Source organism: Lactuca sativa, chromosome 4 (assembly GCF_002870075.4).
Source record: "Lactuca sativa cultivar Salinas chromosome 4, Lsat_Salinas_v11, whole genome shotgun sequence".
NCBI classification, from domain to species: Eukaryota; Viridiplantae; Streptophyta; class Magnoliopsida; order Asterales; family Asteraceae; genus Lactuca; species Lactuca sativa.
The window spans coordinates 168,830,733-168,902,821 of record NC_056626.2 but is presented as its reverse complement, the minus strand read 5'-3'; the positions used below and the strand labels follow the sequence as shown (position 1 = coordinate 168,902,821).

Here is a 72,089-nt window from a genome sequence, read left to right as displayed (position 1 = left end):
AGAAAGTTGGAGGAAGCCAAGAAGAAAAAAAGTATTGATGATGCTAAACCTGCTTTAATTATGCAGGAAAATGATGATGAGTTTGGCATGGTCGAAGTGTGGTCGACTGATTCTGAAGACGAAGAGGTTCGTAGAACAACTCGTGGAAAAAGCTTCGTGGCGAAAGGTGATGATTCATAGTTCGGTGGAAGGTGCTTTGTGGTGACAAATGAAGTAGAGCTTAGAGGATATGCTACTGATGTCGGTCGTGTCTCTGACAGCTGTTTTGCTATGAAACTCGTCCCTGAACAGATTAGCGAATGCGATAGGGTGATAAACAAAGTACACACTGTTCTTAAATCTCTGAATATTCCTGTGTCTAGATATGAAACTGAATTAGAGGATCTAAAATATATAATATCTAGTTTCAGTGAAAGTTTAAAAAGAACTCGTTTGAATAATTCTAACTTAACCGATCAACTCGGCAGGGTTTCGAACAAAAGTGAAGAGAGACGCATGTGGATTGAAAAGTTGGAGTCATATTTATCTAAGTCTAGGGATGAGTTGATTTATTTGCAAAGAGATAATTTAGGGCTTTTAAAATAGCGAAACATTTTTTGTTTGATTGCCAAAAGACTTTATTTTAATATTACTCAGTTACATCTTGATGGTGAGATTGGAAAGAAAATTCACAAGATGATTTTTCCCTTTCTCGAATTGAAAGAGGACGAAATCGACGCAAGTTGTTACAGGTGTGAATCCATCGTCTCATCTGACGAAGTCTCGAATGTGTACATAGTAGGATTGGACAAAAATGAAACCTACATACAGTCCAAAGATCACAAAAATATGTGGAAAAAGCTTTTGGATGAAAAGGACAAAGAGAAAATTAAATCTGATACTGTATAGAAAATCAACTCATTAAACACTAAGTTGAGTTTAGAAAATAAACTTAATGTTGAAGATACATATGAATTCGACGATGATAGTGATATGAGTGAAATCTCTGTGGATGATGATGTTGATTGTTCTGAATTTGTTAAAAGCGAACCTGAACCTGCGAAAGTCTTAATTTCTAAGAATTCAGTTGAATTTGCATGTTTTTCTCAAGTTAAATCAAAAGTTTTAAAAGAAAAAGCAACTGTTTTTCCAAAAGTTCAAACTATTCCCAATCAAGTTTTTGCAACCAAAAGACTGAATAAAAATAAGACAGCATAACTAACGTCCATGGTCGAAGACGACAATAAAGATGGTTGTGATGAATATTTATGGTCAGCTCTAATCGAAAATGCAGAAGAAACCAAAGGTCTCTTTGAAATGACCTCTTGGAAAACGAAGGGTAGATATGTAGCAGAACCGCTGAACAAAGTCAACTCAAGCTACGAAAAAGGGAGTCCAAGTGGAAGCAAGCATGTTCCAAGTGATTCGTCATCAATAAAGACCGAAACTCCCCTTATAAAGCCAAAATCTAGGACCAATATTCATAAATCCTCTGAGCAATTTGCAGCTCAAAAACATCAATGAAATGCAAGATATAAAAAAATCTGAAGGAAAGAAATCATTTGTGGAGATCCAAAAATGCCAAATTTGTCTATCAAGAAAAATCATCCAATCCAATTGCGAAAGTGTGACAACTCGAACCTTTTCCGCTTCCGTTATCCTAATTCGGTTAATAAAATTTGAGTTTTATTAAGTTCCGTCAAATTCCTTTGGTTTGGAAAAATCATTTAGTTATATAATTGAATTTTATATACGAGTTAAAATCGCGCGAAAACCCAAAGTTTACTTGAAAAAGTAGCAGTTTTCGGCCTGAGCGAGTTTACGACCGTAAACCCGTGTACGGCTGTAAACCCGTTTGCGGTTGGTGCCAGGTTAACCCCACCACCGACCATACCCCCAACCTATATATATTGTACCCCCACCTTCATTTTAACCTTCTTGGCCGAAAACTCTCTCCTTCTCTCTCTACTCTTGACCGTAAACACCAAGAACACCCTTATTCTTCCGAAAATCACCGTGAATCGTCTTTGGGAGTCGATTTGGAGCATCTAGAGCACGTTTTTCATCGAATCCAGCATCCTTGTTCTTGAGTGTATGACCGTACACCCTTCAAATCTGTAAATCTTCATTAACCGTAAACCAGTTCACGACCGTACACACTTCAAACCTTCAAAGGCCATAAACCCTTCAAGAGGCAGTTCATGGCCGTAAACCCCTGTTCACGACCGTACACACCTTCTAAGTGGTGAAAAACCCGTTTCCTCGATTCAACCAAGTCCCGGTAACATTCCTTAACTGAAAGCAAGTGTTTTCTAACACTTTATTTAATGAAATCGCTAATTTAGATACATATATTTATTTATTTGATATTAGGATTCCATTAAGAGCCACGTACAACAACTTGAGGGTCTTTCAGTTCAACGTTTACACACAACAAAGATAGTGAGTTCATACCCCTATATTTTCTGAGTTTTTAATGTTTTCAAAGGGGGGGGGGGGGGGGGAATACAAGTAAAAGCACAAGTAATCTTGTGTTTAAAAATATAATTTGGTTTATTATATTTTTTCATACCATTGGTATACAACGAACATAGAACTTACTAAATATGATGAACATAGTTTTTCGGACAATTTTATAAACATGTTAAGATACAAACTTTGCAAACACAGTTTTCAGAACAAAGTAACAAACTTATTAATTATAAAATAAAAGATATTATTTTATAAGGATACATGTTAATAACAAAATGGGTTTTCATAGTATTATTCGTGGATTCATTGAGTGAACTACAGTGTGTGACGCCTTGTAACCAGAGTCTCCTGGAGGGAGAGTGTGAGTTTGTGTATAGATCTATACGGGAGTGACAATCCTGCACCCTGACTATTAGCTACAGTCAACCTGGGGTGACAAACGTCATTTTTCACGACATACGTCCGAGTACGTCGTAATGTTGAACGTCCATAATATGGTTATAAGAATCCACAGGTGAAACAACGACTCGTTTACGTAACAATATACCTAACAAACAGTCAACAGGGTTAGTAACTATGTGATTACTTAGTATGTACATTAGGGTAATATGAAATTAACATCGACTTATAGTGGGATGTGTGATTTCTATCTCATTCCCTGTTCCTTGTTTGGTTGTGGGCTTAGGGCAGAATCACCCAATCGACTGTTTATTTGATCTAGATTTCTATAACTCGTATGTACTAAGTGATCACAGGAGGGTATTAACAAAACTTTCGGGATACATAACAACACGTTATCAACTAGTTTTATTTATGTAATAAGACTACTATACATTACTGGTGGTAACCAGGGTTTTCAAATAGAACAATGCTTAAACAACATAAGTATGGTAGATATTTGTACATCACGATTTGGAACAGATAATTCAATAACGTACACATAGGGAAAATATAGGATTTTCCAGGATAAACATCAGTACTCTACAAACGAATGGTTCATTATTCAACTAACGAATATTCATTATTAATTCCATGACTCCTTAGTTTATGCTTCAGGGTTACGTATGAAGAATACCTAATAGGCTATGGAATGTGTGGTTTCCGCTTCATTCCCTATTCCTTGTTTGGTTGTGGGTTTAGGGCAGATCCACACAATTAACTGTCTATCCGATATTGGTTTATACATAACTAGTATGAGCTAAGAAGTCATAAAAGGAATGGGTTAATCATACTTTACATAAGAAAATATTGGATTTTCTTGAGGAACACTTTCAACAGATATCAAAGGACCAATACAGTTAACTTTGTAAGTATCTAGTGTACACTTCAGGATTATATACATGAGGATCCGACAACCAGTGGAATGTGTGGCCTCCGCCTCATTCCATGTTCTTTGTTTGGTTGTGAGCTTGGGGCAGAACCACATAATCGATTGTTTGTTCGATTTGGATTGTATATGATTTGTATATGCTAAATACTCGCATGAAGAACTAGTAATAATCATTTTTACTTAACATTTATTACATTAGAAAATGTAAGGTTTTCTGGAGAAACATAACGTACTTTTCGAAAGAACCAAGAACAGTTTTTCCAAAACTAATGCTTATGAACTCACCAGCTTTATGTTGGTACTCTTTCAAAACCTACTTGTATTCTCAGGACAGCAGTAGATAGGTACACACACGGTTTTCAAGAAGATGGAGCATAATAGCTTCAACTCTTTACTTGTTATTTACTTTTGGAGTCAATCGTGAATGATTCAAATATAATGTAAACATTATACTATTAATACAATGGTTGTTGCTACTTTGATTACTATTATTCAATTGTTGTGATGCTACACATGACATCCTCTGCCCCCGAACGTTTCCGCCATTTCGGTTTGGGGGTGTGATAGATTGGTATCAGAGCATTGTTTATAGTGAACTTAGTATATCAAGCAGTAAAAGATATACAACTATAAATATAATGAGGCCGGAGTGCTCTGACTAAAAGTATACTTTTAAAATATAAGTATTTTATGATAAGTATACTAATAAACATACATACGAAGAACAAGTATCACAATAAGAACAAGTAAGAACAAAACAAACAAAAGTATTTAGATGTTGGACACTAGAGTTAAACTTGAGCAGTTATGTAATCATATATGGAATAAATATAACATGATCAACTATATTTATTTGAGATATGACCAACATGTGTTTGGGAGTGATGGTGGTGTTGCAGCGAGTCTAAAACTTACCTAAATCCATATACAAAAGTATCCTTAGAACAAAACATAAAGATAAAATACTATAGGAGTATTTTAGGCACCATAACAAACTTATATGAAAACTAAAAGACCTTTACTGGTAGGTCTATAGTTGCGAAGTGCATGCTTCCAGGGTTATATATAACTTGGATCTTATAGACTTACAATTGGTGATCTACGCTCTACTACCTGCTCCTTGTTTGGTTGTGGTTTTGGAGTAGGATCACCTATTCGAAGGTTTATTTGATCTTGGTTATATACAGCTTGCATGAACTGCTTGACTATTGGAGGACCTAGTCTAGATCATCAATAACTATAAGAAGAATAGTTTTACTCAATCTCATAGGATTCTTTAGACATCCCCATTCTCGCACGAACAACCTAGATAGAGATAGCCACTCCACTACAATCACCAACAAAGGAATCAAGGAGGAACCAGAGAGGATTCATAAAGAGGGTTCCTAGAAGGTTTCATACGAGGATGCAAATCTTCCACCTGGAAGTGATGGGGATCTGTGGTAAAACCCGAAGCATGATTTACAGTGAATAGGAGAACCATAAGAAAGCCTAGAAACTATAAACCCTCGTAGCTGAATTCAGGACCATCATAACTAGAACAGAAACCCCTCCCGAGGCGCGCAAGGTGGTAGAGCACCATATATGTCATTCTAATAATTAACTAACTAATATGATGTAGTGAGTTAGTGATTATACTGCTCACACTATGTGTTAAGCTTATTGGATTTATCATATCAGCTAAGTAACGGTAAACCAGATTCCATAACTTCATTAAGAGGGTATCAAATTCATAAGTCTATGTCACATAGACCTCTGTTATGAATTGCTTCAAACATCAGAACATGAAACACTCAGAACTAAGATAACTTTGATTCAGAATACACTCGATTTGTAACCACTAAGGACTTACCCTTGTTTCGTCTTTTAAACCTTATGAGAGAAAGATGCCACGGAAGAAGTCGAACAAAAACAAGAACAACGCATTACCACCACCACCTCCTCAGTATGACCCGGTTGTCTTCCAGGCGGCAGTAACAGTCGCAGTGACATCTATCATGACTCAAATTAACACAAGTGGTGCCAGTGGATCGGGTAGTGGTACCAACAACACTAACCACGAACGCACAAGGGAGTGCTCATACAAAGACTTCATGATCTGCGGACCCAAATCCTTCGATGGAAGTGGGGGAGTCATCGCCCTGATGCGGTGGTTCAAGAAGACAGAGTCGATTTTTGAGTTATGCGCATCCCCAGAAGGGAGCAAAGTGAAGTTTGCTGCCTGCACCTTCTTTGACAAAGCTCTTACATGGTGGAATAACCATGTCAAGTCATTGACTCTTCCAATAGCAAACGCAATGGGCTGGGAAAATCTAAAGGAGATGATGCTGGAAGAGTATTGCCCAAGGGGTAAAATACAGAAAGTAGAGCATGAGCTGTGGAATCTCACCATGGTAGGCTTAGACATAGATGCCTACACCGATAGATTCAGCGATTTAGCTGCACTATGCCCTGGAATGGTTACCCTATAGAGCAAGAAGGTAGAGAGATACATTTGGGGACTACCTTCTCCAATCCAGGGAAATGTATTAGCAGTGAAACCTCTTACGTTTGACAGTGCCAAGCGCCTGGCTCGAACATTGGTGGACTATGGGATCCGCCAAGGCATAATGGACCCTGTTCCCGAGTCAAACAAAGGAGGTGATGATATACAAAAGTCCGTAAGCGAGAAGAAGAGGCAAGCAACACAAGAACCCTTCGAGGGACAACAGACAGGCAAAGCCTATGCTGCCACGACCTAGCCACAACAACACCTAGTAGTCGCTATGCTGAAACCCTTCCTAAATGCAATAAGTGTAACTTCCATCATACCAGAATGTGTCAAAAGTTGTATTGCAAGAACTGCCTCAGAATGGGACACACCATCCGCTTCCATAGGGCTCCGGAGCGACCAATCTCTCAGGTCCCATTTGAGGAAGTAAGTCAAACCTGGCACGGATGTAGTGAAACGGGACACTACAGGAGAGATTGTCCATTGGCAAGAAACCCTGATGAGGAAGGAAGAGTGCTAATGATCACTGCAGGAGAGTCTACCCCGGAACCACCTGAGAACAGCGGTACGTTTCCCAACCAAATTCTAAATATAATATTGTCTTCCTCGTCTAAACAAAGCACATAAGTTATGTAGAACTAAATACTCTTTTCCGGTAGACTATAATGACTTGGTGTAAACAGTAGGGCCATATATAATTAAGGACCGATAGATGTAGAGTGAGTGATTCCGCCTTATTTCCTGTTCCTTGTTTGGTTATGGATATAGGGCAGAGTCACTCAGTCGACCGTCTCATCCATCTTAATTATATATGACTTGTAGACACCCAACGATTATAGAGGGACTGGATAGAGACCATAATATCAAGTATCATTCACTGGAACAATTTCTCGGTTAGTACACTTAATTCAGTACAAAACATTCAAGGTAGTGATAACAAGGTCAACACAGAAAACACTAGAGACGTTCACACACAGATATACTGACGCCATAACGAAACCCTCCTTTTGAACCAGCTTAACACACGATCCTATGATGTCATCCTGCTTAGTCTGACTGAGTCTGCGTTATACCAAACCCATGTGTCACCAAAGAGACCCTTTGCCTTAAACCGACCGAATAACAAAACTCTCGTCACTCATAACGACAAACTAGATGCGAACCTCGAAATTTCATCTCACTTCAAAACCCCCGAAAATACTCATGCGAGGAGTATGGTATCCACCCATAACCTTCCTTAAGCACCCTCAGCTGACCCTTTTGGAAACACCACTCGCGCATCAAGTCAGGTTCAAGCACAAAGACTAGGGAAAAATATTGTTAGCATATCAATGTTAAATGTACACACGTGGGTGGTATATAATTAAGGTTCTACGGACTTAGGATGTGTGTTTCCGCCCTATCTCCTGTTCCTTGTCTGGTTGTGGACATGGGGCAGAGTCACCCATCCGACCGTCTTATCAATCTTAATTATATACGACTTGTGTACACAAGACAATGTTGGATGAACCAGGAATGAGTCCTACCATGAACTTCAGGACAAAGACTGCTTAGAACTACGAAAGGACAGTCTAGCAAGTTGATGAACATAGACAAGCAAGTCAAACCCACACTCTCCATAGATCAGAACGAAAGATCCAATAATGATGATCCACTGAAGCAACCAGCGAGGATCTGAATTCGTTGAAAGAACGCAAGGATTGAATAGAACCGAAGTACCCGTCTCTTTTCCTTATCCTTAACCATCCACTCAGAGTCCGAATTTCAGGACGAAATTCCCTCTATCGGGGGGATGATGTGACAACCTGAACCTTTACTATTTCCATTATCCTAATTCCGTTAATAAAATTTGAGTTTTATTAAGTTCTGTCAAATTCCTTTGGTTTGGACAAATCATTTAGTTATATAATTGAATTTTATATACGAGTCGGAACCAAAATCACGCAAAAAACCCAAAGTTTACTTGAAAAAGTAGCCGTTTTCGGCCTGAGCGAGTTTACGACCGTAAACCCGTGTATGGCCGTAAACCCGTTTGCGGTTGGTGCCAGGTGGACCCTACCACCCACCATACCCCCAACCTATATATATATATATATATATATATATATATATATATATATATATATATATATATATATATATATATATACTGGACCCCCACCTTCATTTTAACCTTCTTGTCCGAAAACTCTCTCCTTCTCTCTCTACTCTTGACCGTAACCACCAAGAATACCCTTATTCTTCCAAAAAAATCATCGTGAATTGTCTTTGGGAGTCGATTTGGAGCATCCAGATCACGTTTTTCATCGAATCCAGCATCCTTGTTCTTGAGTGTATGCCCGTACACCCTTCAAATTTGTAAATCTTCATTGACCGTAAACCAGTTCACGGCCGTACAAACTTCAAACCTTCAAAGGTCGTAAACCCTTCAAGAAGCAGTTCACGGCCGTAAACCCCTGTTCACAGCCATACACACCTTCTAAGTGGTGAAAAACCCATTTCCTCGATTCAACCAAGTCCCGGTAACATTCCTTAATTGAGTTTAATTTAAAAGGAAATGAGGTGGAAGGGTTGATTATGTAATAATTAAGATATTAGGGGTTGTTTGATAGTTTATGGGACTTAATTTGTAAGGGATTTCCATGGATTGGGTTGAAAAGGTAAATTTCAGACTTTAATCGTAAAGGATTCAGGAGGCACGGTTCAAATGGTAAATTTTGGATTATAGTTGAAAAGAATTGTATAGAGAGGGACCATACTTGCCATTATGGAGTGAAGTTTCAAAGTTACGGGATATATAACTCAATCTAAACCCTAACCCTACTCATTGATCTATAGCCGCTACTTCTTCCCCTCCCCTTATGCCTCCCTCATCGGCGCCACCATCTCCGGATCCTTCCTTCCGCCGTCACTATCTCCATCTTCACTTCCGGTAGTCGCCACCTCCCTTCCACTTGTGTTTCCGATCTGACCAGGACACCATCTGCTGCCAGCGAAGACGTGAGCGACAAGGACCAACGAGATCGGATTTCGAGATGTAAATGGCGAAGTGTGGGTTGTGAATGATTGAAATATCGCCAAGCGCTATCACTCTCAGCGTTGCTATTCTAGCTCGTTGTTCTTCCCCATCTTCCTCCGGTTGCAACTAACGGACGTCTGTCGCCGCCATCCAGGGACTTTTTCATCGATTTCCCTCCGACTACCAGGTGCCATCGCGAGGGTGGTAGTGTTTGGATGCAATTCCTACGTGAAATCGTGTGGTTTAAAGTGTTGCTTGGATGGGAACCTAAGGGAATCACCGCCACCACCATGAGGTTGTGGCTGCCGACGTGAAATCACCATTGTTGCCGCCATACGCCACCAAATGGGTGGTTAGCTTCCTTCTCCAAGCTGAAGGTGTGATGATGCGTATAGGTGTTGGTTGGACTGCTTGAAAAGGAATCACCACCACCATAGGGTAGTGGCTGCCGCCACTCGCTACCGCCGACCACCATAGGTGGTTGTGTGTGTGTGTGTGTGTTTAGCCTAGTTGTGTGTGTGTTATTTTAGAGATTTTCATTGTAAAATGTAACCGGAAAGAAAAATAATGAGAAAGAAATTGAAAACCACCACCTTAGGGTGGTGGCTGCCGCCTCCTGCTGCCACCGGCCGCCGTGTCGGGTGGCGATGTGCTTAGTTGTGTTGGGATTGCTAGTTTGGGGATGTTTGGTCAAGGGACTAAAACCCTAATGGGCCCAATGAGGCTTAATGGACATAAAAGCCCAAACATGTGTCTAATGGGCTTAATGGACCCTAATGGATCCAAGGACTTAGCTAATGGGCCCATTGGGCTAAGATGGGTTGGAAACCCTAATTAGGGTTTGGAAAACTCTAATGCCATGAAACCGTAATTTGGGATTTATCGGGATCGCTTCGGGATTAATTAATGAACTTAGAATATTAATTAATAATCATTTGCAATCAACCTAAGTCAACATTGGACTTAATGGATTAAGTCCTTAATGGGTTAAGTAGGAACACTTAACCCTAATCGTCATTTTATGTGAAACCCTGATTTCACTTGGGTTTATTATTGGGCCTTTTTATTAGGCCTGATGATTGGGTTATTAAATGGGCCATCTAAGATCAAGCAAATAGACTAGAATAATTAATGGGCTTTGGGTTAAGGCCCATGAAAGGGGTTTGGGCCCAATTTGGAAAATTGGGTCGTAGTTTGGACCTTAATAATTATATGATGTTGGGCCTTAGAGTAATACCATGTATAGGCCTGGGCCCAATTTGGAAAATTGGGCCATATGTTGGGCTTTGAGCCATAGTTGGACTTTTGGGCCTTAGATTGGGCCTTGGGCTTGCATAAAGCCAACCTTGGGGTAATGTAGTAATTATCCAAGTGAGTATCTATGATTATGTATTGGGACCCAATTATTAATTGGGTGTTACTTTGGTGTTGACATTTCGGGAATCTGTCATCCAGTAGCTGGGGTGAAGTCTGCGGGACTTCAGCAATGTGGGGTTATGTCTACGAGACTTCAGCAGTGTTAGGTGAGTTACCTTCCAGTAGGGATGGGTCTAAGGCCACAATGTCGGCCCACCAACAGGGGTAGTTGGAAGATAATTGTCTTTGTGATAATTATCTTAGTATGTTTATGTGATATGCTCATGAGATATGCTTATGTGATATGCTTATGAGATATGCTTATGTGATGTGCTATGTGTGTTAGTGGTAGTAGCGGGGAATAGTTTTTCCCTGACTCGGTTGTTAGGACCGAAGGGTAGGTCAGTACCCCATATATGCCTAATTGTATGATTATATCCTGTTATTGTATGATAGTGGTAGGGGTGAAATAGTCCTCAGTTACCGGTTGAAAGATACCGATGGCAGTTACGGTTGAAAGATACCGATGGCGGATATCGGGTGAAAGATACCGATGACAGTTACCGGTCGAAAGATACCGAAGGGGTATACAGAACCCATGCAATGCTTATATGTCTGTTTATGATATGTTAGTATGTAATTAGCATGTTTATGACGTTAGTATGTGATCAATATGTTTATGATATATTATTCGGTGATAGTGGTAGGGGTGAAATAGTCCCCGGATACCGGTTGAAAGATACCGATGGTATTATGTAGTATGCGGTATGATGGGGGAACTCACTAAGCTTCGTGCTTACAGTTTACAATTTTGGTTTCAGGTGCTTGTTTTCAAAGGAAAGGAGCCGGCTTGATCGCAGCGCATCACACTATGATTTCCGCACATGAGATCCTTGAGATTACACTCTGATATGGTTTTATGATATTATGTTTTATTATTGACACTTTGGTTTTGACATGAGACATTATTATTGACGATTTTATTACATATGGTTTTGTATTAACTTATTCAAAAATGAAAATTTTGACCTGTATTTTGGGATGTTACATTAAAGAGTACTACGAAACTCCTTTTTGCACTGTTAGTCAAAACTCAACCAATCTCTAAGTACCGTTTTGACGTAATTAACTTTAATTACGTAGTTGATTTCTATTTTTATAAAATCAATAACTCTTTCCTTTGGAGTCAGATTTTTACGAATCTTATATCCTTGAGATCATGTTAACGAGTAATTTCCAAGTATGTTAACAAGCTTAGAAAACGATACAACTTTTTAGACACAAATTTTCGAGCCTAATAGACGTATTAAAAAAAATGTAATGGCACATTTGATTTTTTATTATCTAAAAATCAAATATTGCAACACAAAGCTATTACATCTATTTTTCCTACTCTTTCCTAATGGTGATCAGTGATGGAAACCTCTCAGTTGTCACAGAAGGTGTCACTTAAAGGGGGGTTTAGTGGAAGATGAAGTAATGTATATGGTGTTTTCCATTTTACAACTACAAGTGGATACGAGGAATAGAGTGAAAGTGGATGTCAGAGGTGAGTTACCTTTTATGACGTCTCTCAATGGGGATGATAAATTGACAAATATGAAAAAAGAGCATGGAGATGCAGAGAGAGGGATAGGGATGAAGAGTTTGTTGAGATGTGTAGTCTAACCTAAACAGTGAATGTGAAGTTGTTATAACAACTTCATCTTAGGTAGAATCGCAGATGTTTAGCTTGAAAGCTTCGATCAAGAGTACTTTTTAGAGAAATGAAATTTGTTCAAAGGTTTTGAAGTACAACACATATAAGTTGAAGCATCTAGAGATGTATTTTGTAACCCCTACAGATTCGGGCTAGTCAATTTAAAGATAATAAGCATTAAAAATAACATTTTGATAGAAGATTATTTAGAGTAAATAATCTTAACCAAAGTTATAGTATGTGTCACAAGGATTCCGTACATATAAAGAACGTTGAAATCTGACTTATAACGAAGAAGTTATGACCCGTCGAAGTTTTGCGATTAAACCGACATGGCTCCGCGTATTGTAAAAAGTAATTTTTTGAAAAATACTTTTTAGCGTTAACGGTCTAAACGAAATTCGTAGTAAATTTTAAACCGAGAACGTCCAAATCTAACTTCGTTAGAGGAAATTATGATTTTTTCTAAGATTCAACGTAATAGTACACAACTCAGAAATCGAATTTTAGATCTATCGATTATTAGCCAACACAGCCTAAACGAGAATTGAAGATCTCGTTAATAGGAGCTCAACATTATAAAGACAGTCGAAAATGGACGTCGGAGCATGTTGAAATATAACTTTAAAAATAAAGTCAAAACTAGCCGACATAGTCTAATCAAAATTTGTAGATCCCGTTGATAGCTATGCATGGATATAAAGAACGACAAAAACGGAGCTCGTATGCAAAAGTTACAGATTTTATAAGACAATTAATTTTTGGATTAACCAACAAACGACACATGACATGATCTAAGACCACACCTTCTTCCCCACGACTTGCCACAAGATCGCGAAACGTGGCCTGAGTACACCCAACGTACTGCAGTAGGCTCCGCGTACGTGGCTCCCCCAACCTTTAAATTGAAGTCATTTTTCACTAAATTCCTCACACCTTTCTGTCCAAATCTCTCCCAAACCCCCCAAGGTCCTAAGACCTTTTATCTAGCACTTCCTAGGTGTTAGTAGCAAAGCCCCAAAATGCCAGAAAGCCTCGAGAAGTAGAGCTTTTGGCTTAGAAGTTCTACCCGCGCAAAGTCAAGTTTCTCGTCAAACCACATGTAGGTTGAGTTATGCTTATCGTACTTTAAGTATAACTTATGTTTAAGTTCATTATCGTTATTATGAACCTATAAAAATAGTTATTAGTGATTCCAAGTCGTTATACTAATTGATCTACTTACGGGGATGATGTGTAGGCTGGATTTAGTGAGGTGTTTAAAGTGGGATTTCCAAACAGTATGTTTTGTATACCAAACGGACCCTACCTCCGATATAATCCTACCTGTTTGTTCCTTACTTGATAGAACTTGAAGTAGACTTTGAGTTAATGGTGAATCTAGACTAATATTTAGTCGCAATAAATATTATACTAAGACTTATGCCTCGTTCCCTAGCTTAACAAAAGAAAAAAGGAAAGGAAAATGAATCATTTTGTTCTTTCTTTCCAAATCCTCCCAAATCGGAAGGAAAGTTAGGAGGGAAAGTGATCCTCCTATTTCCCTCCACTTCCTACCACTTTCCTCCTTTAATGAAACTTGGGAACACCAATTTCTTTTATTTTCTTCTCATTTCCACCCATTTCCTTTCCTTTCTCTCGTTAAGTTGAACTCGGGAACGGGGTGTTAGTGATAATGATACTAGGTTTCGTCAAGGGAAAGACATTTGCTAGGAGCGAAGCGCAGTCCGAGTTTCAAGTCGTCACTTTAACAAATCAGTGCATAGTTACTTTCATCTTACACATAGATATGAAGTATTTAATATTAATACATACTATATGTGCTTATTATCTGTGTTTGTAATACCTATGCTAGATGAACGATTTATACATGTTTTACTTGATTTAAACTGTATATGTATTTTTATGCCTATAAATATAATGGGTAAAGATGGGTAGATGAAAGATGATATGGATGATGAGAGTAGAAAGATAATGATGAGAAGCCTCGACTTTAAAGTTTATCCAGTAATCTAGCAGAGTATAGATGACAACCACAGACGATTCTAGACAGTCCAGTGGAACGCTAGCAGGTTCGCAACCTGTAGGTGTTTTTGAACTACGTGTTCACCAGATGTACTGTAACGCCCATGTTTCTAGGCTTGCCATTTTTAGCAATGTAATAGTCTAGGTTAACCTTTGTAACCCCAATTTGAAATAATAAAATTTATTATTTGTGAATTATGTGAATTATGTGATTTATGTGTTTGTTTTCTTATTTAATGAATTAAGAATAAAATAAGCGTCAAAAATTTAAGTGTGAGATAAGCCCGATATCTTTGCATAAAGTTGTAGTGGTTGAAACAAGGATTCCGGAGATATAAGGAATGCCAAAATCTGAGTTATAACGAAGAAGTTATGACCTGTCGAAGTTTCGTGACAGAACCGGCACGACATCGAGTGACGTAAAATATGAATTTAAGATAGAGCGATATTTAGCCTTAGCGATCTAAACGAAAGTCGTAGATTTCGTTAAACCGAGAGCGTGCATAAAAGGAACGCCCAAATCTGACTTCGTATGAGGAAGTTATGATTTTTCTAAGTTTTGACTTAGCAGTATGCAGCCCGAATACTCGATCTGAGATCGAGCAGCTTTTAGCCAAAACAATCTAAATGAGAATCGAAGATCTCGTTGTTAGTAGCGAAACGACGGAAAGATAGGCGAGAACGGACATCGGACGAAGGAGTTATGATTTTATAACGAAGTTTTCCTGTCCGAGCCTTCTAAAAATAATTAATAAAAATAAAAGTCAAAATTAGCCGACGGAGTCTAAATGAAAGTTGTAGAGTATGGTCTGACCTTCGCGTGGATATAAAGAACGTCGAAAACGGAGCTCGTATGCAAAAGTTACGCAATTTAGAAGTTCGACGAGTCAATTACGCCCCGCGTAATTGAGTATGCCCCGCGTACTCAGTCGGATGCAACTTGTCTGACCAATACTCGAGTGCCACCAGTCGACGCACGCAGTGACGTCAAAGTACGCCCCGCGTACTGAGTACGCCCTGCGTAATTTGAGATTACGCCCCGCGTAATCCCAGACCCAGCAGCCTATAAATAGAACTCGAGATCAGCCATTTCCTTGCGATTTTTTTCTTACTTTCTCTCTAAGTTTTGCCTCAAATTGCGTGCCAATCATATCCCGAAGCCCCAGTATCATTCCCGAGCCCCGAAGCAAGATCCGAAGCCCCGAGGATCCCGAAGAGCGTTATTCCCGAGCCGAAGCCCTGCCCGCGAGGAGCCCGGTTTTTGTGAAGATCTTCCAGATCTACGGAGAGACACTACTTCTGCAAGCCGTAGTGCTGCCCGATCGTCTTCCGATCAAGTGAGTGTATAGTCCCTTTTCAATACGCAATATTATGAAGTATTTAATATAAAATACGTGCTACGTGTATATATTTTGTGGTTATATGTGTGAATGTATATTCTCTACGAAATACGTGATTTGTGTGTATGCCTCATCTGTTATGTGGAATATGTATTGATTAAATCATGTTATACAGTTTTTTTTAAACAATGTATAAAAATGTATATTTTTATCTACTAATATGTTGGGTAGAACATGGGTAGATAATTGGTGTGTAATAAACAGATGAGAGGCCTCGGTGTTATTGGTGTTATTCTAGTCATTCAGCAGAGTATGGATGACAACCACGGACTATTCTAGACTGTCCTGTGGAACACTAGCAGGCTCATTACCTGTAGGTGTTGTGAACGACGTGTTCACCGGTGTACTCTATCCCCCACATGGTTGCCTTTAGGACACTTATTGTTGAGGAAGCCCCTCTGCAGTAATGTCTGTCCCGATGAAAATCCTGAAATAAGTTCCTTATAATAGACGTTATTTTTAGGAACGTAAGGTGAGGATAACGGGAATGGGTAATCGGGTTTATTGTTGATTGTTGTAATTAAATATAATTATTGTGGGTTTGAAAACCCTATATGCTCACCAGGCTCCCAAGCCTGACCCACTCAGTTTAATTGTATTACAGGAAGTGGCGCAAGAGCTTAAGATGGGCGAATCATCAAGTCATTTTTGTTTACAAGTCTGCATATGTATATATTTGTTGAACGACTTGTAATATCATCGTTTATGCTTTATGATCTATATCGGAACATGACATCCCAACTTTTGATTATGAAATGAAATCATATTTCTATATGAAATGTTTTGATAAATATCTATTTTATCATGTTTTGTTTTTGGGAACAAATTCCGCATCTCTTTTAAAATCAAACGGATTTACTCTGAAAATGTTTTAAAAAGCATAAATGAAATCGGTCTTTTCTGGCCGAGATTTTGGGGATGTCACATGTACCCTAAAAACCCTTGCAGTTATGGACTAAGTGCCTTATAAATATACATTGGCAGCTACTGACTTAGTGCCTAATAGATAACATTGGCAATTGTGCCTAATAGATAACATCGACAATTATGGACATAGTATCTGTTAGATAAACCCTGACAGCGATGTACTTTGTGCCTATTCCTTAGGAATGAATAAATGAAGAATATATGATTCTTAGGGAAGATACTTAAGATAAAGAAGATAATGGGGATGGGAAATTAGGTTAATTGTTCGATGATTAAACATAATAATTATATTATTGTGGGTTGAAAACCCTATGTACTCACCAGGTTTTCCAAGCTGACCCACTTAGTTTATTGTATCACAGGTAGCGATATTAAAGATACATTCTACTGTAAGATTCAAGGAGTATTAGGCCACTAGTTTAATTACTGTAAGGCTTATAATATTTTGTTATGCTTATGTTTCTGTATTGATGATGACATCCCAATGTCCTAATATAAATAAAAATACATTTCTTCGGAAATGCTTTGATAATATCATCATCATATTTTTTGGGAACAAATTCTGCAATGTTATTCCTCAAAAAGGACACTCTTATTTTTAAATAAGCATAAACGAATCAGTCTTTTCTGGACGTGAAATTAGGGATGTCACAGTTGGTATCAGAGCATTAGTTTAAGCGAATTAGGAGTTTTAGGAAACTCTTAGGCTTAAACTTAAAATGCTAAGCAATGATTGTGAGATGAGTGTCTGGTATATTTAGGATGTATGTCTGAATAGACACGAGCACTAGCTTATTTATGGGAGATGCCTAAATTGCTTTTATGGGCTAAATGATTTATGCTATAATATGCCTTATATGCTTTATGATCCTATCAGATCTATGGTCTATTGTCGACCGCATTTGGAAATTTTATGTGTTCAAATTTCTAAACGTTTAATTACGGTATTAGAACCGGCATATAACTTTTTGAAGTGATAAGGAGATTTATACTTGTGTCGTAAATAAAGCTTTCCCTATCTTAATTCTCGTCGTTGTACACTGAACATCTGCTAGAGTGTACATATTGAAATGGTGAGAACTCGCAGCGGATTATGAAATGCTAATGGAAACCAACAGCATGAGCCACGAGTGATTGAGTGTGCACCAGAGGTAGCAGCTGCACCCGAGCCAATCACGATGGCAAGAGTCCAAGAAATGATTCGGGCTATGATGGCCAAACAAAGGGAGGAAATGAGACAAATGTTGCTTAATAATAGGGGTGAACCTACTGTACCCATTGTACAACCAGAACTGAACATAGAACAATCGGAGGAAGGAAACTATAGTTAAACTGTCAGTCAAGCTAAACCATGTATGGTTAGAAGAAACTAACCCAATGGAGGAAATGATGAACGTGGATGCAAGCACAAAGATTTCATGGCATCCAAGCCACCAAGTCTTTCTGGAAGCCCAACACCGGTGGAAGTCATGGATTGGATATCCGAGATGGAAATGATGTTTGAAAGTCGCGACTGCAACAATAAGCAGAAAACTGTCTTTATAGTCAGACAACTGAAGACCGGGGTTTTAAGTTGGTGGAAGTTGTTGGAAGATACAATGCCATAAGGAGAAACCATGAGGATGTCTTGGGAAGCATTCCTGGAGCAGTTAAAAATGCAGTACTGCTCATAGATAGATCTGATAGATAGGTTTGATAACGGATTGCCGACGGACTTTGGTGCAACGGTAAAAATGGCAATTACTTTGAAGACAACCGTTAGAGCAACCAATAATGTGGAGACCCAACTTAGGGAAAAGGGTCTAGAAAAAGATAAGGCAGGAGAAAAGAGGAAGCTTGAGGGATCCTCAGGGTCCGATAAGAAAGGAAGATTCTCGAAGTCCAACCTGGACGATCAAAAGTATGGGGATAGTGGTGAAGACAAGTGGTGTGAGAGGTGTAAGAAAGGCACTATGGGAGATGCGACGAAGAAGTGACTTGATATAAATGTGGGAGGATGCAAGGTGATGATGCAAGGGATTAGGAGTAAGGATTTATATATCTGAAGATCGAGATATAAAGTAACCATATAGATAGTATCATGTGGTGTAGCCTAATATAAGAGGCATAGTATAAGGTTAACTTGAATTTCTATGTAATCGTTTCAAGAAATAATATAAACCTTAGTTATGTTATCCGATGTGTTAAATGACTATGTGAAATTTTGGTATGGTGACTTGGAAAACTAAGAGACAATTCTTGAAACGAGTATGAGTAGGTCTCAAAGGTAGTAGATTCATATACTACCGGAAGCACAAGACTCGTACTTGGATTAGGGAAAGTCACAAGGTTACCAAGGCACTAGTAATTGATTTTGTTTTGTTCATGTATGTGGTTTCCATCGTTTCAGTAATGACTAAGAAGATGATTATTATTCCCACCCTAGTGGTCATATCAAATCGATTCCGGATAAGATAAGTATGTTACGTGGTTTAGAGAACCAAATTCGATGTAGCATCCGACTTAAGCCAGAAGATTGAAGTGAAAGATAATCGAGGCAATCAATAGAAGTATCGAGATCCCCGTTAAAGTAAGATCTTCTAGAAAGAAGTGCTACATGATAGAATGTGATTATACCACATTAGAACATGGAGGAAGGTATACTCCATTCTGGAATTTGGCTCTAAAAGACCTGAGTGTAAGCATTGCATCATAAGATAAGAGGTCATTAGGACATGACCCCTCAGTCTGTTACGATAATTGAAGTAAAGAACTTCTCATAAGTTAAGTTTGTTTAAGAAGGAAAAGGAGTCTTCAATAAGGATCGAGTTTGTAACTTGAAGGTTACGATTGAAAATCCAACATAGTACGAAGAGCAGGTGCAAGATTGATCAGCGTCAGCAATCAAGAAGTCTAACAGTTAGATACTCATTTAAAAGGACATACGAGTTACGGTTATTACGTAGGATGAAAAGATAACATGTGGAGTCATTATACAAACCCTGTTTTGTTGATGATTCCGGGACATAATCATCCTAAGGGGGAAATAATTGTAACGCTCGCAGATTCAGGCTAGTCTATTTAGAGATAATAAGCGTTAAAAATGACTTTTCACTACTAGAAAATAGCCCTTTAATGATGCGCAAACAATGACACACGCTGATAGAGGACGCACATTCGTGCGTGCCCTAAAAAATAATGTCAGATGTGCAAAATTTGAAGGATAGAGGGCACACATTTGTGCGTGCCCTAAAATTAATGTCCAACAAAAAAAATCACAAACACGGAGGGCGCTTATGTTAAATGTGTGTCGTCTAGAAATGTCGCTTTATAATTTTTTACTTAGACGCACGTTTTTAAGGGGGGAAAATGAAAAATCTCTAAAATTCTAAAAATTTTAAGTGCCCGCTTCTCCACTCTATCCTCTTGATCTCCTTCCATTCTCTCCCTCTATTCTCTGTGCAAACCCTAAGCCATCTTCATCTTCCTTCGATCTAGGACGTGCTAGGGTTTTATTTTATTTTAAGCTTAACTTCTCCTGATTTACTCTCTCTCTCTCTACCCCCTACTGCTCGACAACCAGCCACCACCCTTCGTCTTCTCTTTGGTTCACCATCGTCTCCAATAAAGCCCCAATATACCACCGACACAACATACCACAAGATCACCACCCCTCTTTCGCACCAACATCATTGGTTAATAACACCACCATTTGTATAAAAACTCTAGAACCATCAGAAATCGAAGGTTGCAAGTCAAATTTGGGATCGAAAGTCAGAGGTTCAAGGTACGATCGGAAGCATCCGAATGCGGAAAACAAAAACAGAGGAGGCATCAGGTTCGAAGGTTGTTATCTTCTTCTTCATGTATGTGCCCTCGATTTCTTTCTCTTACATTCAATTTTTAAAGATTATTTTATTTCCTAAATCAGGTACGAAGACTGTTCTCTTCTTCTCCGTCTGTTTTTGTTTTTATTTGCTAAATCAGCTGACAGTTATGTGGAAATTGGTGGAGAAACTGATGATGCCTAAGAAATCAAAAGCTCATGTACAAGAGAAAAAACCGACTGAAGAAGTAAAATGGTCCTTTGCTACTGGGACAAACTTGTTACCAAATTTTGGTGCAAAGATCAAAAGGGAATCCAAACATCGACTCAAAGATTTCTCCAAAGAACTTAGGTCATTCAACATTGTTGACATGTCAGGTACTAACAAAATAACACCGTATAAGATGCCAAGAATGAAGCTATTTTCCATACATTTTCTTATACACTACTTGTAAAGCACCACTATTCAAATCATGTATCTTTTGCAGGTCGTAACTTTGGAGATGAAGGACTATTCTTCCTTTTAAAGAGCTTAGCTTATAACCAGGTTTGGCTATTTCAATGATTATGTTTACTTTTATCCTGCATAATTCATCTCATAGCTTCTTATACAAGGATCTTTTATTAAGAGTGGAATTCATTAGCACATGTGTAGCTTGTGAAAGTGTTGTAACTTGTGAGTTGTAATCAAGATTTATATGATCTTTGGGTAAACTACGGAAGTAAATCATCATCCAAAACTTGTCATATTGAACCAAAATATATGTATGGCTGTTTATAGGGACTTATGTTTTGACAACTAGCTGCATATAAATTGTAGACTGTAGACACATGTAAGCCCCATATTAGTTGCAGTTTTTGGTTTTATAGGCAATTTTCAAAGTTAAATTTACATATGTGCCCTGTACAATATTATTGTCATTGACATTTGACATTTGACTAGGTGATGTACCTTTTCACTCAATGGACTAAGGGGACAAGACTTAGTTAGATAGGCTATATATGGTTGTTTCTTTTTTACTTAATCCAGATTGAATTACCTGAATAGAAAATCAAGTAAATGAGGCTTTCCCGATTAAGTCATGACTTTTTATCGATTTGGATCTGTATTCTTAATGCACCATTGCTTTTTCCTTTTCCAGGTTGCTGAAGAAGTAAATTTTGCTGCTAATGGAATAACTGTTGAAGGAATTAAAGCTTTTGATGGTATTTTACAATCAAACATTTCTCTAAAGGTTCTTAACTTATCAAGAAACAATATTGGGGATGAAGGAGCTAAGGTAAACTAATTCTTGGGTTTTAATTTGTACCATTAATTGTTTAATATTTCATGTTTTAGATGTTTATAATTACCGAATAATATATGTGCTTTTATATGCAGGTTTTATGTGATATACTGGTGGATAATAGTGGTATTCAGAAGCTCCAGCTAAATAGTACTAATATAGGTGATGAGGTTAGCTTTTTATTTATTGTTATTATTTTTTAAAAAAAATTTCAACATGTGAATTGTTGTGTGAAAGACTCTGATGTATTTCCATGTTGCAGGGAGCAAAGGCCATTGCTGAGTTGCTAAAGAAGAACTCAACCTTGAGGACAATTGAACTCAACAACAATTTGATTGATTATTCTGTAATTTTTTTCTTTTTCATCTTATTTTATAAAAAAACTAATAAAATATTTCTTACTTTTTAATTGGCATTGTTTACATGGATTCTCAGGTCTTGCTAAAGCACTTCTTGAAAATAAACCGTTGAATAGTTTATATCTAAAGTGAGCCATCTTAAAAATACATTGCCAATATTGGTACTTGGTAGTGATAATAAAGTATGTCGCTTGTTGTTCCCTGCAGTTAATACTATTTACTTTTATTTTTATAATTACAGAGGACCCCAACCGGATGAAGCAACCTCAGGGCCCTTTTGTCCACCTGACTGATCATTTTTAGACACTCCTCCCGTATGGACACTAGGCCATGAAAGCTGAATAAAAAAGGTCACATGTCATTTCTTATCATCTGTATGAAAAGGGCTAGGCTAGGCTTAAATTGTAAATATGTTTCTTAGTAGGCAGGAAAAAAGATTACCATTTTGCCCTTGCAAGTTTCAAACTAACTGGCATCGAGAGTTTTGTTTTTTACAATCACTTCTAATTGGGGTAGAAAATTACCATTATGCCCCTGTAAGTTTCAGCTGCCAAGAAAACTAACTGGCACTGAGTTTTTTTTTTCAATATTTAGCTTGCAATTAATTTTTTTAATATAGTTTTGACTTTTTGTTGCAGTAGCATTGTACAAACATGGAAGAAGAAGAAGGAGGGGAGGTCCAGGGTTGGATTCAAATGAAAAATTGTGTTTCTTATGCAGTAAGTATGATTATGATTTCTTCAGTTGATTATTCCTTGAGTTTTATTGTCATGTTAAAGTACGAATTTGAATTATGAAAAGTTGTGCTTGAGAAAGCAAAATTGCAGGTAATAATGTACTTTATTTAATTAAAGTCCTCTTGCTTATTATTTGTCTCTTTTAAATTCTTATGTTGGTTGGTTATTCCTAGCAACTGGGTATGTTTAATAATCTTTAAAATTTTAATCCGACTCAGAAACATTTGATTTGATTTGATTGTTTCAAGACATACATAGAGTTATCGAAGGAGATAAATGAATGAATCTTTCAAGAAATTATCTCAGGTTCCATCTTTTTCTATAAATCACCCAATATTTCTTCCTCATTCTCAACGAATTGGGCCCATACAAGGTTGGAGCACTTATATAGTAAGGTTAATTCATGTAGATTTTAAGTTTTTGTTTTATGATTTTCAAGGTTCTATTCGTTACATTTTTATTTTTGATTTAAATATTGTGTATGATATGGTGTTTGTTTGGTTTTGGGTTTTGGTCAGGGAAGTTTGAGCTCGGTAAGTTCGGGCTGCATCTATGGTGGCCCAGGCAGCATCTATTTCAATATTGATTGTGTGAAAGTCATCTACAAAAGCAAGGTTGGTGTAAGAGTTGATGATGAGAACATTGTTCCAAGACCTTCAGTGAGTTATGATGATGTCCCTTAATAGCAATGTAGTATTAGGTTATATAGTTAGTGATGATTATTTGTATTTGACATTTTAATGTAATGAATTATCTTTCTTATTTATTGTATTTTATTTTGTATTTTGTATGACATTAACTTTTGTGCAATGAATTGTATTTTTTGTATATGGTATTTTATTTTCTATTATGAGACATGAAATGCAAATTTAATTTGAAAATTAGTAAATCTATAAATAATTTTTAAAAAAATAAAAATAAAAATCACGATACGCAAAAATGTGTGTCATCTTCATTTATGACATGGCCTTTCTTGACAGCGGCTTTAATGATATGCATTGCGTGTCATAATGCACGTCGTCTCTCGTTATAACAGGGTCTTCCTTGACGCACATTTGCACGTCATCTGAGCGTTTTACGACGCGCAATGAGCGTCGTAAAAGGCCTTTTTTTAGTAGTGTTTGGTAGAAGATTATGTTGGGTTTTTATTCAAAAATCTGGTTTCACAACCGATAATGACAACGGAAGCTTTAAAAATGTTGAATAAAACTAAAACTATTTTACCTACCAAGGAACATTTTGCAAGAGTTAGAAAGATTAAAACAACCATAGAAGGGAAAGCATAAAAACCTTTGAAGACTTTGATCCTCATGGGAAGTTGGAAGTTAATGAAGTGTGGCATGAAACTCTAAAGCAAGAGTTGTCTACAAGTATCCACCAAGCAAGAGTAGAACCATCAAAACATGCTAGTATTCATTTGTAATTTGTTGTTCATAAGCCTTTGAAATATATATATATATATATATATATATATATATACACACACACACACAATATATGTTCAAAGGTGAAGCAACAAAGGGACTTTGTCTAGCATCAAAATTCAATAGAATATAGAATAAGAAGAAGAAGAAGAGCCTTCAAATTCCGAAATTTGGCAATCCTATAGAGAGCATGGAGCTCATGAATTTGGATCTAAGAAGAGGAAGAAGAAGACTTGCAAGAAGTGTTTCAAAACCCTTCCATGCCTTCCCTTATATAATGCCTAAAAAACAAAGGGAGACCATAAAGTAAAAGAAGAGACAACTTTGTCCCAAGCATGGCAAAAGACTAGACAAGAAATTAATGCCTTGTCTCCTCCCATTTTTCGAAAAAGGCATGTCCAAAAGAAGACAAAAGTTGTTTCATGGCTAGTTTATATACACATACATGTTATCTTTATAAAAATCAATATAACTAGTCATATATAAATATCTTATTTTATATAAAACTATCTTTTATATAAATTGAACTAGTTTATTAAGATATAAATATAAGTTATAAATAATCATACTTTATGATATATTTCATAAGTTGTTATTTCTCCAATAAATATTATTTCCATAAATAATAAATTCCCAATTAGTAAAATATTATTTTGCATGAAATAATAATTTTTCGATTGAATACAAGTGTTGGTATATTTATTAATAATCAAATTATACTAATAAATAATCAATTGATGGTAACTTGCTATATGGTGTGACCTTATAAGATCATATATTATTAGCAATATCTTTCTATAATGACTCTTGGGCATACTAGATCTTTCAATCACCCACTTGCACAAGACTCATCATAGCTTGATATATTGGGAGTGTATGGTAGGAAAGAAGGTTAGAAGAGAGCATCTTGTAGAGAGAGAAAGTTAGAGAGAAGAAGTGTGTGTGTGTGAGAGAATCTATTGTAAGGAGCATAATTCATATTGAATACATCATAGATTCATCTTCTTCTTCTTCTCATTCTCTTCTATTGCGATCTGACATCATCCAATTGATTGGGATTCCGCACCATCAATTGGATCTGATTGACACACAAGCAATTTTAGGGACTTACAATTGGTATCAGAGCTTGGTTGTATCAATCATTTTTGTCAGATCTGGAGCTTATTTGATCTGATTTTGAAAAGGGAATAGCGTTTTTGGATAGATCTCGCAAAAATAAGGGGGGGGGGGGGGTTACTTCTTTGCATTTTTCATAAAAACGAGTTTTTGATCGAGTTTTAAAGCAAAAAAGGGTGAAAAACGTCGTTTTTTTCGCGAATTTGTTGAAGGAGTGCGGCCACTTGAAGGTGTGCGGCTCAACAGCCTCGGTATGTGCGGCATCGGTGTGTGCGGTCCGGACGTGTGCGGTCTCGTGTACGGTCCAACTCCTTCGCCTCGGTCTCGCATCTGGTTCACGGCTCAACAGCATCGGTCTCGGCTTCGCGGCTACGTCCTCGCTTCGCAGCTGTCCTCGCTTAGCAACCTTCGCATAAAAAAGAATACGGGTTTGAAGGTGCCGGGGATCGAACTCGGGACGTCTAGTTGAGCAACCTACCGCCTTACCAACACGTCTAGGAGGCTTCTTATCTCCTAAATCCAAAATTTAAATCATAACCTCTCCTTCTCGGTTATTACTTTCGAAAATTGGCAATTTTAACCCCAAAAATCAATTTCTTTTATTTTTAAAATCCTTTTTCAACCCAAATTTTTTTTATTTTTAATTTTTGATTTTATTTTTATCTTTGACCTTAAAATTTTGACTTTGACTTTTAAAAGTTGACCTTTGACTTTCTCGTTTGACTTTTAATTTTTCAAATTTAGCTTTTCGGTTTGACTTTTTAAGTTTGACTTTTGAGTTTGAATTTTTAAATTTGACTTTCAAGGTTGACTTTCTCAGTTTTTTAAGTCAAAGGGCAATTAAAAAATATAAAAAAAATTAGAAAAATTAAAAATATATAAAAAATAAAAAATAAAAAAATGAGTTCCATATCAATTCCGGTAAATGAAGTTTCATGTACACCATCTTGTAAAGCTACGATTAAATTTCTTCGCGAACAAATTGATTTGCTAAAAAGGGAAAATGAGGACCTTAAATATGAAGGCTATACTTTAAGGAAAGGTCAGAAACCTTTAAAAGCACAATTAGAGGCCAAGACTAAGGACTTTAGGAAATTACAAGAAGATTACAGCAATAAGTGTGAAAATTATGATCACATTAAACGCAAACTTGTTGCTGTAACTGAAGAACTTGATGCTTTGAAAATAAAGTGTGGAAAAACAGATGTTAGTTTCAAAAATTATACTGCATCAAGTAAGACAGTCGAGTCCTTAGTAGAAAATCAATTGAGTTTTAAAGATAATCAAACCAAGGGTCGAGGGTATCACAGTGTGCCACCTCCTTTTAATCACAATTATAACCCACCCTTTGAGACCAATGAGGAAGAAATGCATGCTCAGTATGGCCAAACCCCTGCTCCAGATTCAGTTAAGACTGAACAATCAGGGCCAACTAAGGGTGCTGAGCTTAACGATACTAACGATTCTACTTCTTGTGTAGGTAAAGTAGCAGAGGATGAGAACAAGGAGAACACCATTGAACAAACCAACATCTCCTTGAACTCTGAATCTGTTGCTTCGAACTCAGTTGCTTCTGATCAACCTGTTGTTGAGAAGTACAGGCCACCAAGTCAAGTGAAATAGCCGACCTGTTGCAGCTGTGCGTGTGGGAAAAGCAAGAAATGAGGCAAGGACACGCCACCAGGGGCAAGAATAAACAACTCCACGTTGAAGAAAAAGACATGTTTTCACTGTGGAACACCTGGACACATTGCCCGAAGCTGTCCAAATCGCGCATACGTTCCCTACTATGCACAAGGGTGGCAGAACGCGCCAAGAGGGAGATTTTCTAAAAAGAAACCTCTCAAGGTCACGTTTAGACAATGGTGACTGGAACGCGCAGAAGGCCAAGAATCAAACCCACAAGGCCAAGAATCTGAATCCCAAAGGCAAGAAGGGAATGGCGACCAAGAAGTCCAATCCAAGAGATGCTCCCGTGAAGCCAAAATCAAAGTCATCTCAACGGTCGACTTCAAGTTCAAAATCAAGTGTTGAGCCACCCATCAGATCGAAAAAGAAATGGGTCAAACCCGACTACAGATGGGTACCAGAGGTTCACTCTCCCAAATCTTCTAACGCTTCTAATATTTTTACATCTTCTATTTGTGATAAACAGGATATGTCATGGGAGAGAGTACCATGCAAGGATGATAAAGGTCGACCCAGTTTCAAAATGGATTGGGTTCCAAAGACCAACTGATCCCGCTCTGTGCTGAAGCAGCTATGGAGGCATATCATCAGACTTCAGTTTGTTGATAGTGGTTGCTCCAGGCACATGATAGGAGGCATCTCTCAACTGTACAACACTCAGAACATTGTTTGAGAGTATGTGTCCTTGCGGGAAGGGAAGAAAGGAAGTGATCACTCACAGGGTTTGTGCTTAACGACATGAAGAATTTTCAGATCTGTTCTGAGTTTATGCGTGCTGTTCTCAGACCTTCTGGATGCAAATTCAATCGGTGACTTACGGTTTGAGTTTTCTTCTCTATACTCCTGAGTTTTTCTTAAGCTAATTCGCTTTAAAGACAAAATTTTGTTTTAGGATAGTTTAAATTTGCGCATTTACTTTCGTTTCTCTCCTATGCACAAATTTAGAGGAGAAATAAAAACAAATCAAAAATTAGAAAATTTTAAAAAATAAAAAAAATAACATGTTGGAATGTGCTTGAGGGAGATGTTTTGGGAAGTTAGTGATAACGAGCAATCTGAGTCTGCGTAACGCACCCAAAGTTGAAGGGTCTATGCTCTGGTTTGATGTGTCGGTAGGCACGAAAGATTCTAAATGGACATGACTAGGCAGAGTTGAACTTAAGAAATCAAATGACTTGACAAATCTTGACCTAGTTAGATCCGTTTAGCCTGACAATACGACGCTTGGATAGGTTGAGCAGGGAGATATATATGGGAATCTACTCTTCACATTAAATGAACCCGTATCTGGAACTGTGATTTAACTTTTCCTCAATGTGAGGATTCTATCCTTAATTCCGGTATTGATGGGGCGACTGGTAAATTCCGATAAATTAGGTCTGTGTGAGAGAGAAAAAAAAGAGAAGAGAAGGCTAGATAAGAGAGACAAAGTTAGAGAGAAGAAGTGTGTGTGAGAGAGAATCTAGTGTATGGAGCCTAATTCAGTTCATTAATACATCATAGATTCATCTTCTTCTTCTTTTGATTCTCTTCTATATTGATATGACATCATCCAATTGATTGGGATTCCGCACCATCAATTGGATATGATTGATACACAAGCAATTTTGGGGACTTACAATTAAGGGGGAGATTGTTGGGTCAAAAATATGGTTTATACTTTGCTTTTCTAGGAAAATATACTTTTATGTAATATTGTATGTGTTTTCAGTTTGTGTGTACGGCCGTACACAGGGTGTGCGGCTGTACACATGTGTATGGCTGGAGGTCCATATAAATAGATGAGTGCATGTGGGAGTGTACGGTAGGAAAGAAGGTTAGAAGAGAGTATCTTGTACAGAGAGAAAGTTAGAGAGAAGAAGTGTGTGTGTGAGAGAATCTATTGTAAGGAGCATAATTCATATTGAATACATCATAGATTCATCTTCTTCTTCTTCTCATTCTCTTCTATTGCGATCTGGCATCATCCAATTGATTGGGATTCCGCACCATCAATTGGATCTGATTGATACACAAGCAATTTTGGGGACTTACAGTACCTATGAAACTTGGTTACAACTTCTTGCCTACTTTCATCTTATGAGAGTCAACCAATCCATTTCATATTAGTCTTGCTTCGTAATTGCTCCCATAATCATGACCGACTATGAACCTTTAGAATAATAAGATTATTCATGGATTAAACATGTTAATCTATAACACAACAAGTATTAATGTAATGATCATATACCAGTATATCAAAACATTATATAATAGTTGTTGTTACAATGTTCCAATATCCAAATACTATTTTCAAATGAAAATCCCATTACTAGAATAATAAAGGTCTCATGGCTTAAGTGTGACCACTCATACTTAGCTTAAATGGAAAGAATTTATAAATGGGTTCGACTAAATTTAATTTGTGTGAATTATGCGAATACAATCATCTCCATATTTGACATTAGTCTAAATATAGTTAAATATTTTGGAGAATATAATTGGTGTGTAACACCGTGAATTTCAAAATAATTTTTCGCAAAATATAAAAACATTTTTCATTTAATTTCCATAAAACATCAAGTTTAAAACTCCAATTCACATCATACAAAATCCCAAGATCACATATCATAAAAATCTCATGCGTGCGTACAGATCAAGCCGACGCCTTCCCACGGTCGTCACTAGTACCTGAAACAAACAACACTAACACTGTAAGCACGAAGCTTAGTGAGTTCCCAAAAATACCACACATAACACATATTAGCCACTCGAGGCTATAACTCTATGGGTCCGTAGACCCTACTCTGTGAACCCACTGGTTCTAACTCTGGGAACCTTCCGATTCCAACTCTATAAGCATGCACAACATAAATCACATAGACATCATGCAGTACAACACATAACATACATATAACATACACATACTCTGTCACATAACTCTGATTACCTACTCAAGGTAAAGTATAGTGAGAAGACTCACCTCGTATATCTCGATAACTCGCGAATCCTGGAAATCACTCGTGCTCGGTCCTCCGAGCTATAATCCTCCTATAACATCATATATCTCTAATTAACACTTTTACCACTAAGGTTGACTACCCCTATCAAGTCAACATTGGTCAACTTTGGTCAACAGTCAACGGTCAACTTTGACCGGACTCGGCGAGTGCACTAGGGCGACTCGGCGAGTCCATACGTGTTCACTGACTCCCTAGGATCCTCTCTTGACACGTCGAGTACTCCCCTGACTCAACGAGTTCCACCTGGCATGAATCGCGAGGCCACCACGACTCAACTCTCTGAGTCTCAAGAACAACTCGGCGAGTTCCAGCTCGACTCAGTCCACCTGTTAACTCTCTCTAACTCTCCCTGACTCACTGAGTCAACCCATAACTCAGCAGGACCACTCACTGAGTGGTTAAGGACAATCTTCATGCTACTCGCCGAGTCTGTTCTTCGGACTCGGCGAGTCCATGCCATGCATCAACTCAATCTCGCTTCTGAGGTCAGATCCGCTCCATCAACTCATAGATCTGGCCCTCCTAAGCTCATTCATCACGTAAAGTCACAGTCTTGGCTACCATGCAACACCTACAAGGCTGTTTTTGAAGAAATGACCTCTAAGATGGCAACCCTAGTCTCCAACCCAAAAAGGAAGGACATAAAGCATGGCATTTGGAACTCTCTGGACCTGCTAAGGTCCAGATCTAGGTACCATATCCCCATGGGACCTCTCACACTTCAATTACAAAGCAAACAAGGCATGAAGAAACCCTAGATTTGACCATATCAACAAAAACACGGAAATAAGCTCTGAATGATACCTCAAGAAGCTTCCCCTGACAAAATGGAAGTAGATCCAAGCTCCCCAACTCTTCTAGCTTGACTTTCCCCTTCCTTTCTTGCAAATACACACAAATTTGGTGAATAATGGCCTCTTATCTCACTCACAAGAACCCTTAGCTGCTTTGGTGCTCTCAAGGTCAAGGTAGCCGCAATGAAGGGCCATAAGGTCCTTTAAATAGGGCTTAGGACCGGGAAATTAGGGTTTCATTAAACAGCGCGGACTCGCCGAGTCCAGGCTCGAACCCGCGTCCAGAACCGCGATCCTACTCGGCGAGTTTGAGCTCCAACTCGCCGAGTCCCCTCACAAAACACCAAAAATATATGAATAAAAGATACCTGGAAATCCGGGCTATTACATGGTGCTCTTATGTGACATAGAGTTTCTTAGCTTGATTAAGTACACTCTATTACTCACAAAAGATTTCTAAGTTATCCCTGAATGGAAGGATTCAACCTAGTTTTTTTCAATAATCTAGTTCATCCAATTATATTTGATTTCAACTTCTGAAAGTAGTGTATTCTTATTTAGTATATTGTGCTATTTTGTTTTGCTTGGACCTCATTCGAACTAAACTTACTCTTCATTCCATAATGAAGTCATAATCCAATTATAATTCATAATTATCTATATTTATTTATAAATCAAAATCCTATGTATCTCTTTACATTAAGATTTTATTGTAAACAAATTATCTCATATACATTCTCTTAGCTCTTCTTAAGTACTCTTAGAATGTTCTCACAATCATCTAGTGACTTAACCATGTATTCAATTTTGTATCTCATGATATAACATAAATGATGGATTCCTTTGCCAAGCAAATATAATATGAATCATTTCGTCTAACTCAACCTATGTGTTAGGTCCTTTGAGACAGACTCAAAAGGTATCATGTAACAATGCAAAGAGTCATCTAAAGGAATCATGTATCTTGACCTCTTTCAATATATTGTCATTTCATGCAAAAAGAATTTTAAAAACCTTTAACATTCATCTTTATCTATCTCTTACAGATTTTACATTCCAAGAATGTATCTTGTCATTCCTAAGTCTTTCATTTTATAAATACTTTCTAAGTCAAGGTGAAAACCACCTTGCATAGTTGGAATGTCATTTCAAATGATTAAGTATGTCTTTTTCATACAAGATTAGGAATATCACTATCCTCCCAATAGTTCTTAGTAAACACACACACACACATATTCTTTTCATTTAGATATAAAAGCATACCTAATATCTTTATATTAAAATGACTATTCCAACCTTGAGACGTTTACTTTATATCCACAAGTGGGTCTTAATCAATACACATTTGGTTAGGATAACATGGATTAAGAAAACCTCCAGGCTAACCTATATAGATATCTTCTAGTAGATGTCTATTAAGGAAAACGGTCTTTCTTGAAATCTATTTGTTATATCTCATATTAAGAATATGAAGTTATAGTAAATAATATCCTTGTTGATCTAATCATAGCTACTTGTGAAAAGGTTTGATCATAGTCAATGTCATGAGTATGATAAGGACCATAGTCAATGACATAAGTATGAGAAATCCTTATATAACAAGTATTACTAAATGTGTGAGTATGATAAGGACCATAGTCAATGACATAAGTATGAGAAATCCTTATATAACAAGTATTACTAAATGTGTATATATATCCATGTATACATTCTTTCTAGAAGAATCTCTTACTCCTTCCAGCCTTGCTATAGAGAGGAAGATTAATCAAGCCCATACTTGATTATTAAACATGGATTACACCTTAATGTTCATGACTCTGAGTCATTTGTCAGATTCAAGATCTGATATAACATTTTCATAGTTGATGGTTTACCTAGAAACCATCAAGAACTCATCAATGAGAGATTCCACATTTCTCGAGTCATAGATGATTTCTACCATTATTGTGAACAATTTGTGTTTATGAATAACTATTATTCATGTTCAACAATTCCTTGTTGAAACTAGTGCCAACAATTGTTACATCCAATTATGGTTCTTGAGTTGCTTCAATTTCTACGTGCCTCCCACTTGCTATGTCATTAGAAGCTTGCTTTCTGCTAACTCAGCTTTCAGAGGAATAAATGAACTTATTCTTGGTGGGTTTGTATATAATAATCTAAATGCCCTTTTAGAATATTCTACAATTATGTAATTTGTTGGTGTTTGTATTCTAGATACAATTAATAGTGATTAAATTATAATCCCAAAAAGGTTAAAAAGAGAACATTTCTACTGATTAGAAAGTAAACTATACCAATTAAAGTTTAATTCACCCTTTATCATCACAAAGGCTTTAGATGGTACTATTGGGTTGTATCTTGTGCTCAATCATAGAATTTCATTAAAAAGGAAGTCATACACCAAAGTGTATAGTTCCTTAATAATTATTTTCTCTACACTTTAGTGAAAACATTATTAGGAATCTTTTATATATAAATAAGATTCACATATGTCAAACAAACTATATTATTTGCCTTCAAAGATCCCTTTCTTGAAGTTGGAATATGTGGATTTTATTTTTACAATAAAGATAACAATGTCATGGATAAGTTTGATTTAAAACAAGATTAAGTTAAAAGTGCTTGCATATAGAACTCAATTTTATTTATAAAATGTTGATATTTACTTTGTAATTCTATTAAGAGATCTAGTCTCAGAAATAGAAGCCAACCATTTCAGAATATGAGTATTATCGTTATGAAAAACGATCTAGTAAATAATCAAACATTTAAATAAATAACTGAGGCATAAATATTTAGACATGCTAAATTTAAAACATACATTGTTCCAAAACAAACATTGTTTTATATTACAAGCAATTTATGTTCTAAGCATAAATAATAAACTAAATTTCGAGAGTGTAGTTCCAACTTGCTTGTGCTCAGATAGTTACTCTTCTGTAAATATTTGCAATCAAGTTACAAATATTAGATTAACATTTAAGTAGCAAGTACTTGAGTGTTACGAAAAGTATGAGTTCTATCCAGCAGATACCTGAAGTACTAGTCTCTTTCAGATTTTCTTTCTAGATAAGAGGAGCAGTTCCTCTACTAGTGTCCAGTTTCTTCACAAAAGAAACAAGATCCATCTATGTGGGCCTTATTGGATTTCTTGGGCTTAAAGGTGTTTATTCCATTAAACATGGGCCTTTTAAATCACACAAGGTGACTCTTTTAGCCTTGTACTATTCCAACAAAATACCACTATATTTATTGGAATATTTCTTAACATGTTATATTATCATATATATATATATATATATATATATATATATATATATATATATATATATATATATATATATATATCTAAATTATCAAAACTTCCTAGAAGTCATGAATAATTATTCCTAGTATGATGTTAAAAGCATCTTGAGCATCACGGTGATGCATTTACTAGGTATCATATTTAGGTCTATTGCTCAAAGCAATTTGTTTAGGAATAGGTCCTTTAAGTGTATACAATTTCACATCTCTCACGAGATTGTCTCTTAAGACATGAACACATTCATTGAAGTTGTATGTTATTGTTTCATTAAGTCATTTAAAGAGAAATGACAATTCATGGTTATGAGAGTGGATTATATATCTACAAAATTTTAACAAAATTCATTTAGTATTTTCAATATTTAATCTTTAATAATTAATACCCCTTTTTAGTTTCTAAAAACATTAATTATCAAAGTTTAGGATCCAAGTTGCAAAACAAATAAATGGTTAGGTGTCCTTTATCCCATTCATCCGAGTTCAACCCGGTAGATATCGATTATCAATTATATCATACCATATAATTCCTAGATTTGTGGAATCGCTAATAACAAATTTAATTAGACATGTTTGATCCCATCTATGCCTCAGAACTCTCTTGCTTATGTATCCTTTATCACAAGAGATTTCCGATCAAATCATCCAATTTGAAAAACATGTGTAATCGGCCTATAACTTGGTTATAGAAATCGTGAAAACACATCGGCCATCAAAAGATAACACCAAGTGGTTAGGTATCCTTTATCTCACCAGTGCATACAAGAGACGTGCGAGTGTTCTTTAAAAAAAGATTACATAGATTTGAGGTTTGTAAGGGGTCTTTGATGTTTTATAATTCTAGTTTAAAAAACATATTATATCGTGGTTATTGCATGCATTCAACAAACCATGGTATACTTTAAAAATCTTATTTTATGTAAAATCACATTTTAACAGTGTTCTATATATAAAACCCGGTTTTATATAATTGACGCGATCAAAGTTTTAAATTAATAGCTAGTATTAAGTTATATCGTTTGAGCGCTTTAAAACATTTGGAAACCTTTTAATAAAAATTTCTTTTATAAAACAAGGTTTGAAGTTTGATAAGTTTACAAATCTCTATTTTAAACTTATACAATTTTAATCCCGAAATTTTATCGGTTACTAGTTTTAACGATAAAGCTTGTTCTATTTTAAAACTATTTTTAGCATCTTATGTTAAAATGTAAATATCATTAAAACCAAACTCCTTGTGATATTTATTTATGTTCAAATATTATTTTGCATTTGAAAAACTAATTTATCAACCATAACATGATAATAATATCATAAACATAAAACATAACAATTATAACATATGTGCATAAACCAAACCATTAACCAGTAATAATTTTGTGAGCCATCACAAAATTATCAAGTCCATTCCTAAAGGGATATAAGAGACCTTTATCTTGTAAACTCTTCATGTGTTCCCACTTGCTTCAACACCTTGTAGCAAGTTTATAAAAATAATTTTATAAAGTTTGAGATACCTTAATAAAATCAACTCTATAAACTTTTGATCTTTAAAATGGCCACCATCTTCATTCTTGTTACATTTTTATAATTATAAAGTATTTCTAAAACTAATCTATTACTTACAAAAATTAACAAAAGGAAACTATTTACTTAATTATTACATACCATATGAATAAATAAATAATTAAAATCATTTTAAATAAATCAACACAAATGTCTGTGGCTAGTTTATGCACATCATATATATATATATATATATATATATATATATATATATATATATATATATATATATATATATATATATATATATATATATATATAACAACTATTTGTTTTTATAAGACAACTTTTATCACCAAAAAGACGCATTTAACTTTTGGTCAAAAATAACAATTATAAAAATGTATGGATTTTTGTTGCAAAGAGAAAACCATTAATGTTTTCAAAAGAATGTTATATCCCCTACAACGGATCATGCATAACAATGATATATTCCCTAGATCTATGAATGTAGTGTTCAAAAGAATTGACTTTACCATACAAAAGGGCTTAGCGGCGCAACTTGTTGCCCGTTTGCCTTCTCATTTGTTGTATTATGATAACTAAAATTGGCAATTCGTCAAATAAACCTCATAATGACTAATGACTTTTTATTTTCTTCTCATTATAACTTTGTAACATATATTGGAAGTATATCAGTTAATTTGTTCACAAAACATCAATGTGTTTGAAGATATTTGTGATTCATATACTAAGATTTAAAAAAAATAGTTCTATTGAATCTTTGAATAATAGTGTTTCTGTATATCAAATATATGTTATTTTGTATTTATTTTTTGTATGAATTGAAAGTGTTAAATAAATTTTTATAATATAAATGATATAATAGATGTTTTTAGCATTTTTATGTTATTAAAAGTTGTAGTGTTTATTTTTTAACACTTTTTGTTATTCGTTATATATATATATATATATATATATATATATATATATATATATATATATATATATATATATATATATATAGTATTTTTATGTTATTAAACGTTGAAGTGTTTATTTTTCCATACTTTTTAGTATTCATTATATATAGATCATTATACATTTGATATATAATTTACATAACTTTTAACTGTTTATAAAATTATCAATTAATAATATACATCACAATGATTTAAAACTTTAATGTTTAATAAAACTAATAGGTTAACTATTAGTTTGTTTTACTACTAACATTGATTTTTCAAGTAGAAATATTAAATAATAATTTGGTAAACGTTATTATTTTAACTATCTAACTATATTATCACGCAACGTGCGAGGATTCGTCGAGTTGTATATAGTCAAAGCTTCGACAGATAGATTAATCTCATCAACTGAAGATACCGAAGCCATCACTCCATGTCACCAAAGACTCGATCACATGAGTGAGAAGGAAACGAAGACACCGACTCTTAAGGCATAATACAATATTTAAAAGACGGAACCATAGATTTTTTTATGAGCTAGTTTATAAGGTAGTCACTAGGTTTTTAAATAGTTTGTCAAACATAACATAGATTGTTATAGATTGTGATTTTACGAACTAAAATTCAACTAATTTTTACTTTTAGATTATCTCTAAATATTATTAAAAGAGAAACTTTATGACATCATCTAAAACAATCTGGACTGTTGATTGTGTTTTCTTTATAGGTTTTACACCCTTAGATCAATTTTCTTACGTCACCTTGATCAAACAAGAAGTCAGTCTGTTATATTAGGAAATTAAATGTAGGAATTGAATGAAAATGATACTTGAATTCTTTCCAAACTTACAACTACAAAATTGGTTCCTTATTAATGCAAACCTTAAATTTAGGCTCTATTTCCATTCAAAATTGCTTTCCAAATATATTATATGTTGAAATCTCGAAAACTATTAATTTCAAATTTCAAAAGTTTCGGATATTATTAAGAACCAATACACTTTCAAGCATGATATCTTATATTTTAAGTTTAAATAATATTTCAATTGATTATCTGCTATTTTTCATCATATTGACTTGTATATATATTTCAAACCTTTTTAATAATCGATTTACACAAACATTATGTCATAATTCCCACGTAGAAAACAAATGCAAAAAAACTTCAACCTTCCCATCAGTCTGATTAGTCGAATAAATGTATGTATTTCTTCCTTAAATCCTTTTAATCTGTAAGTTTGATATTATTTTCGAAATTATATGTTTTTACTCATTCTTATGGTTATTTGTTGAATACTTATAATGTAACACCCTGATTCTCAGGTATTGCTTAAATAAGATTTATTGGGTTAAGCTCAACTTGACGAGTTGGTTGACCTACTCGTCGAGTAGCAGCGGGATGGGATCGCGTGTTAAGTGACCTACTCAACAAGTCCATATTGGGACTCGGCGAGTAGGAGCTGACAGATGAAACCCTAAATCCCGGGGTTTGCACCCCTATTTAAAGGGACCTTAGCCTCCCTTAGGCCTCTTTACAGTTCTAGAGAGTCCCGAGAGTCCTTATACGTGTGTGTGAGTGCTTTGGTGTGGTGTTGAAGCTTGGAAAGAGAATCTTGGAGGAAGAAAGCTAAGAGTGCAAAGGAATTGAAGTAAAGAAGGCGTGGGAAGTAGGATTTACCTCATCTAGCATCCTTTGGAGGTATCAAAGTGTCATCCTTACTTCCCTTTTTCCCTTTTGTTGAGTTTCTAGGGCTTTTTATGGATTTTCAAGTTGGTATGATGAGCTATGGGCTAGATCTGAAGTTGTAACTTCAAATCTGGACCCTCCTTGGATTCTAAAAGCATAAAGTCACAGTTTTGGTTGTGATTGAGGTCCCTCTTGGGCATGAAGCCCCATTAAGAACTTAGATTTGGCATTTGGAGCCTTTAAGGCCATGCATACACGTAAAGTTTGCAACTTTACGTGATAAGCATGCCCTAGAAGCTTGGATCTGTGATTTGGAGTCGCTGCATGGCTCAAAACAAGTCTGTATGGAAAGAGGACTGAATGGACTCGGCGAGTCGCAAAGTTGACTCGAGGAGTCACATAAAGATGGCCGTGAACTCGACGAGTTAGATGAACAACTCGGCGAGTCCGATGAAGATCGTCATAAGACTCGACGAGTTGAAGAACAACTCGGCGAGTTGGATGAGTTTTCTCTTGGATATGTATGAGTGTCTATCCATCGAGTTTCAAGGAGGGAACTCGATGAGTGGCCTTAAAGTTTGATCGAGGATCGAAGGAACTCGACGAGTCACTCTGATGACTCGGCGAGTTGGAATGTACTTCAGGGAACTCGACGAGTGGCCGAGGGTACTCAGCGAGTCAAGGTCAACATGGACAGTTGACCTTGACTGAGGACTTTGACCTTGATCAGGGGTTGACTAGTGGGTTATGGGGTACCTTATAAGGCTAAGGACTTATGAGTATATTGTACTATGATCATAGGTGGTGGAGCCGGTGTCGGGTGATCCGAGAGTTGGAGTGTATCTTCCGAGTCGACATTTGCAAGGTGATTTATCCTCACTATATCGATAGGGTCTACGGCACCAAGGTCGGCCCTTTAGTTGTTGATGTTATGGTATGCTACATGTGGTTATGATCTGTTAAATCGGAATCAGGGTAGATAGTATGTTATGCTCTTATGATCCGTAAGGATTAGTATGTTAGTGACCTGCTAGGTCGGTATGTTAGTTACGAGAGAATTCTATGATTGATGATCAGTGTGATAGATATGTTTGATGTTGTATATGCTAGTATGTGATAGTTATGCGCACATGGTTATTTGCTTGCTGGATGGGTTGAGGCGGTCCTGCTTTGTGCTGAAGGCCAACATACCCTATGAGCGGTCCGGGGAGACTGCAGGCCCACGAGGCGGACCAGTCATGCCGAAGGCTCGGGAAAGATTCAGATAGACTGTAGGCCCAGTAGGGCGGTCCAGTCAGGACGATGGCCAGTATGTATGTTGATTGATTGATACATTGTTACTGATATGGTTTGTCAGTGTGGTATTGGTATTTTGGGGGTAGCTCACTAAGCCCTCGGGCTTACAGTTTTCAGTTTATTGTTTCAGGTACTTCAGGAGATCATGGAAAGGCGAAGGCATAACCGTGCCACTCCTCATCCTTATGTTATGATTTTGGGACACTCTGATGGATATTGATTTGAAAACGTTTTTGTAAACAATGCTATTTGACTTTCATTTATGGTTGAAAAAGTTTTAAATTGGTGTAAACTTTATGGATGTTACATATAATTTGGCTGTATAATGTTGTTTTTGAATTTTTTTGATGTTGTGTTCCGTTCTTGGTTCCATCTTTTTAATCGATAACTATGATCCTATTTTCGAAGCAGTAAACTCAATGTTAAAATTGGATGTTATATATAATGAAATTATGATGTTACATGTGTGTATACCTTTGTCAAAAATCAATAGATAAGATAAGAGATGACATGACATAATATAACAGACGGGTTGTACAAAAGACATGAATGCCCTCATTAGGAAGTTTTTTTTATGTCTTCGGTAGTAACAGAATAAGAATAAGAAATATACCTTCTCAACAATTGATGTGAGCTTTAAAGTTAAATATAAGCATGTTGTGAAAGATGAAAATAGGTTCCCGTATTCTTTTTTCAAAAAGAATCGGTACCATACATGGGCAGGTATGAATGCACGGTATAATAGAAGTGTGCACTTAACTAGAGTCAGCATTTGACCCTGAAATACCAAAAATGCCCCTCAGAACCTTCTGAATACAATCAGGTGTACTCAAGGATCAAAATGTAATCTACTCAAAACTTAAGTAAAAAAACGAAAAAAAAGAAAAATATAAATTTTGTTGTTATGCTATATGTTTTTTAGTTTTGGTTCAAAGGCAAAATGGTCATTTTTTTTTTTTAAAAAAAACTAACAGCTAGGCTGTTAACTTAGGCAATCATAAAAGTTTTTATGAAACAGTGAAACAAGGTCCAAAAACTACAACCTGATTCTTTTAGGGACCAAAACTGAAAAAAATCAACTAAACACGGGGACCAAATATGTAAATTACTAAAAACAAATGAAAAAACTTTTGAGCTTCATCACTTTTGCTCCTAATTTGCTCTTTGCTTTATAGTAAGGAATATTCCTTACTACCACTGGATCATTTCTTGCACATTTAGGATCCATTGATATAATCCCTGTTGTATTTCAAATTCAATAACAAAATTGTAATTAATTAATTTCTGTAACAACCCGATATTTCAACTCCTTGTAATAACCTAAAAAGTCAAGTATTGTAACCATCATGGGGTAATAAAATTCACTTTGATAATAAGATGCCCAAAAAGTATCTATTTAATTTCCTATTATGTGTAATATCATTAAACCGGGAACATACTTAAAGAGAATGCTCAAATCCAGCCTTGTATATTGAAATTTAGATTTTTCCAAGTTCAGCTTAGCAACAGACAGCTAAAAACTCGAATCGGAGATTGATCAACTTTTGGCCCGAATGACCTAAACGAGAATCGAAGGTCTCGACAATGGTATTTCAGCGGTAAAAAGTCTGGCAAAAACCGACGTCAGATAAAGAAGTTATGAATTTTTGAAGAAAATTCCTTAAACACGATGAGTTATAAAATAAATAATAAAAATAATTTCGGAATTTGCCAACAGAGTCTAAACGAAAGTTGTAGAGCGTAGTCTCACCTACGCGTGGATATAAAAACCATCGAAAACGGAGTTCGTATGAGGAAGATATGAATTTTTGAAGTTTATTAAATAAATTATATATTTATTTAATTCAAAAATCAAGTATTATCCGAAGAGGGGTCAGCGTCCTCATCCGAGGTACGCGCCACGTACCCCTGTACGCCCTGCGTACCCGAGGGTATTGGCCTCGGATCGTCCACGTCGCCCTATGCGAGGCTACCGACCCGTCCGACCCGCCCGTCCGACCGACCCGTCCGACCCGTCGTCCCATCCGACCCGCCGTCCCATCCGAAGCCGAGGCAGTCGAGGCTTCGGTAATGCATGACGTACGCGTACACGCTGCGTACGAGGCTTCCCAAACCCCCCTATAAATAGAATGCGAGGCTTTCCGAAAAAAATGCTCAATTCTCTCTTTTCTCTCACGATCTTGCCTCGATTTCCGTGCCCGTTCAAACCCGAAGCCCTGGTCATTTTTGCTCAAGTCCTGAGGGTCGATTTTACTCCCGAGATTCCCGAGAATCCCGAGAAAAGTCCGTTTCCCGAGGCGAAACTCTGCCCGGTTTCCCATCTCGCTATCTTCAACTATCAAGTGAGTTCATATCCCCCTTCGAACACTCTTTAAATACATTTTAAATGCTTTTATACTCTTCGGGGAAGAATACAAGTAAACATACCGTTATTATCGTGTAAAATCTCATTTACTCATTTCTATCAAATGAATCACTTGTGATTTAGTTCTATTATGCGGAAACTCTTGTTATACTTCACATGCAATAGTTTTATACAAAGTTTTTTTTAGTAACACCAAAACATCTTTTGTTGTTAAAACCGTTTCATATATTCTAAAAACTTGTAATTTATGTTGGTCAAACATTGTGAAAGAGGATAAACTTTGCATACAAAACTATCACTTTAATACAGACTTAGTTGAGAATCCATGAGACGTGTATATCTTCAAACACTGCCTTTTAGATAAAAGGTATCGCTACAAGTCCTGTCTATAACCAGAGTCTCCCGTTCGGAGAACGTGTCAAATGTGTATAGATCTATACGGGAAGTCATGATCCCGTGCCCTGACTGTTAGCTACAGTCCGTCTTTTGGGGTGACAGTTGTCATAACGCTACGACGCCTGAAGAACGTCGCTACAGGCATATTATGTTTAGTATGGTTATAAAACTCATCGGATATACAGTTATTATGGTATTATGCTTTTATGAACGAGTAGCTATTAAAACTATTCTTCATCTAACAAGTGTGATCTTCGTATAGCTTTATTATATAAAACTATGCCACAACTTTTAAGCACGTCGGTTGCTTGCGATTTTCGGTCTTAGAGACTGCCAGTTATGTTAGGAAAATAAGGGTTTTTCCTGCATCTAAAACAAACAACTAATAGGAAAATAAGGGATTTTCTTGGTGCAACTATTTACAACTTATAACACGAACATTCAGGTGGATTTCATACTTTTATAAGAAAATAAGGGTTTTTCTTGGAAAACACAACAAATCACGTCTCAACTATTAGGGAAAATATGGGATTTTCTGGATCTGGTACATTTATTTTCAACCCAACGAATCATAACTCTTTTCAGTTGAAAATACCGTGTTTTCTGGAAAACATACATGAATTTTCGAATGGCGTATATTATCTCAAAACACTACTTATGAACTCACCAACTTAATTGTTAACACTTTTCTTTGAAATAACTTGTATTCTCAGGGAACCGCTAAGCAGGTTTGGAAATCAACTTTTGAGGATTAACGTGCTGACGTTAATTACTTCTTTTGAAAGATGTTTATGTATTTATCTTTTGAACATGTAACGAATACAATTATGTAAACATTTTGGAAACCTTAATATGTATGGTGGTGTGTACTTTGCTTTCTATGAACTGTTATGATACTGAATATGACGTCCTCCGCCCCCGAACGTTTCCGCCGTTCTGGTTTGGGGGTGTGACAATTTCTCATTGAAGTTAATAAATTATAAATTTATCTCACTTCCTGCTCATCAAAGTTTTCTCATTGCTATAGCATCACGAAGTTGATCATATCACATGTTTTTCTAAATAAGAAACACTAATATCAACAAAAGAAGCTATTTAATTTCGTAATAAAGTTGAATTAAAAAATAAGTAAATAAATAAATAAAAAATAGAAGAACCTTGTATTACCACCATATTTTATGTTTGACCTCATCATCATATTTAAATCCTCCCATAATTTGAGGCATTGTGATTAACCAAAATGCAACAATGCTTGGATCTTTCATGCCATCAATAATATGCTGAAACACAAAAGTAGATGTTTTGAAGTGAGATAATTGTTACAAGAGGAAAATGGGTAGAATCGTAATTAGCATTTACCTCATAAGGGTTTTTTATTTTTTTCATTATGTTGTAAGCTTTGCATGGAGGCTTGATAATTTGCAAAGTAAATAAAACTAAAGAGGTGTTTCTTTTTTCCTTCATTAAACTCTATAGTGAATGATTATATGGATAAACTGTTCTATACATAAAGATTGTAGATAAAGATGGAAAATGAAACACAATGGATTATGAGAAATCACAAAAAATAAGAACCAAACCTAGCAACCAACATCGAACAAAAACCCTATTTTTTTAATTAAAAAAAAATCAACGTACCTGCACATACTCAAAACCGTAGAACGAATTTCACAAAAAAAAAATTATTTCATAAAAAAAGGAGCCTGAAAAAAAAGATGGTGGTAAACCGAAGAAGACATATCAAAATCCACAAAAAAAAAAAACGAAGATATAAACATAAATGATGGACTTGATAAATGATTTCTGTCATATTATCCCTAAAATAAAAAAGAAGCCATCAATGAATCTTAACATTGTCGATGATATTGACAATAACTCAGATTAAGGAAAAAAGATTTGATATTAGAGATAAAATGGAGGGAGATGATTAACTTCGTTGCAAATTTATTGGTTATAGTTTCTTTATATTTAATATTGTGGAGGGGGGGGGGGGGGGGTTATGTGGTTCATTTTAAAGGAACATAAATAAGTTGCTATTTTTTGAAATAAACAGTTATATTTCGCAATATAGCCATAAAATAACAATGTATTTTGAAAGTACATTGTTAAATGTTGGATTATACTTGTGTAGACTCATTTTTACGCATAGTTGACTATATATAGTTGTTTTCCGTTTCACAAGTAAAAAATGTTTGAAGGTACTTATATGTGATAAGCAAGGTCATTGAAGTAATAAAACAAAAAATGTTGTCTATAAAGAGGTCCTTCAACGCTATATATATTTACTTATTTTAGTGTAATTTCTACACATTTCAATAATACCAATAACCCTACTTTTTTATAATTATTTTGTAATATCTATATAAATTTGCATTTTATTTATGTGTTCCCCGCGTTTAGCGCGGGTCATAATCTAGTTTATATAATCGGGATAATGACTTAAAAGGGTAATATATTTTTCGATTTGTACACATTTGGTCACTGAGTTTTTCTTTTTCGTCCACATTTACCCCTTCAACTTGTTAAACTGTATACATTCAGTCCTTATGACCGGCTACTCCAGGTTACCCGGTAAAAATGATTTAATAGGGTAATATATTTTTCACTTTGTACATATTTAGTCCTTAATATTTTTGTACACATTTAGTCCTTTTTTTTTATGCAAAATAAGTTATTTTTTTGTACTCATTCAGTACTTATGAATGATTTTTTAGTTTTTTCTCACGAAATCTTACGTGGTACATTTATTAATGAGGTATATGGGGCTTTTGATGCTTATATCCATCGCGATCTCAACTACTTGGTTGCTTAGGTCATGTGTTCTGAACATCATAACTTCTTCATATGATCTCGGATTTTAACGATCTTTATATCCATGCGTTCGTATTTTAGTCTACTACAACTTTTATTTAGATTACTCCCACTAAAAAATAATATATTTTTACTTATAATTTTTATATCCATACGTGGTGGCGGATTTAGTATGGTCCCCGTGTTGCACCAACAACACCTATTTTTTCTGTTCGCGGTGGAAAAATTTTCGTTTTTTTACGTTTATACCTATTTTCCATGTATCGGCAACACCTATTTCATCTCGACAACACCTATTTCATCTCGACAACACCTAATATATATTACTGCGTCTTCCCCTGTCCATACGTTTTTTATGAATGCTTGTATGTATGTTTTTTTTTATAAAATTGTTAGTAAAAAAATATTACATTTTAACGGGAGTAATCTTAATGAAAGTTGTAGTAGACTCAAAAAATGAACACGTGGATAACGATCCTTAAAATCTGATATCGTATGAAGAAGTTACGATGTTCAAAATACAAGACCTAAGTCAAACCACAAGACTTATGCAACCAAGCAGTCGAGATCGCATTAGACATAAGCATCAACAACCCAAACACCTCATCAATGATTGTCTCACGTAAGATGTCGTGAAAAAAAATTAAAGAAATCATTCATAAGTACTGAATGAGTATAAAAAAGGACTTATTTTGAAACAAAAAAATGTTAAGGACTAAATATGTACAAAAATATTAAGGACTAAATGTGTACAAAATGAAAAATATATTACCCTATCAAGTTATTTTTCCCGGCTAACCTGGAGTAACAGGTCATAAGGACTGAATGTGTACAATTTAACAAGTTTAAGGGGTAAATATGGACGAAAAAAAACTCAATGACTAAATGTGTACAAATCGAATAATATGTTACTCTTTTAAGTAATTATCCCTTATATAATAAACTAAAACCTTATTAATATTGATTGACCGGATGTACCTAAATCAAATCAAACAAATATTCAAATTGTTAGGTAAATTAGTATACTTCTCCGCGACTTTATATTCCCAATCGCTAAGACAATCCATGTTAACATCTAAATGAAAGGTTGGTCGTCCAAAATAATTATAAGAAAATAAACATCGTAAAACTCAAACACACCATAAGAGAGGTTAGTTGCACCACCCAACATTAGTTGGTAATTTTTTTTGACATATGGCAAAATATAAATAGTCGTGTACTCTTAAATTTATAATCAAAAACAATATTGTCAATTTGTGTATATATAAGATGAGGTTGATAAATTTTATCATTTTTATTCTTTTGATGATTTGTTTGTTTGTTTATGTCCAAAATTTGCTAAGTTTTTAATTTATTTTTGTATTTGTTACCTATAATAACATGTTTTCAGGTTAGTATGAAAATCAAATTTATAAAAAAAACTCTTAAAATTTATAAGTGTATTATGTTTTTATCCTCTCTCTCTCTCTCTCTCTCTCTATATATATATATATATATATATATATATATATATATATATATATATATATATATATATATATATATATATATATATATATACATGTTTTTTTATTGATATACTTCTAAAATATGTAATAATTCTAAAAAAAATATATTTATATTTCTAAAAATATTAAAATTCATATATATACTTTTAAAAAACGTATTTATGTGATGTTTAGTCAATTTTTTTCGTGTATAAATATATTTTTCTATGTAGATACATATAATATAAAAAACATACTTATAGTAAAAATATAAAAGATTTGTAAATTTAAGTTTTTTTTTTTCTTTTTCTTTGCAAATTTGTTTCCATGATAATCTGAAATCCTATTATTATGGATAACAATCACAAAAAAAAAGATCTTAGCAAAATTTATGATTATTATGGATAACAATCATAAAACCCACAAAGTTTGTCAAATTTAAACACTTTCATATCCAAAACCCTAATAAAAAAACGAAAAAGAAAATAAAATAAAAATACATGAATATATATATGTTCAAACATCCTACAAAATTTTCTTAAGATAACTTTATTTTAAGTTTTTAACGTCATAATTGAAAAATAATGTATACAGCCGCTTTAATGTATTTACATGCCTATTATTACTCTCAATTACTTCTCTCCAAAGAAAATCTTGAATATCATAAGACAGTGGTGTGACGCCCACCTTTCAAGAAGTCCAAGAACACAAATTAAGAGGGGATTTATACTTGTCTGAGATCGCACGCTGTTTGCTTCTTCTTTCGTCTTTCAAAAAGCAAAGATCAAATCCCAGCTCTAACTCTTCTCCATGGGTAAGCTGTTCATTTGATGTAGAATACTATCTCTAATTTTGAATTCTAATGATTTTATTCTTCAGTTTCCAAGTCAGAACCCTAGTATTTAGTATTCAAATGATTGATTCAATCGATGCAGTTAAATCGCTTCTTAGTGATACTGTTTTAGTCCTGTAACGCTAGAAATTTCAAATCCTTTGTGATTGTGCTTCAATTTTGATGTTAGTTAGCGGTTCGGTGCTATTGATTGCTATTGTTTTGAATTCGGTTTGACTCAAATTTGATTCTTAACTTAAGCTTGTAGCGTTCTCTGACAGAAGCATAAGCATGTCGGATCTTTCATCGACTTAATTGATTTCGTTTATCTCTTTTTCATTATCATGCAAAACACGAGAGTTTGCAAATAAGTCATTGACTAAAAACCGTGTTCATGATTGGATCTGGAAAAGTTATCGATGAAACAAGGTGAAGTGAACCTAAATCAATAACTTGCCTAGCTAATTTAAGCTTTTCCCCCCTTGAAAACATAGATAAGAATGAGCAATACCTGCCATTAGCAATAGTAACCAGTAACAATTAGGTTATGAATACTCAAGGGTTTGTAATAAAACTATCATCTTCTTACTATCAATCAAAATCTTAAACTTTAGATCATGTGAACTTATGCTTCTGAATTGAAACCAGTTTGAAATTTCACAAGTTTTTATAAAGTTCCCAACTCATTTGTAACCATGGAAGTGATCTATTTTTCAGATAGAGAAGCTGAATGTTGCTCCACACACCTGATAGATGGGGATGGTACTTTCAATGCAGCTGGACTTGATAATTTTATCAAACAAGTCAAACTGGCAGAATGTGGACTTTCTTATGCTGTTGTAGCTATCATGGGCCCACAGAGCAGCGGTATGAATTCAAAGACTAGGTCTTTTTTATTTTTTTTTTGAAAATTATTAGCAGTTTTGTAGGGGTATTTAACTTTTTACTAATATATCCATTGACATTGTTGTCTATATGCAATTTGACAGGGAAGAGCACACTTCTAAATAATCTTTTTTATACCAACTTCAGGGAAATGGATGCTTATAGGGGAAGGCATGTTTTCTTTTTCTTTATTTTTATTTTATATTCTTGGCATACAATTTGCTGATTTCTCTTTTAACAGGTCTCAGACTACTAAAGGTATTTGGATAGCAAGATGTCCTGCTATTGAACCTTGCACCATTGTAATGGATCTTGAGGGCACTGATGGAAGAGAGAGAGGAGAGGTTATTATGAACTTTTATTTTTCTTTCTTATTTCTATTTTCTTGCTTTTATTTATTAACATTATGCTACTTCTTCAGGATGATACTGCATTTGAAAAACAGAGTGCACTTTTTGCACTTGCTGTTTCAGATATAGTGCTTATAAACATGTAAGTTTACTGCTTGCTTAGATAAATTGGAAAAATCTGAACTTTTTGTGGACATAAATTATTAATTTTTTTTGATAAATTTGTGTTATATAGGTGGTGTCATGATATTGGGCGTGAGCAGGCTGCAAATAAACCTCTTCTGAAAACCGTTTTCCAGGTATGTTTTTTGCACCTATATATTTATATTTTTATTACTTTTATACATTATTTATGATCTGTTTATCGATCTTATGTTTCATGTTTTTTCAGGTTATGTTGAGGTTGTTTAGTCCACGTAAAACAACTTTAATGTTTGTTATACGCGATAAAACAAGGGTAAGGTTTTTTTTTTTTTTTTTTTTTTTTTTTTTTTCTCTTGTTTATCTTACTGCTGTATACATGTATTTTATATAATCTGATGCAAGTTTTCCTTTTTTATTTCTGTTCAGACACCTCTTGAAAACCTAGAGCCTGTCTTGAGGGAAGATATCCAAAAGGTATCTTTTTTTGTCTTTTTTTGTATATATTTTATTATTTCATAAACATACAACTTGTAATGATATGTTATTTTCTGTAGATATGGGATTCTGTTCCTAAGCCAGAAGCCCACAAACACACCCCACTGAGTGAATTTTTCAATGTAAGATGCCAAAATATAACATTTCAAATTTTCAATCATCTTTTTTTCTTGTATATTTGCTCTTTCCTTACATAAATAATTTCATATCTACCAGGTTCAAGTTGTTGCACTGTCTAGTTATGAAGAGAAGGAAGAACAATTTAAAGAGCAGGTATGTCCCTTCTCAAATATTTACAATTATACCCTTTTGAGATATTTGAAATTATCTTAATTATTTACTTTCCTGTCTTTGAAGGTGGCTGATTTGAGGCAAAAGTTTTTCCATTCCATTGCCCCTGGTGGTTTAGCAGGTGATAGGCGAGGGGTAGTTCCTGCTTCAGGTTTTTCCTTCAGTGCACAACAAATCTGGAAAGTCATCAAAGAGAACAAAGACCTTGATCTTCCAGCTCACAAGGTAATAATTGTAGACATATATATATATATATATATATATATATATATATATATATATATATATATATATATTATAAAATTTGACATAATGTAAAAAGATATTAAAAGTTTTTGTCAAATTTTCAGGTGATGGTGGCAACTGTTCGATGTGAAGAAATTGCTAATGAGAAATATTCTTCTTTTGTTACAAATGAGGTACATATTTTGGTAATGAGTTATTTTAAAATGTTCTTTTATTTTTTTTTTAGATATTTGAATTAAATAAATTTTGCAGAATTGGCTTGAATTAGAAGAGGCTGTACAATCTGGTTATGTGTTAGGCTTTGGAAAGAAGCTTAGTTCACTACTTAACAAAACTTTATCCAGGTAATAAAAAAAAAAATCCCCTTTTAACTTCATTTGAAGGCATTAAGATTCAATTTTTATTTTTATTTTTTAATTATTTTGGTTTCAGTTATGATGAAGAGGCAACATACTTTGAAGATAGTGTTAGATCTGCAAAGAGAAAGCAATTGGAAGAGAAATTGTTGCAAGTAATGCTTTTTGTATTTGTTATTGTTTGTTGATATGATAATAGTTTATAGTTTCCTACATGTGATTTATTTATATTTATATTTATATTTATATTATTTTTAAAATTATATTCAGCTTGTTCAACCAGCCTACCAATTAATGTTGGAACATATAAAATCCGGGACATTGGAAAACTTCAAAAAAGCTCTTATTGATGCATTGAATGGTGGACAAGGGTTTGCAGTTGCTGCACGCGACAACACTGCAAAATTCACAACACTATTTGAAGAACAATGTGAAGGTATATTTCCAAATTTACCCTTTTATGTATATATTTGACTAATGTTCATTCAAACACAGATGCCATTATCAAGCAATCGAAGTGGGATTCGTCTAAAATAAGGGATAAATTTTCACGCGATTTAGATTCACATATTCTTGAAGTTAGAACAGCTAAACTATCTGAACTTAATGCACTATATGAGGTAAATAATATTAATTTGTAAATTATACAAGTGCTGTAAATTATTGTTGGTGAATTTATGCATTTTTTTTTGTAGACAAAATTGAAAGAGGGATTATATGGTCCAGTTGAAGCTCTTTTAGAAGGTGGTAGTGATGATACATGGGCTGCAATAAGGAAACTTCTTCATCAAGTAACTGAAAAAGCTGTTTCCGAATTCTCTTTTGCACTTTCTGGTTTTGAAATGGATGATGAAGAAAAAGAAGATATGATTTTGAAATTGAAAAATTATGCAAGAGGGGTAGTTGAAGGGAAGACAAAAGAAGAATCTGCAAAAGTTTTGTATCGTATGAAAGAAAGGTACTGTATTCTTGTGTGTTTTGTTCAGCGGAATTGGAATTCAGGATTCCATTCCATGTCGTGTTTGGTTGCCAAACGAATTCTGTTGGAATCCTTCAAATTCCATGTTTGATGGATTTCACCATACCTTTGTGATTCCAATTCCTTTAACAAATTCCTTTCCTTCCAAAAACATTCTACAGATTTACATCGATTTTCAACCATGATAATGATTCAATGCCACGAGTCTGGACTGGAAAGGAAGATATTCGAGCAATAACTAAAATGGCTCGCTCTTCTGTAAGAATCATTTCATTAAAACTAAATTTCATGTTCAATCTATTATTATTTTTTTTGTTAAATTTATTTATATTTATGTTTCATTCAGTCTTTAAAGTTGCTCTCTGTGTTGGCTGCAATTCGTTTGGATGAAGAAAATGATACAATTGGGGACACTTTAGTCCTTGCATTAGTGGATCCCAAAAAAGCCACTAATAATAAGACTACCCTTTCAGACCCATTGGCCTCAAGCACATGGGAAGAGGTACCATTTCATTAGTTTCTTTATTATATATTCTTTCATTTTTATTTTTCCTATTATAATAATATTCTACTTATATAAATCCTCCCCATAAGAAAAAAATTTGTTTACTATTTTCTTTTGTGCATTTTTTATTTATATTTGCTTGCGTCCAGGTTCCACCTACAAAAACACTCATAACTCCTGTTCAATGCAAATCATTGTGGAGCCAGTTTCAAAAAGAAACCGAATATACAATCACTCAAGCTATTGCTTCCCAGGTATTTCTTTTAAAATCTTTGATATTTATTTAGATTGAATTGTGAGGGTAGATTGGTAATTTTTCCTGCCATGGTTTTTTCAGGAAGCTAATAAACGCAATAACAACTGGTTACCACCTCCATGGGCTATCGCTGCCATGGTGGTACTTGGATTCAACGAGTTCATGACTCTTTTGAGGTTATTTTCGTCTTTTTACGTTAAATAAAACCAGTCTTATCTTCTCTCACTTCCACTGATATTAAATTCTTTTTTTTTTTGGTTAGGAATCCTTTATGGCTGCTTGTTATATTCGTAAGCTACCTTCTTGCAAAAGCTTTATGGGTCCAACTAGACATATCTGGTGAATTCCGAAATGGAGCTGTGAGTTTTCATTTCAACTTTCAAAAAAACAAAAACTCACACATTTCAATTTTATAAAAATCGTATTTCCTAAAATACCCTTTTGGTTTGGTTACAGCTTCCAGGGATTTTGTCACTATCAACAAAATTCATTCCAACAGTGACGAATCTTCTTAGAAAATTAGCAGAACAAGGGGAAAGGCCTGTGAACCCAACAGCACAAACTATTCAAGGGAGTACAAGTGGTTTTTCATCAACTGCTTCATCTGATGTAACTAATGAAAATGAAATGGAGTACACTAGCCCTACATCAAGATCACACAACAAAGATTTATGAATAAACATCAATTTCTCACCCAAACCCAATAACCCGCTTTCTGTATCTATGAAAAAACTTGTTTATTTTGGCGGATAAAAAAACGTGTCATGGGCTTTTTTTTTAAAAGATGTGACATGTGAGAAGGCAATAGAGTTTTAATAGAGGATATGCGTATATTTTTTGTATGTGTGTGTTCTTTTTGTCATAGATTTGGCCGATTTTGGTTGTATCAAGGGGAAAGAAACTTGTGATTTTGGATGTGTAAGTGACTTGTTGTATACTTTGGGTATAATGTGGTTGTGTTGGATTTGGTCGTTTTAAGATATATGGTATGGAATTGTTTTTTTTTAACAAAAAAATTGCTTTGTTCGTTTTTTCAAACTTGAAAAACTTGTGTTTTTGATTGGCATTATTCTAATAAACTTTTGAAGTTAATGATTTAGGTTGGCTTGTGTTTTGATTTCGCTATGATTTTTTTTTTTATTATTTTTTTTTTTATAGTTCTGTTTTTGGTTTGGACATATTCAGAACATTAAGGGAATGTTTGACAAAATTAGCTTAAAGTTGTGAACTGTTTAGTTTTTATTTGTGCAGTAAAAGTATTGTAATTTTTGTTTTAAAATTATTTATTTATTTATTTTTTTAAGAAAAAAGAAAGAAATAAATGTTAAAAGAACGTTTGTCGGTGGCATTAATGCCCACTGTAGTGGTTAGATCATTGAAAGCAATAAACGTGATCTTTGACTCGACAAAAAGAGGTCGGAAGGAGTACTGATAGGCAAAAAGGTAAATTTAAACCTAACCAGAAATGTTGCATTTATTTTAGGACGACCTAAAAAGGATTTACATTTGGTATTCACATATAAATGATAAAATTTTATTTTTTTGAACAAACAATTCATAAAAATGTCTAAAAAGGAATGTGGTGGTATGATTGTTAGGGGTTTGACATTTAACAATTTGACTTTACATTTGGGTTATGTTTGGCGGCTAGCTGTCAGTTGAAAAGCTAGCTGTCAGATGAAAAACTATCTGTTAAATAAAAAGTTAGTTAATAGCTGAAAAACTAGCTAATAAAAAATAATGTTTGGTAAAATTAATTGAAAAATTAGCTGAAAGATATAAAACGAAATTTAAAAGAATGTATTTCTATAATTACCTAAGGGGTGTATTTGAAATTTATTTAAAAAACTCATAAAAGCTAGTCTAAGTAACTTTTTAGAAAATTAGTTTATAAACTACTTTTTGGTTTGCCACACATAACTTAAAAAAATAGAAAAAACAAGCTAGCTGTGATGTGCCAAAACACAATATTGATACCAAAAAACAAAATAGGCCCTACATCACATGGATATAAAAAACGTATTGTTAAAATATTAACGCAATGATTAATAATAAAACAATATGGGACAACACCTTGTGTACATTTTGGTTGATTTTTCTTGATCTTTTTAACTAAACTTTTCTACACTATCCAATTCGAACCTGTTAGCAATAAAACATCCCTTATATTTATTATAAGGTTGAAGTTGACCTACAAAATAGAGGAATGTGTTTGGATGTACTTATGCAACTGATTATTAGAATGTTAGGATAATACTTGCTGTAATAAGTTTATAATGTTTGAATAAATTGAATATCTTTTTGATAATTTATCTAATTAGTTAAAAAATCAACATTTATCAAATACTTAAAACAACTTATAACCAATCCAAACAGAATGTTTACAGCATGTTTTATTACATTTAATTATCTGATTCTGATTATTCTATATATCTCCAAAATCCACATCCAAACATCCCTGAATCAAATCTATATCCTTGAATCTTTACAAATTTGAAGAAAACACATGATCACGTTCACGTTCATGTTCATGTTCGCTCATGCTTCCTCTAGACAGACCTCTTAATCGTCTCCAGAACTGCTTCTTCCTCTCCATTTTCAAAGGAGCAGAATTAAACTGACGTCTGAATGATTCAGACTCCAACCCCTCCACATTCTCAATCCTCCCACCCCTCAAATCCGTACCCTGAAATCCAATCTCCATATCATATTCATACCCACTTGTCATCTCTCTTCCAGTCTCTTCTGAATAATCCATCATTTCAAAATCAACCTCTTCACCATGGCTTCTACTTCTTGGAGTCATTTCTCTTATTTCATCAAACTCATTGCAGACAAGTTTCAAGGCTTGAACCACTTCACCCATGAACGGGCGATGAGATACTTCTGGTTGAACACACATAGAAGCTATGGCTGCTACTTTGAGTATGCTATCGAATGGGGTGTTTGAGTTTATGATGTCATGGTCAATGATTGACTCAAGCGACTCCTTGTTTGTGAGAAGTGGTCGAGCCCATGCGACTAGGTTTTCTTGACCGGGTGGCTGCAATAGGTCCACTGGCTTTCGCCCTGTTAGAAGCTCGAGAAGGACTACTCCGTAGCTGTAAACATCACTTTTTACAAGAAGATGGCCCGTCATGGCATATTCCGGTGCCAGGTAGCTGTATAAAGTTAGCAGTTAAAACCAGAGGTGAGGCTCTAACATATATATATAAAAAGACCCATGCTCTGATACCATGTTAGATATGTAGAGCAAAAAGAAAAAGATGAGACTCCAACATATATATATATATAAAAAAAGATGGGAGACACCGGCTCTGATACCATATTGAAGAGATGGAAGATTGCAATATATATATATATATATATATATATATATATATATATATATATATATATATATATATATATATATATATATATATATATATATATATATATATATATATATATATATATATATATATATATATAAAAGCAGATTAGATGGGATAGCTGACAGGTGACATACCCAAAAGTTCCCATGACATGTGTTGATATGTGCTTATGTCCATCCAATGCTGTTCTAGCCAAACCGAAATCCGAAACTTTAGGGGTGAAATCGTTTTCGAGCAAAATGTTGCTTGACTTGAAGTCTCGATGAATGACACGTGGACTTGAATCTTCATGTAAGTATGCTAAACCACGAGCTGCTCCTAGGGCAATCTTCATTCTAGCACACCAATTCAGCGGGGGGATCTTGTCTGCACCTGAGGAAACAATTTAAATAATAAAAAAAAAAAATTAATTTATGGTCATTTTCTTTCAACGAATCTGAGGGGATCGTGTCGGTTGCTCTGTCACTCACCATGTAAATGAGATTCTACACTTCCATTTGGAACAAGCTCGTAAACCAGACACCGAAAATGGTCGTCTGTACAAATACCCAACAGTTTAACCAAGTTTCTATGGTGAAGACGACTCAGCATCTCCACTTCGGCTAAAAATTCACGACTTCCTTGCCTGTCGTCTCTCTTAAGAACCTTCACTGCAACTTTCCGCCCATCTTCAAGAACACCGCTATAAACAATTCCAAAACCACCTTCTCCAAGTATTCTACTCGAATCAAAGGTATCAGTAGCCCTCTCCATCTCGCTTAAGCTATAAATCTTCGCTGTTCCTGTGTATGCTGCTAAACTTGAGCTAAATGACATTGATGTTGAGCTTTTCCTGCTTCCAACTATCAACGATTCTCCTGTACGTAATAAAGTTTCAATTGTTTCTCATAGTTAGTGTTTGATGGAATGGAATGGGATGGTACAAAGGAATGGAATTGAGGATTACCAGATGGTTTCGTAAGTCCACGAGGGTCTTTGTCAGTTCGGGAATTGGAAGAACAGCATCCGCATTTCAACAAGAAAAGCCACAGAGCTCCGATGAGAACAACAAAAGCTGTAACAGATGATAAAACCACCACCGCGATAATGCTTCCATTTGGCTTACTCTTATCCTCCTTCCCGTTTCTAGGTATGTCAACTCCGATAGGCTTCAACGGCCTTCCTCTATCACTGTTTACAGAATCCGATTGACCGATTGTCACATCGGAATTGGAAGGCAACGACGGCGGCGAAGGTGGAAGCCCTAATTTCAGATCAAAATAATACAAAATCAAGTTTCTGAAGCTCTTCAATTAGACGATGAGATAGTATTGCGTAAAACCTGGATAGCTAATGGATTCGACTTCATAAGCTCCAAATCGAGCTCTGTTTATCGAAACTTGTTTCTTCCAGAACTTTTGGTAGATCGAAAACGCGGTGGCAGGATCGAAATTTTGATTCAGAGGTACCAAATTGACGAGAACGATGGTTCTGTCAAGCTGCTCTCCGGCGACATTGGCTCCCATGATTCGGGCTTGACTTACATTGAGTGAAAGACTGGTGGAGATTTCTTTAGCGAGTTCTGAAACTAATGGAAAAAATGTATATGGAGAAATAAGGAGGCGTAATCGAACTTCTATCGGCCACACACAAGCACACGGCGATCCCGCCGGCGTGTATGTCAGCGGCTGCACGCAGGTCACTGTTGTACAATCTACACGTAAAATTTAACCGTGTTCATAATTTTGACCTTTAAGAAGATGAACATAAATAACAAAATGATAAATGTATATGAGACATAGTTGATTATTCATATATGTTTTTAATCTAATTTTTTATTCCAAACAAAAAAAATTGGCTTAATATCGAGTAATGAATTATGTGAGATATTGAAAAATACTATTTTTCAAAAAAAGATATTTTGTGAACAAATAGATAGTTTGTAACCAATTTATTACATTAACACGATAAAGTTAAACTCAGTTGAAGCTTGAATAGATAAGACAAAGGTTTGATTTGTTTACAGCGCTGTGGTTTACCTTCATTGGGAGGTGGTGGAGGTAGCGTGAAAACCGGAGTTGGGGGAGGAGCTGTATTCTTTGTCAACGAGTAGCTTGATGGAGATATCGTTGGCCCTTTGAAGATAATAATAATACCAACGTAACAACGTTAATCTATTGCTCATTTATGATGTAAACGAATTACAAATGAAAGGAATGAACACAACATTGTAATGGTAGACTACTAGACTTGAAGGAAAAATTGAAATGACACATTCAAAAAGTTTTGTTATGTACAAATAGAAACCAAAACGAAATTAAATTGTAAGTTGTTTTTACAAGAATAAATATTTGTTAACATGATAAAAAGATTAAAGCTATAGAAAATTTACCGAATCGGTTAGTTGGATCAACGGGTGATGGTGAAGGAGCAAATGGACCTGGTCAAGATGATCATAAACTCAATGAGAAATCTTTACATAATGACTAGTTTTCGCGATATTGTCTAATGACAAAACTAACCTTGTGGGGCGTAAGTTGGTGGTTGAAGTTGGTACAAGGGTGTAGGGGCAATATGGTTAATTTTCGATCTTTCATGATGATATCTCTGGAAAGATGTGCTAGAAAAAGGCCTAAAACCTCGTTTCATCCATTTCGTTGCATGAATTTTAGTGGGACTTGATGCAGGTGGAACACCATGATCTGTAACAAATGAGATATTTTTAGGTTTTGAAATTGATATGAATGTATTTCAAATAAGCGAAAATAAATGTGATATATGTAAAATGTAAATTAATCATATTAAATAACAATAAGATAGAAATAAATAATTAGAAACCATGGCAAATTTCAAATTAGAGTTATGAATATTTGACCAAAAAGTCAAATTACTAATCATGTGATATTGACTTCACGGAGCACTGCAATACCTAACTCAGCACCACCGTCCCACAAAAAAAAAGTATAGTTTCGATTTTAATAATTGAAAACTAAAATTTTCCGATAAAATTTGCAAGAAAGATTATAATTTTTCACAAAACAAGCACCATTATTGTCAAATTTTGTGGTCAAAATAACTCATTACTCAATTAAAAAAGTCAAAATTGTATTTTTTACGATTGTACTATATCACTACAAGACTAGAAAAAATTAAATCTCAATCAAAAGGTTACGATCTGTGTATCTTTATGGAGGTACTATAAAATTAAAATGAAGACTCGAATACATTAAATAGATGGAATAATAAATAATAATTTAAAGCAGAAAGTAATATGTCAATAAGGGGATCATTTTTCCTCGAATCAAGAATAAGAATATCAAGAACTTTGGTTAAATGAACGGCATGAATTTCAGTATAAATTTCACCAAAAAAGATGAAAATCAACAAGAATTTTAGCATTCTCCATCAAATTTGATCCTAAAATCACAATTTCAAGAAAACCCATGTGAGGAAAATCGAGAACATAGAACTATAATCATGGATCCCCATGGCTAACATATCAAACAGTTAAAGAATCAAAAAATCTTCAAGAAATTGAAGTTACCTGCAGATCTAAGAGCCAAAGAATCACCACCGACAAATAAAATCAAGAATGTGATCAACCTGAGAATCACTTGAAACCCCATTAACAAGCAAAACGAACATGACATTCATAACAAGGGCTTCAATCTTGGATCATCCCCACAATCAAGAATTGGAATAAACACTTTTAATCTACCACCCATAGCTTCTTCTTGCAAGAAGTAGGGGTGGAAAGGCCAGATTTGTTTACTGGATGAAGAAAAGCTCCAAATTTGCCAAGTTTATAATTAGTTTTTGCTATTAATGGAATGGTGATGTCTTTTGACATCTATAATCAAAAGGGTGTTTGCTCTGATAAACAGGTGAAATCAAGAACATTCTCACCCTCATTCCCGAAAAGCAATAATGGATTCATGAGTTTAGTAGTGGAATAGGACTCGTACCATGAGTGATGAATTGATGAGAAAGAAAGTAAGAGAGAGAAAGTGGGGGCATTCGATGTTGATTTTCTTTTTTATCATTATTTGAATGCTCTCAATAAGGATCAGTCTTGTTCCTAGTGAGATGTTAGTTGAAGTCTAGCAAGAAAAATTGGATTTTTAAATTTGATTAGTCTGTTATTTGGTTTAATTTGACTTTTGTTGTCTAATATTCCATTTAATTAGTTATCTATTTGAAGATTCACATCATCCAATCTTTGAAAAAAGTAAGTTTCTTTAGCTTTTTTCTCTTTATTTCCTTTTTCTTTATATATATATATATATATATATATATATATATATATATATATATATATATATATATATATATATATATATATATATACACACACACATAACTGCACAATGATCACTGTGGTATGCATTTTTTCCGGAAAAAGTCCAAACCCTTCAAAAATTAGATGGATGGTCATTTTGAACAACTCTTTATGTTTTCCTTATGAAGGAATTTGTTTGTATGTTATCGGGTGGGTTGACCTACCCATGTATGCTAAAGCCATCATATCTGGACTGCTAAGAGGTATGATTACGTTCAAGGCGCGATGCAATTGACTGGTAAGAAGTATCAACATGTTGGAGGCATGGTTCAATGGGGTGCAATTAGAGCTGACAATAAGTCGACCTGAGTTGGGTTCGGTTCAACCCATTTATTAATTGAGTTAAAATTGAAAATATTAACCCAACCTGTTTATTTAAATGAGTTGATATTTCCAACCCAACCCAACCTTATAGATAAATGGGTTGCTATAAGGTTGACCAATTTATGTAGTTTTCGCTCCAACCTATTAAATAAATGAGTTAAACTTGGGTTAGTTATTTAAAATCAAAAAAATAAATACATTAACTAAAGATTATACTATATAAATCAGTTTCAAAAATAAATAAAAATTTTCAAAGTATAACAAATGCGCAATCACAATTTACAAATTTGAATAAATTGATCAAATAACATAAAAAATATTTAATTTCAAAGGGATTCTGGAAAGTGGCTAGTATTTTTTGAGATAAGAAAAAAGATGGGAATTAAAATTATATTTTTTAAAACAAAAATAATAATACAATATTTTAATTTATAAATTGATACTTCGATTAATACATGATAATATTCAAATAAATATTAAATTAAGCATATATTAAAGTTAAATGGGTTGGTGGGTTGAAAACAGGTTGATAATTTTTACCCAACCTAACCTATTTAATTAAATGGGCTAGACGGGTTGACCCGTTTAACTTAAATTGGTTGAAAATCTCAATCCAACCCGCTAATTTTGGGTTGGGTTGATTTTTGTCAACTCTAGGTGCAATGGACTGGTAAAAAGTATGAACATGTAAGAGACACAATTGTAACACCCGGATCAGGTATGTATTATCTTTACTAGTGCGAAGTTATAAGCTTTAGTAATTGCCCTGCTCATGACGTAAAGATTTCCTTTTCACGTCGTGAGGATTGATCCGGACACGTGCATCATTTAAAAGTCCACGACGTGAGCATTATAGTGCCCACGACGTGAAGGCGGCTGACGACCAAAAACCTTAAGTTTCCGGTATTTAACGGAATAAAAGGGTTAGGGTTTCTCATCCTCAGCCTCTATCACTCTCTAAGCCTCCAAAAACCCTAATCTTACCTCTCCTCAAGATCCTTTGTCATTTGGGTGCATTTCTAGCTTGTGGGAAGAAGAAAAGAAGAAGAAGGAAGTACTTTAGTATTGGCGTGGGCAAAGAATCAACATCATCATCATCTTTTCTTGCTTTTGGACCATTGTAAGTATCAAAGGCTCCAACTTTATTGCTTAGCATGGATATATCTTGAGTTTTGTCCATTTTATTGATGTTATTTCTTGATTGAGAGGAGTAGATCCATAAAGTTGGCAACTTTATGGATTCTAAGAGTCTTAAGAACCTCATAGCGTTCAGATCTGGAAGTTGGTATAGATTTGAGGCATGCATGCAGGTTTGAAGCCCATTTCTTCCCTTTTTTCACCTAGAAAATGGATGATCATGTTTTGTGCATGCATGGCCACAAAGGAAACATCTTTATGGACCTTAGGGGTCCCCTTTAGCTTCTGGAAGAAGTGAACTCGAAGACTTAATAGAATAAGGACTTAAAATGATGATTTTTAGCCTCAGACAACGCTCACGATGTGGGGTGTGAGATTCCATGACATGAGCAACAGAGCAGTCTCGTTTCTGTTAGGACCCTTGGAGGTTACGACGTGAGAGTGGTGCTCATGTTATGATGCCAGTTCAGGTGGTTTCTTTGACTGAGTTGACTAGTTTGGGTCGAGTCGAGAGGGAATCAGATCAGGTTCGCTGTCACGACGTGGCCAAGGCCTGGCCACGACGTGAGGATAGTTGACTTTGACTTTAACCAAGTTTGACCTTGAGGGTATTTTGGGTCTTTTGGGATTTTGATGAAATTGGTCAATTGGTGGGAATAGGTGTCGGTTAGAGAGCTGAGATTCAGAGTCGAGACCTCATCAGCTTCTATTCAGTTTGCAAGGTGAGTTTTCCTCAATGTACTTTTGGGTCGAAGGCATCAAGGCCGGCCCTTTGGATTTTTATCCTGATTAGTCCCGTGATTGTATGTTGTAGTGATCTGTTAAATCTATATCCTGGTATATAGGATGACACTATGTTGTAGTGATCTGTATCCTAGTATATAGGATGATGCTCTGTTGTTGTGATCTGTTAGATATGTATGACTGTCTGTATATGCTAGCTAGGGTTGATATTATAGCATCCCAATTTCCGATATTTTTATTTTTCTTTTCTTATTAACTGAATAAAGGGATATTGTTATAAATACAAATAAATAAGTAAGTGTAATAATAATTAATGGTTGAAATAATAAAGATCGGCAATGATTAATAATTAAAAAAATAATAATTAAGAAATGAGTTTTTAATGGTTTTGTAACCATTTTCTAAAGGAAGGACCGAAGCTGTCAGTTCAGGAACTTATGGATGCAAAATATTTGTTTTAAGGGAGCTGTTTTTATCATTATGGTATAAACTGGGGACCAATTGTGTAATTTCAATTCTAAGCCCATCTTTTAGGCGTGTTTAAGGCTACAGTCGGTTCATTTGCTAAGCCTTAGTCCAACTCATATTAGATAAACCTAATAGCCCAAGAATGCTCCTTGCATCGTGTCTAAGATTTGTGTGTAAGTTTTGGTGGGTGCGACTTCAACAGAGAACAACGAAGGGGAAGGGACGAAAAGTGAAGCTGTGATTGAGGAACTATACTCATCAAGAGAAGGAGAGGTCGATCTGGAGGTGTTTGGATTGTAGTTTGCGGTTGCAAGGTAATGGTTCTCCTCACTCATCCTCCACTTGGTTTTGTTTGGTCCTTGTCTTCAAATCAACATCATCACCGGCCATTGCTGCCATCGTCGACTACTTGCCACCTTGTTGTGGTGGATGTAGTTGTGTCTTGGGTGGTTCATGTTTTAGGCATAGTCACATAGATTTCCATACGAGTCATGATCCCCGTTCTGAACGTCGTGTTCCCAAACGCAATGCATTTATGTTCCAATCGGTGGCCAAAACACTCTCTGTAACACCCAAAGTCAGGAAGGCCAAGAAGGGAAAGGAAGCCCTAAGTTTAAGGGATGACTCGTCGAGTCCAAGGAGGAACTCGGCGAGTCCGAGCGGGATCCGGGTCAAGGAGTAAGTGACCGACTCGGCGAGTCGGCTAAGGAGACTCGACGAGTCTGGTCTGAACGAGGAAAACCCTAAATCCGGGATTTGGAGCCTATTTAAACGTCTCATTCTCTTCCTTAGGGTTACTTTACTGCCTCTCTAACTCAGAACACTGAACCCTAAGCCCCATTGTTGCTCATCCAAGCTTCCAAGCCATTTTTGGGTGATTTGAAGGAAAAAGAAAGAGGGAAATCATTGAAGCTTCAAGGATTGGCCTTAGATTCAGAGTTTGTGGAACCTTTCAGAGTTATTGAAGGTACTAAGTTGTTCCTTCATTTATATCTATTCTAGTTATGGGTTTTGGGGCTTTTAAGCCATGTTTAGATATCCCTTTGAGTTAGAAACCAGATCTGAAGTTGCTACTTCGGATCTAAACTCATTTTGGCCTGGTGAAGCATAAAGTAACTGCCCTTGAGTTGATTATAGAGCCTCCTTGCCTTAAACCCTAATTTATGGCGTGTTTAGCCTAGATCTCCTTCTCTACACGTAAAGTTTGCAACTTTACGTGAGGAATAGGCTTGGGAAGGGCAGATCTATAGTTTGGATGTAACACCGTAAATTTCAAAACAATTTTTCGCATTTTATAAAAACATAATTCATTTAATATTCATAAAAACACCAATGTTTGAAACTCAATCCATGTCCTATAAAAGTCCCAAGATCTCATAACATAAAAATCCCGTGTGTGTGTACTGATCAAGCCGGTGCCTTCCCACGGTCATCACTAGTACCTGAAACAAATAACACCAAACACTGTAAGCACAAAGCTTAGTGAGTTCCCCAAAATACCACACATAACACATATTATCCACTCGAGGCTATAACTCTGTGGGTCCGTGGACCCTACTCTGTGAACCCTCTGGTTCTATCTCTGTGAACCTTCCAGTTCCAACTCTATAAACATGCACAACATAAATCACATAGAAATAATGCAGTACAACACATAACATACATATAGCATACAAATACTCTGTCACATAACTCCGATTACCTACTCAAGGTAAAGTATAGTGAGAAGACTCACCTCGCGTATCTCGATAACTCGCAAACTCGGAAATCACTCGCGCTCGATCCCCTGAGCTATAATCCTCCTATAACACAATATATCTCTAATTAACACTTTCACAACTAAGGTTGACTAACCCTATCAAGTCAACACTGGTCAACTCTGGTCAATGGTCAACGGTCAACTTTGACCGGACTCGGCGAGTCTATACGTGTTCACCGACTCCCTCGGATCCTCTCTTGACACGTCGAGTACTTCCCTAACTCGACGAGTTCCACCTGACATGAATCGCGGGTCCACCACGACTCAACTCGCTGAGTCTCAAGAACAACTCGGCGAGTTCCGGCTTGACTCAGCCCCCTATTGACTCTCCCTAACTCATTGGGTCATCCCCCAACCCGGTGAGTCTACTCGCTGAACATTTTACGTGAAACCCCAAACCTACTCTCCGAGTCTCAGGAACAACTCGGCAAGTTCATGCCATGCACAAACTCTATTGACCTTATGAGGTCAGATCTGCTTCCCCAACCCATAGATCTGGCCTTCCCAAGCATGAATGTCACGTAAAGTTCGAAACTTGATGCTTGTATAACCCCCACAAGGCATCAAAAGGAGATTTGGTCCCAAAAATGACAACCTAGGTCCAGTAACTCCATAATAACCCAAAAAGCTCCAAGGGTTAGGGTCTCTGGACCTCTTTGAGTCCAGATCCAGGGCACAAACTCGAAGAGGGACCATTTGCTTCACATAATCACTCTCCAAAGGGGTTAGCAAACCCTAACTCTAAAGATCAACCCTAAAACTGAAGGAGGTTCGAACTATACCTCAAAATGAAGCCTCTGGACTCTAAATTTGCTGGAATCTCACCTTCTCCTTGCTCTTGCCACCTTCTTCTTGCTAAACAAGGAATACAAAGGCCCAAAAGTGACTTCCTCTCTCCCAAAACGATTTTAGCTCTCTTAGGGTTCTCTCAAGGGACTGATAGCCGCAATGGGAGGCTATAAGTGCCCTTAAATAGGCTCCAAAGCCGGGGAATTAGGGTTTCATTAATCAGCATGGACTCGCCGAGTCCAGACGCGAACCCGTGCCCATAGCCGCGATCATACTCGGCGAGTTTGGGCTCCAACTCGCCGAGTCTCCTCAAAAATCACCAAAAATATAAGAATGAATAATACCTGGGGAATCCGGGCTGTTACATTGGAGTCCATGCATGACTCAAAAGTCCTCTACATGTATGAAGATCAGAGTGGACTCGGCAAGTCCTTTGAGTGGACTCGGCGAGTAGTATGAAGATTAGGAGGAACTTGACGAGTGGGATGAACAAATCGTCGAGTCGGATGAAGATTTCCTTGGACTCGGCGAGTCTGTTCTTAGACTTGGCGAGTCAATTCGTGAAACCCCAAACCCTTCGAGTTGAGACTCGAATCAGTGAGTCGAGTGGAGACTCAGTGAGTTGGACAGGTCGGGACTTGGAAATCGTTAGACTCTGCGAGTCATGGACTGACTCGGCGAGTTGAGTCGCGAATGAAAGGACTCTGAGCATATGAACTCAGCGAGTCAGTAGGTTGACTCAGCGAGTAGGGTTGACCTGGAAGGTTGACCTTGACCAGGACTTTGACGTTGACCGGAGTTGACTTAGTTGACTTTGGGGGACAGTTAGACTAAGTGTTGCATTGATATTGGTAGCTCGGGGAGCTAGTGGAGCAGGAGTTCAGAGAGTTGTCGGGCAGCTAGAGGGGATATCAGCAAGTTCAGCAAGTGCAGGTGAGTTTCCCTTTATGTAAATGGGTCTAAGGCCACAATGCCGGCCCATGTAGTTATGAGTAGAAGACCCGGGGGTTATCCCTAGGCATAGTATGCTAGTATGATATTCAGGACGAGGTCCAACGATAGCGGGCGGGTGTCCAAGGAATGGTTTATATGATAGTTTATACTTGTTGTCTGTGTGATACATGTATGTGCCTGATAGGGAGGTGAGTGTGGGCGGGGTCCCGTACCACACCAGTAGCTGAGTGTGGATGGTGTTCTACATCTCATTAGCAACAGAACAGGGGCGAGGCCCAAGTTAGGGAAGGGGTGAGTGTGGGCTGGGCCTGTATCTCACTATCAACAGGAGCATGGACAGGATTCCATGACTCATCAGTAGTAGGGCAAGGGCGAGGCCCAAGATAGGAGAGGCCTTTAAAGCAGGATTCAATAGCATATGATTAGTTTATGTGTTGTGATATGTTATGTGTTAGTATATGTTAGCGGGCGAGGCCCAGTGACAGGCAAGGCCTAAGTGAAACAGATCTGTATCCGAGGCCCAAGGCAGGCGGGGCTTGGAGCGGCGGGGCCATTGTAGCGGGCAAGGCCCGAGGTAGGGGGCGAGGCCCAGGATAGCGGGCGTGGCCCAGTATGTGCAGTATGTGGTAGGGTGGGGAACTCACTAAGCTTCGTGCTTATGGTTTTTAGTTTTGGTTTCAGGTACTTCCGCTAGCGGAGGGAAGAGCTCGGGGTGATCGCATGACACACACCATAGATTAGACAGCCTGGGAATGTTTTACTTTGATAACAAACATGTGTTTTGGAAATTAATACTCTGATTATGTTTTGGTTTGATGATTTTGCTTTAAGTAATGTTTTATTACAAGAAATTTTTAGTCTTGAATTTTGGGACGTTACAAGTTGGTATCAGAGCCTTGGTTTGAGGGATTCGGGCATACTCTCGGGTGTGCCTGAACTCAAACTAAGAGGTCGGATAAAAAGTTTCAAAATGAAAAGACAGTTTTGTAAAAGAAGTTTTTAGAAATGAAATAGTTTTAGAAAAGCAAAAAGAACTCAGAAAGAAAAGAATTTTGAAAAGAGAAAAGGGGTGTGGTGCATGCAATAAGCCGAGCTCAAGTAAGTACCCCAAAATACCCATACAAGTTTATGATTTGATTATCAGTTAGTAGAACAGCATGCTAGATTAGGACTAAGGGTCTAGGGAGGATGCCTTATGTGCCTGTTATATGTGCTTTGAGATGCATGATAGTGCTGATTAGACAGTAGTAGGATAACCTGTTTAGGTTATGCCTGAGTTTATGAGTTTATGTTGCATGCTAGTGCAGATTCTTGATATGATATTATGATTGCTTGAGTATGTTATGGATAGATTTTCCCCTTGTCTGAATGCTACTTGCTTTGTGCAATATGGGATTCCGAGTGATGGGAGTTAGCCATTAGGTGGATACTTCATGTCACATGTGATTAGGGTTGAATAATCTTAGAGTGCTGGATTCGGCCCTATTGCACAGCTCTTTTTTGAGTCCAACCGTTGTAGGGACGAGTCTTTTACTCGAAGGATTATTTGAGCCTCGTCACATGTGATGGTATCCATGTGATGGTTAATTGGCATCACAAGGAGGCCTTCAACGGCTGAGGACTGGTTGGTTTGAGTCGGAGGTCCCCTAGGGTGAGCCTAGGATGAGATAGTGCTGGGAGCAGTAGTAGTAGAAAAGGGACCTGGTGGAGTCGAAGTAGTTCTTGAGGAAAGTTCGGATAGATGTGGAAGGTAGTATGGGCCCGTACTACTGAAAGCAGAGGATCCGTACTCGATTCGGGAAAGGCCGAGGCAAGATCGGGAACCTGGTAGTGCGTGTGTTTGGTCTCGCAGCGGTGATAAGTATTCTGATAGTGGATGTATTATATTTCAGCATGGTGATGTTGCGAGAGAGACCAGTGGGCGGATCAGGCGCCGGAGAGGGATCAGGCTCGGGTTCAGGAGCCGAGCAGCTCGAGGAGCGAATGAGGGAGTTGCTATTACCTGAGGTTACGCGCAGCATACTAGACCAGACTCCTGTGATCTTTGGCACGGTCAAGGAGGGTATATTGGAGATTTTGGATGAGAGGCTGGGAGCCTTCCGTACAGAGATGATGGCTTTGATGGGAGTGCGTACCTTGACATTTTGAGAGTTCAGGGCTTGCGGGGCACCAAATTATCATGGGGCTAGGGAACCCATCGCTAGCAGCAGATGGTTGGCTGATGTTGCCAACACATTCCGTATGAGCCGGTGTCCTAAGGGGGACAAAGTCAGACTCGCTTCCTGTCTTCTGAAGGACAGAGCGAGGGATTGGTGGGGGAGATCGGTCATGCTTTGGGGGATGATGTTGCATTGGACGCGATGACATGGAGCGATTTCTCGGCTAGGTTCAGGGCTGAGTTTTCGCCGATTATTGAGGTGCAGCAGTTGGCACGGGAGTTTCAGGATTTGACGCAGACCGCTAAGACTGTGGTGGAGATCACCGCCAAGTTCAGGGAGAGGGCTCTTCTTGTGCCGCAGTATGTCACGGATGAGGAGATGAAGAAGGCTCGATACCATGAGATGTTGAGGTATGACATCAGACAGTTTGTGAGCAGGTCCAACTGCAAAACGTTGGAGGATATGATCGCTCGGGCTAGAGAGAGGGAAATCGATTTAGAGCAGATCCGGAAAAGGAAGCCGGATGAGGCTCAGGTAGCCACAGGTTCGGGAAAAAGGCCCAGGGGATCGGATTCGAGATCAAGGGATTATCAGGACCGCAGTCGGTGCAGGAAGTGTGGCAGGGCGCACGGGGGCGCGTGCAAGAGTGGTAGCGGTGGTGAGTCTGGGTGCTTCAAGTGCGGTCAGACTGGTCATTTTAGCAGGGATTGTGCCGTTACCACCACATAGGGATCAGACTTGATATGTTTTCACTGCAATCAGTGGGGCCACAAGAAGGCCCAATGCCCCAGTTTGCTTCCGGCAGGACGGGTGATGGCACCTGCCCCTGCAACTTTGAGGATCACGGACGACCGTCAGGGCCATGTAGAGGTGCCTGCGGTAGGAGGCAGGGATTTTCAGATGACTACCTTGGAGGCGCGAGCAACATTGGACGTTGCAGGTATGCGATTTCCGTTTTCAGTTCTTTTATTTGTGCATGATTATATTGTTATGGTACTACATCATTATCGGTATGAGTATTTTTTTTTGTGCGGCTTGATTGTGATCGAGTTTTACGCCATCTGCATACCTTGGATATTTGGAGGGTAGTTAAGGGATGGGCTCCATTGGAAAAGGTTACTTAGGATGTAGTAACTGTAGCATGCCTGGGAGGGACTTGGTATGTCTCACTAGTTCGGAGCCGTATAGTTTTAGAAATGGACTGGTTAAATCCCTAGCTATGGTAAGCTTGGGGTTCCTCAGCAGATTGATTATGGAATGGTAGCAAGGATTGGGATTTCTTTCCGAGCATTGAGCAGCAAGGGTTAAGCAGGATCAAAGTGGGGGAGAATCCTCCGAGCATGCAAAGGTAAGAGCACGCAGATCCAGAATGAGTGCACGACCTCCGAGAAAGAAAAGAAGTAGTACAACGTTTGATGGATTGAGCAGTTCAGGGTTGGGAGTTTGAGAAACTCCCCATCAGCTAGTGCGTGTAATGGTGATGGTTAGTACGTGGTTGGGAATTCAGGTTGGTGGATCGCCTGTAGGACTCGAGAGAGTCGGAATGAGGATCTAGAGAACTGATAGCATGGGGTGCTTTCATACTAGCGGTCAGTGGTAGAAAGTGTTGTAAGACTACGGGGCAGCCGTAGCATTTACTAGCGGTCAGTGGTGGAAAGTGTTGTAAGACTACGGGGAAGCTGTAGCATTCACTAGCAGTCAGTGATGGAAGGTGATGTAAGACTGTGGGTAAGCCGTAGCATTCCATAGTAGCTTCATTAGTGGAGTTGGGGCGAGGCCCTTATCTCCTAGTGATCAGATAGGAATCAGGAATGGGTAGTGGATGAGGATAGTAGGGAGTTTGCCTGTATAGCCCTAGAGAGGTGAGACCTTGGGAGAGGCCGCTCCAGGATGTAGTTGGGTGAGACCCGTGGGCGAGGCCTGTATGAGAGTAGCAGTATAGGTGAGACCTGAGAGCAGGGTTGCTCAGCAGTATGGTTGGGTGAGACCCGTGGGCGAGGCCCGAGCAAGAGTGGTTAGACAAGTGGGAATAGAAGGATAGAGGCGGGTGAGACCCGTGGGCGAGGCCCGTGAATTTTAGCAGCACAAGTGGGACCTGGTAGGGACCTTAGTGTCAAGATAGGGGATCGAGGATCCCAGGATTGTAGTGCCTGTATGGCAGAATAGATTGAGCAGTTATAGGTGGTCGAAGTTTCTTTGAAAGTCGCTGGGAGCGACTAGGAGTTGTGTTGGGACTAGTTATTAGTGGGAGCCGGTAATCCAAATATTGATGGGTTGGTAGGGAACAGGGTGGTCTCAGTTCATCCGGAAGGCAGATAAGGAATAGCATAAATTTTCAGTCAGTAGCAGTGCTGGTAAGCGGTTTATGGTGGAATTCAGTTAGTTGATCGTGGGGTGCTCGACACCAAATTATAGTAGAGAGGAATGTCCAGTGGATACTGGCGTTAGTGACCCATACTGGTAGTAGCGGGGGTGATGGATTTGGTGAAGGATAGGATCTTCACAGTGGCAAAGGAAATAGTTGGTTATGAAGCATCGCCTTGGGAAGGCAAGGAAATCGTGCAAGGAAAGAAGGGGTGAACCCCTATGGGTTCAGTGTAGTACTCGGAGAGTACTAGAAGGATTGTCGGTTGAGTAAGTTGTGTTTCCAGAATGTTCAGGGTCAGGGTTGACCCGAGATTATTATCCGCAAGGATTAATGTTAGTCGGAATGACCGGGCGAAAGACTAACGAAGGTAGGCAGCTGGTGTTGGATCAATTAGTAGAGTTTTGGAAGCAGCTCGCAGGCGGTTGGCCATAGCAAAATTCGAGGACAAAGTTTAGTTTAAGTGGGGGAGAGTTGTAGCACCCAAAGTCAGGAAGGTCAAGAAGGGAAAGGAAACCCTAAGTTTAAGGGACGACTCATCGAGTCCAAGGAGGAACTCGGCGAGTCCGAGCGGGATCCAGGTCAAGGATTAAGTAACCGACTCGGCGAGTCGGCTAAGGAGACTCGACAAGTCTGGTCTGAATGAGGAAAACCCTAAATCCAAGATTTGGAGCCTATTTAAACGTCTCATTCTCTTCCCTAGGGTTCCTTTACTGCCTCTCTAACCCAGAACACTGAACCCTAAGCCCCATTGTTTCTCATCCAAGCTTCCAAGCCATTTTTGGGTGATTTGAAGGAAGAAGAAAGAGGGAAATCATTGAAGCTTCAAGTATTGGCCTTAGATTCAGAGTTTGTGGAATCTTTCAAAGTTATTGAAGGTACTAAGTCGTTCCTTCATTTAGATCTATTCTAGTTATGGGTTTTGGGGCTTTTAAGCCATGTTTAGATATCCCTTTGAGTTAGAAACCAGATATGAAGTTGCTACTTCGGATCTAAACTCATTTTGGCCTGGTGAAGCATAAAGTAACTGCCCTTGAGTTGATTATAGAGCCTCCTTGCCTTAAACCCTAATTTATGGTGTGTTTAGCCTAGATCTCCTTCTCTACACGTAAAGTTTGCAACTTTACGTGAGGAATAGGCTTGGGAAGGGCAGATCTACAGTTTGGAGTCCATGCATGACTCAAAAGTCCTTTGCATGTATGAAGATATGAGTGGACTCGGCGAGTACTTTGAGTGGACTCGGCGAGTAGTATGAAGATTAGGAGGAACTCGATGAGTGGGATGAACAACTCGTCGAGTTGGATGAAGATTGCCTTGGACTCGGTGAGTCTGTTCTTAGACTCGGCGAGTCAAGTGGCGAAACCCCAAACCCTTCGAGTTGAGACTCGAATCAGTGAGTCGAGTGGAGACTCGGTGAGTTGGACAGGTCGGTACATGGAAATCGGTAGATCGGCGAGTCATGGACTGACTCGGCGAGTCGAGTCGCGAATGAAAGGACTCTGAGCATATGAACTCGGCGAGTCAGTAGTTGACTCGGTGAGTAGGGTTGACCTGGAAGGTTGTGTTGGATTATTGTCTAAGTCCATAACTATTTTGGTATGTACTTGACCCGATGGTGCATGGT

General features: G+C 36.6%; 2 protein-coding genes and 1 long non-coding RNA gene across 3 annotated transcripts; 2 read left to right on the top strand and 1 right to left on the bottom strand.

Annotated features, from left to right (window-relative positions):
• The first annotated feature begins 21,628 nt into the window (after positions 1 to 21,628).
• Positions 21,629 to 22,492, top strand: LOC122197714 (uncharacterized). Its single transcript, XR_006191363.2, has 3 exons — positions 21,629 to 21,783; positions 21,885 to 21,959; positions 22,052 to 22,492. It is a non-coding gene; the product is annotated as an uncharacterized LOC122197714 (long non-coding RNA).
• Positions 22,493 to 47,367: 24,875 nt separating this feature from the next.
• On the top strand, positions 47,368 to 53,053 carry LOC111906841 (protein ROOT HAIR DEFECTIVE 3). The gene is made up of 23 exons (XM_052770483.1): positions 47,368 to 47,546; positions 48,282 to 48,431; positions 48,554 to 48,620; positions 48,691 to 48,793; positions 48,871 to 48,941; positions 49,035 to 49,098; positions 49,191 to 49,256; positions 49,370 to 49,417; positions 49,498 to 49,560; positions 49,655 to 49,711; positions 49,796 to 49,954; positions 50,080 to 50,148; positions 50,228 to 50,319; positions 50,408 to 50,486; positions 50,602 to 50,767; positions 50,827 to 50,951; positions 51,027 to 51,289; positions 51,472 to 51,568; positions 51,657 to 51,812; positions 51,965 to 52,069; positions 52,153 to 52,247; positions 52,334 to 52,430; positions 52,528 to 53,053. The coding sequence occupies exons 1-23, from the start codon at positions 47,543 to 47,545 to the stop codon at positions 52,744 to 52,746; spliced, it is 2,415 nt and encodes an 804-aa protein (XP_052626443.1). The 5' UTR covers positions 47,368 to 47,542; the 3' UTR covers positions 52,747 to 53,053.
• Positions 53,054 to 54,415: 1,362 nt separating this feature from the next.
• On the bottom strand, positions 54,416 to 59,452 carry LOC111906840 (receptor-like serine/threonine-protein kinase ALE2). Its single transcript, XM_023902613.3, has 9 exons — positions 58,972 to 59,452; positions 57,950 to 58,129; positions 57,820 to 57,867; positions 57,467 to 57,562; positions 56,770 to 57,141; positions 56,395 to 56,691; positions 55,919 to 56,305; positions 55,583 to 55,820; positions 54,416 to 55,232 (listed from the first exon to the last, which is right to left on the bottom strand). Exons 1-9 carry the CDS (start codon positions 59,075 to 59,077, stop codon positions 54,557 to 54,559), a joined length of 2,400 nt encoding a protein of 799 aa, XP_023758381.1. The 5' UTR covers positions 59,078 to 59,452; the 3' UTR covers positions 54,416 to 54,556.
• Between the last annotated feature and the right edge of the window lie 12,637 nt (positions 59,453 to 72,089).

Coding starts and splice junctions, on each gene's coding strand:
- LOC111906841 (XM_052770483.1), top strand. Junction 49,418..49,497: donor TGAGGGAAGATATCCAAAAG/GTATCTTTTTTT, acceptor TATTTTCTGTAG/ATATGGGATTCTGTTCCTAA. Junction 50,149..50,227: donor CTTCTTTTGTTACAAATGAG/GTACATATTTTG, acceptor TAAATTTTGCAG/AATTGGCTTGAATTAGAAGA.
- LOC111906840 (XM_023902613.3), bottom strand. CDS start 59,077: ATGTCATGTTCGTTTTGCTTGTTAATGGGGTTTCAAGTGATTCTCAGG. Junction 56,692..56,769: donor CGAATCCATTAGCTATCCAG/GTTTTACGCAAT, acceptor ATCTGAAATTAG/GGCTTCCACCTTCGCCGCCG. Junction 55,821..55,918: donor TGTAGAATCTCATTTACATG/GTGAGTGACAGA, acceptor TTGTTTCCTCAG/GTGCAGACAAGATCCCCCCG.